The 72,089-nt window shown below is 38.9% G+C and overlaps 2 protein-coding genes across 2 annotated transcripts; one reads left to right on the forward strand and one right to left on the reverse strand.

Annotated features, from left to right (window-relative positions):
* Window positions 1–16,421: 16,421 nt before the first annotated feature.
* On the forward strand, window positions 16,422–33,728 carry LOC308692070 (uncharacterized protein). The gene is made up of 4 exons (XM_081367773.1): window positions 16,422–16,704; window positions 19,482–19,699; window positions 25,167–26,586; window positions 33,074–33,728. Exons 2-4 carry the CDS (start codon window positions 19,666–19,668, stop codon window positions 33,195–33,197), a joined length of 1,578 nt encoding a protein of 525 aa, XP_081223899.1. The 5' UTR covers window positions 16,422–16,704; window positions 19,482–19,665; the 3' UTR covers window positions 33,198–33,728.
* A 6,588-nt stretch (window positions 33,729–40,316) lies between these two features.
* Window positions 40,317–53,800, reverse strand: LOC308692079 (uncharacterized protein). The gene is made up of 3 exons (XM_081367787.1): window positions 53,728–53,800; window positions 50,666–50,929; window positions 40,317–42,667 (listed from the first exon to the last, which is right to left on the reverse strand). The coding sequence occupies exons 2-3, from the start codon at window positions 50,721–50,723 to the stop codon at window positions 41,136–41,138; spliced, it is 1,590 nt and encodes a 529-aa protein (XP_081223913.1). The 5' UTR covers window positions 50,724–50,929; window positions 53,728–53,800; the 3' UTR covers window positions 40,317–41,135.
* Window positions 53,801–72,089: the final 18,289 nt, after the last annotated feature.

Consider the following 72,089-nt stretch of genomic DNA (forward strand, 5'->3'; position numbering starts at 1 on the left):
AGACATGAGAGGATCCACACTGGAGAAAAACCTTACAAGTGTTCACACTGTGACAAGAGATTCAGTCGGTCATCAACTTGGAAATCACATGAGAGGATCCATACTGGAGAAAAACCTTACAAGTGTTCACACTGTGACAAGAGATTCAGTCGGTCATCAACTTGGAAAACACATGAGAGGATCCACAGCAGAGAGAAGCCGTTCACATGTGATCAGTGTGGAAAGAGTTTCACACACAAAGGTAATCTTAATTCTCACAAGAAAATCCACACCGGAGAGAAGCCGTTCTCATGTGATCAGTGTGGAAACAGCTTCACAGCCAAACAAGGTCTTGAGATTCACATGAGGATCCACACCGGAGAGAAGCCGTTCTCATGTGATCAATGTGGGAAGAGTTTCAGGCAATCAGCAGGCCTTAATGCTCACATGAGGATCCACACCGGAGAGAAGCCGTTCACATGTGATCAGTGCGGCAAAAGATTTACCTGTGAATCAGACCAGAAGGCACACCTGGCGGTTCATACGAAGGAGAAGCCGCATTCATGTTCTGTGTGTGGAAAGAGTTTTTCACGGCTGCAATATTTACATAAACATGAGAAAATACACACTGGTGTGAGAGAGTACATGTGCTTTGAGTGTGAGAAGACTTTCACTAAAGCGGACAGTTTAAAACAGCACCAGAGAATTCACACTGGAGAGAAACCTTACATGTGTTTACACTGTGACAAGAGATTCAGTCACTCATCAAATCTGAAAACACATGAGATGAACCACACTGGAGAAAAACCTCACAAGTGTTCACACTGTGACAAGAGATTCAGCGTGTCATCATCTCTGAAAACACATGAGATGAACCATACTGGAGAAAAGCCTTACAAGTGTTCACACTGCGACAAGAGATTCAGTCTGTCATCATCTCTAAAAACACATGAGAGGATCCACACTGGAGAAAAACCTTACAAGTGTTCACACTGTGAAAAGAGATTCAGTCGGTCATCAACTTGGAAAACACATGAGAGGATCCACAGCAGAGAGAAGCCGCACACGTGTGATCAGTGTGGAAAGAGTTTCTCTTTTAAAAGTGACCTGAAGCGACACATGAAGATCCATGCAGTGGAGAAACCACATCAACACAGTCTGAGATCACGGTAAGTAGTTCATCTTTATGTGCTGAGAAACAAAAGCTGCTTTTCCACCTTCAGAAAAGGTTTCTACTTTAGCCTGGTACGGCACGGCACAATTACATACCGTTCTCGGCCCTGAACTCTCAACACAGTTGGCTAACCGTGCCGAACTGTGATGGGTGAATGTGTGAAGTGACATTGCCACTCAGGATTGGTCACTTGTCACTGGACTCTTGTCTGTCTAAGTGACATATAAGCAATTTGAGAAATGTGTTACGACCTCTTCTGAATCGCAACAAAATAAGGGAGTCAGCCCACACCACAGCCAATTAATAAGTGAATTTATTTATCAGTATAAGACCGAACAACATTAAAAATGAGTATAAATGGTAATCAGTATGTCAGCAGATGTGTGCAAAGGTGTAGCATTTATGAAAGACAACAGTCCAACTATTCTCAGTCCATGAAACCTCCAAGAACAACCAGCAGCCATATCACCCTGTAGCCCAAGACTGGTTGCCCACTGAAGCTAAGCAGGGCTGAGCCTGGTTAGTACCTGGATGGGAGACTCCTGGGAAAACCAGGTTGCTGCTAAAAGAGGTGTTAGTGAGGCCAGCAGGGGGTGCTCACCCTGTGGTCTGTGTGGGTCCTAACGCCCCAGTATAGTAATGGGGAAACTATACTGCCAAAAGAGCACCCTCCTTCGGATGAGGCGTTAAACTGAGGTCCTGACTCTCTGTGGTCATTAAAATCCCAGAATGTACTTTAAAAAAGAGTAGGGGTGTAACCCCGGCATCCTGGCCAAATTTGCCCCTTGGCCTCTGTCCATCATGGCCTCCTAATCATCCCCATATACTGACTGGCTTCATCACTGTCTCCTCTCCACCAGTAAACTGGTGTTTGGTGGGTGTTCTGGCGCAATATGGCTGCCGTCGCATCATCCAGGTGGATGCTGCACATTGGTGGTGGTTGAGGAGATTCCCCCTTCTATGTAAAGTGCTTTGAGGTCTCAGAAAAAGCGCTATATAAATGTAACAAATTATTAAAATTATTAACCATCATCCCAAAGGAGATGAGACAAAAGGCGGCGGTGATCTCCCATATCCCTCACATCTCATGAGTTTTCCGATAGCCTCCGATAGCCTCCGATGAGTTCTCCTGATAGACCAAAGGTACAGAGCAAACAAAAACATCCCCAATCTCTGCACTCTCTCAACCCCACGCTCCCATCTCTTTGAGATGTTATTTTTAACCTTTAATAATAATACCAGCTGACAGGGCTTTAAATTAACATGTATCTACTGTACCTAATATTTATCCAAAGGAATCAATATTGAATCAAGATCAGAATCAAATCACAAGAATTGAATTGAAATTGTGAAAGCAATAATAAAAACAGTAGCATACCAATCATTGCACCATGTAAACATTGTGTTGTCACTAAACTTAATAAAATTCTGTTTAGTTACCAAATGTTTTGACAATCACAATACATGTGACATGGTGGCGACCGGAGAGCTTTGGTGTGCTGAAACGCAAACATCGCGCTTGTAGCATTCGAGGCGGGGGGCGCGCTGATCACAGCGGGCAACCTGCCCGCGCTCGACTCTCTTACAGCGGGTTGCCGAGAGAGAGCGAGCGGAGGGAGCCCCGTAAGGCTTGTCATGTCCGTGAGTGAATGTGGGTGTGGGACAGCGGGCACATTTACAGCACTGAAAATACCGTCGGCGTGAGCTGATTGTATGTGCGTTGGTTTCGTTTTTACAGAAACCAAGAGACACGCAGTGTGTAGTGTTTGTGGGTATTGGGTCATGGGCACGTTCACTACATTTAATGCACAATCGACATGAGTCGATTTTGTGTGCGAGCCCTTGAATATGGCGGGCTGTGCTTGTGTGTAGGAATGAACACTGGGCCGTGGGCATTTTTGCTACACTCATAACGCCATTGCAAAATACACTGGAACAGTCACATTTACTGGAACTGAACGAGCGAGGAAGTTTTGTTGGAAGTCTGGTCGCGGTGAGACTTGAACACCGTTGTCACGTTTTGCGTCGGCGTTTGTTTGTAGGCGTGCATGTATTATAACAGGCTCGTTTACTGCAATATTTATATTTCCAGTCGCCTGAACTTAGAGGGGACTGAGAAATGTGTGAGAGTGGATGTTGGTCCGGCCTCGGTGGGACTAAAAACACTCTTCTCTCCTATAGCCGGAGAGCAATGCGCGCGAATGGGGCGTGGGGTAGCTTTCCTGTAATGTAAGAAAAACTAGCCCGCGACCGTCCACTTCTGATTTCCCTTGTGAACGGCGAAGTTTGCGCGGCACAAGCAAAGGGAGAGAGAGAGCGGGAAGAGGGGCAAGTAGCCATAGAGCGTCATGTTTTGCGTTGCCGTTTGTTTGCAGGTGTGCATATAATCTAACAGGCTCGTTTTACTGCAATATTATATTTCCAGTCACCTGAACTTAGAGGGGACTGAGAAATGTGTGAGAAATGGAAGTTTGGTCCGGCCTCAGCGGAACTAAAACTCCCTTTCTCCTTTTGCCGGAAAGTGACGCGCGAGAGGGCGGGGTAGCTTTCATGTAACGTAAGGAAAACTAGCTGCGTGACCGTCCGCTTCTGACAAATCCCTTGTGAATGGCGCAGTTTGCGTGGCTCGAACAGGATTTGAAACAACCATTCCTTGTCATCCATGAGTCATTGGGAAACCTGGGCGAAGCGGGCGGCGAAGCTGGCGGGCGAACTGGCGAGCTTTAGCAGGTGGAGGAGGTTCCAGGACCCGCTGAGCACTGCGCATTTACTGCGCGGCACCACAGCGGGCGGAGGTGCAGTCCCGGTGAAAGATGCCAGGCGAGGCCCTTAGAGTCACCACGGGCATCAGCTCGCAGTGAGGGCAGCCGCCGTCAGCGAGTGCGAGAGCTGCATGATCCTCACCCAGGCAGGAAACGTAGTGGGCGCGAAGCGCCCCCATTGGGTCTGACGCCACGGGGGCTTCTCTCGATAGGCTGCTGCAGTTGCCGCAGGGCAGCCAATAGGCACGCAAGCCGTCTTGATTTCCCCCATAGCGTAATTGAATTGATGATGAAATCCCAAGTTCTCTTACGAGAGAACCTCTCGTAAGAGAACTTGGGTTTTCATCATCAATTCAATTCAAATTTATTTGTATAGCGCTTTTCACAATACATATTGTTTCAAAGCAGCTTTACAGAAAGTGCATTTCAGAAATGTACATAGAAAAATACAGTTAGTTAATCATGTATTAATTTAGGGCATAAACATATCGCCAGCGTCGAGTCATCTCTTCACAGGCTTCGAGTCGTCTCTGCACGGGTGTTGGGGCATCGTTTCCATGGGAGGCTGGATACAAACTGGAGATAAAAAATCTGTATTTAGCAACAGAAAAGCAGATGGGAAATAATTAGCGTAGCTACTGTTCATAATATTAATGCATTCAATCTGATTGGACTGTAGTATAAAAGGTAAGTATTATGCGAATGCTTGGCTAAAGAGATGCGTCTTTAATCTAGTTTTAAACTGGGACAGCGAGTCTGAGCCTCGAACAATATCAGGAAGGCCATTCCAGAGTTTAGGAGCTAAATGTGAAAACGCCCTCCCTCCTTTAGTGGACTTTAGATATCCTAGGAATGACCAGAAGCCTTGAGTGATCTTAAAGGGGGGGTGAAAAGCTATTTCATGCATACTGAGTTTTTTACACTGTTAAAGAGTTGGATTCCCATGCTAAACATGGACAAAGTTTCAAAAATTAAATTGTGCGTTTGAAGGAGTATTTCTGTGCCAAAAATTGTCCTTCCGGTTTGTCACAAGTTTCGGAAAGTTTTTTTCGAGTATGGGTATGTGTGACGTCAGATGTAACGGAATTTCCTTATATGGGTCCTAAGGGCACTTCTCCGGTAAGATCGCGGGCGCGCGCGCACTCGTAGACCAGAGAGAGAGAGCGAAAGCAGTTCGCCATAAAAGCGCCCTGCCCGGCTTTTGGGAAGCCAATGTCACCAAAGAAGTGTGTTTTTGGTTGCCAGGGCAAGACAACCCTGCACAGATTCCCAAAGAACCTGGCGTTAAGGCACCAGTGGATGGAGTTTGTTTTTCCTGAGCATAAACGGAGTTGTGTAGACTGTTTGTTCCCTGCATTTCGACAATGATTGTTTTATAAACAAAGCCCAGATCGACGGATTTGCAGATCGTCTAATGCTTAAGGATCGAGCAGTCACAATGATAAAGGTTCGGTGAGTAAAACTGCTTCTATTGTCTCTGTGTGTTGTTACTAGCTCGGCGCGTTAGCACAGCTTTAGCTTCGCCCACAGGGCCCGCCTCCAGACGCTCGTTTTTTTCCGGAAAGACTCGGTACAGTCTATCTTTCTTTTATAAATATAATAAAACTAAAGACTTTTTGGAGATATGAAGGATGCAATACTACTCTATAGGTACTCAAGATTAACAGGAGATTGAGTGAAAATGAGCATTTCACCCCCCCTTTAAAGAGCGCGATGGATTGTAGGGCGATAGAAGTTCCGTTAAATACCCAGGAGCTAAACCATTTAGGGCTTTATAGGTCATTAGTAATACTTTGTAATTGATACGGAACTTTATAGGTAACCAATGTAGTGATGATAAAATTGGTGTTATATGATCATATTTTCTTGACCTAGTAAGAACTCTAGCGGCTGCATTTTGGACTAACTGTAGCTTGTTTATTGAGGATGTAGGACAACCAGCGAGGTCATGAATGCATGGACTAACTTTTCTGCATCAGAAACAGATAGCATGTTATGTAGCTTAGCAATGTTTCTAAGGTGGAAAAAGGCTGTTCTTGTAACATATGAAATATGATTTTCAAAAGACAAGTTGCGGTCTAATATAACACCCAGGTCTTTTACTGTAGAGGATAAAGTAACAGGACATCCTTCCAAATTAAAGTTTTATTGTAAGAGGTTTTGTGGGCAGTTTTTTTTTTTATCAATAAGTAGTACCTCCGTTTTATCTGAATTTAATAGCAGAAAATTACATGTCATCCAGTATTTTATATCTTTAACACACTCTGTCAATTTAGATAATTTATTGTTTTCATCGGGTCGTGATGAAATATATAATTGAGTGTCAGCAGCATAACAGTGGAAATTAATTCCATGGTTTCCTATAATATTACTAAGTGGCAGCATATATATTGAGAATAGCAGAGGGCCTAACACAGATCCCTGCGGCACTCCATAGTTTACTGACGTTATCTTTGATTTTTCCCCATTTAAATAGACAAAATGGTAGCGGTCTGATAAATACGATCTAAACCAGCTTAATGCTTGTCCTTGAACACCAGTGTAATTTTGTAGTCGATCTAAGAGTATTGTGAGATCTACAGTGTCGAACGCAGCGCTAAGATCGAGTAAAACTAGTATTGAGACACAGCCTTGGTCAGAAGCTAAAAGTAAATCATTTGTAATTTTAACGAGCGCAGTTTCAGTGCTATGATGCCGCCTGAACCCAGACTGAAACTTTTCATAGATGTCATTTTCTTGTAAGAAAGAGCCCAGTTGGGCGGACACAACTTTTTCTAGTATTTTAGACATAAAAGGTAGATTTGAAATGGGTCTATAATTTGCTAGATTATGTGTGTCTAATTGTGGTTTCTTAATGAGAGGTTTTATAACTGCCAGTTTAAATGTTCTTGGAACAAAGATGAGTTAATAATGTTGAGAAGAGGCTCTTCCACTACAGGTAACACTTCTTTCAGTAGTTTAGTGGGTATAGGATCTAATAAACATGTTGTTGGTTTAGATGCAATGATAAGTTTATTTAGCTCTTCCTGTCCTATAGTTGTAAAGCACTGTAATTGTTCTTGCGGGGGGATAATTGAGGCTGAATCATAAGACACCATTAAAGATTGTACATTTACAATTGTGTTTCTGATGCTTTCTATTTTCTCAGTGAAGAAGTTCATGAAATCATTACTACTAAACTGTAACGGAATATTTTGCTCAGGTGACGTCTGTTTATTTGTTAGTCTAGCCACAGTGTTAAATAAAAACCTTGGATTATTTTGGTTATTTTCTATTAGTTTGCGGAGATGCTCAGCCCTGGCCGCTTTTAGGGCCTTTTTATAACGTGACATACTGTCTTTCCACGCGATTCTAAAGACCTCTAAATTAGTTTGTTTCCATTTACGCTCTAAATCAGGGGTGGGCAAACTACGGCCCGCGGGCCACATACGGCCCGTTAGGCTGTTTAATCCGGCCCGCTGAGTATTTAAAAAATTGTCTTAAGATCGCATTAATTTTGCCTTTTTTCTTGCAATACTTTGCCTTATATATTGCGTTGCTTATTTGACAATCGGAATATCAGATATTGCATGCATGCCATAGCTAACAAATGTAAAAAAGGAAAAATGACATAAAAGCTGATCATCATTCATTCAGCGCTGTTGTGGCTGCGGTGCGTCACGTAACAAGCAATGACGCATCACCATGGAAACCAAACAGACAGCAACTTAAGCGCATAGACTGGTTGCACGTTAATGTTTTTTCCTTTTTTGGAAGCTCACAGAGAAAAAAATGTTTGGTAACCACTTGCACGCCTTAGTTTTTCCTTTGATTTGTCTGCTATTTAGTTTTAGTTATTTTAAATATTAGTTATTTAGCTCCTCTGGATTTGTGGATGTATCCTGACTGATTCCGTTTATCGACCTTTATCGCCCGGCTTTAGACTACGCTCGTGTCTGCCATGTAGTGCTACAGAACCCATTTTTTTTTTATTAAATGTTCTGATCTGCCTTTGCTTTTTATGTTTTAATTTATTATTCTTAAAATAAATTTGTATTCGTTTATTTCGTTTTTTTCCACAAATGTATGACTTTTGGAAGTGCAAATTGCCATGCAGTTTTGATAAAGGTGAATTAACGTAACCTTCTGTCATTTTTACTCTTCTAAGTGTACACTTGCAGGTATTTTGTTTCTAATTTACTGTTAGGCCCATTAAATAATAATAAGAATAAACAATATTTAAAAAGTATAGGCTATCTAACATCTGACTAATTAAAAATTAACCTCAAAACATAACATGCTAAATGGGGGATATCTAACATAAAAAAATGTATTGTCAGAATATCGTCTCTCAGTTGTTGAATTTCGCGCAGACATTGCCACAACGTAAATGTCTGTTTGCTCAGCCCGATCTCCTGCTCTAAATTATGGGTTTCTCTCTTTAGAACATGCGTAGCACTGTTGTACCATGGTGCTTTAATTTTCTCTCTAACCTTTTTTAATCTAATTGGTGCAAAAGTGTTTAATGTACTAGAGAAAATGGTGCTCATAGTGCTAGTCATTTCCTCTAGTTCATCTGTTTGTTTGGGTTCACTGAGCAGCTGAGATAGATCAGGTAAGCTATTTGAGAATCTATCTATAGTGGTTGGAAGGATTGTTCTGCCTGGTCGATAACGTGGCGCAACGTGACAAATTTCAGCGGTACGTAGTATGCAAGTCACCATGTAATGGTCAGTGACATCATCACTTTGCGGTGTAATATCTATATCGATTGGATTGGTTCCATGTGATGTAATTAAATCGAGTGTATGATTAAGACGATGAGTGGGACCAGTGATGTTTTGCTTGACCCCAAAGGAGTTTAATAAATCTGTAAATGCAGCCCCTAACGCATCATTTGTGTTATCCACATGTATGTTAAAATCTCCAACAATTAATGCTTTATCGACGTTGACCAATAGATCTGAGAGAAAATCTGCAAACTCTTTTAGGAAATCAGCGTAAGGCCCTGGAGGTCTATATACAGTAGCCAAGGCTAGAGATAATAGGGATTTCTTTCTTACATCTGAGAGCGTAATATTTAGTACAAGTACTTCAAACGAATTAAACTTGTGACCTGTTTTCTGAGTAACAGTAAGAATATCTCTATAGATTGTTGCAACACCGCCGCCACGCCCAATCAGACGGGGCTCGTGCTTATAGGAGTATCCTGATGGAGTAGACTCATTAAGACCGAAATAATCATTTGGTTTAAGCCAGGTTTCAGTAAGGCAAAGTACATCGAAACTATTATCTGTGACCATTTACAATAACCGTCTTTGGTGTGAGCGATCTAATGTTTAGAAGACCTAGCTTTATAAACTGTTTTTGTTCACTAATATTGAGATTTTCTGGTTTAATCACAATTAGATTGTTCCTAGATCCTACAGTAGATTTAATGTTTGACCACACTAAACGAGGAATAGACACAGTTTCAATATAATGTTCTACATTGGTACTTTTATCAATTAAGTTGGGACAGCAAAGAGTGTGATTTGGACTTTGACTTACTAGTCATATGGTGTGTAACGTCTTGGAGATGTTGTCCGACAGAAGAGCCGCTCCGATTCTGCTGGGGTGAAGGCCATCAGCACGGAAGAGCCTAGGTCGCTCCCAGAACAGATTCCAATTATTTACAAAGAGCAGTCTCTGTTCATTACACCATGACATTAACCGTTCATTTAGAGCAAATAATCTACTGAACCTTTCATGTCCTAGTCGGTACGTGGGAAGCGGTCCTGACACGATGATCGTTGTTTCAGGCGTTGTTTCATCGCACTCTTAAATCTCATTCTTTCCTCACTTTCTTTCTTACTGCAGCTCATATGAATGTGTGTGTGTGTGTGTGTGTGTGTTTGTTTGTTAGATATTACAGACCTGCCAACCTGTACGCATTTTGCGTAGCGGATACGCATTTTGACTTCAAAGTACGCTGGTACGATTTGTCACTCTAAACTACACAAAGACCTGCTGACGCCTCTGTGCACGCGCAGTCGTTAAATCAAGCAACAGCAAAAGAAGAAAAGTTCGACCAATCATAGCGCTGGGTTCATTCCCCAAATAGCAAGCAGGGACGATTGACAGATGCATAAGGCCTATCATTAAAAAGAGACTGAAAATGGACACCAATAAAGATTCCCGCTCGATCCCCCTTCCACTCCCGCGGCGCGGCCGCCGTCTGACTGATTTCATAAGCGAGGACAGTACAGTACGGTACTTCTGACTCCTGAAGGTAAACGGCCTGGGCTCGATGTGGAAAGTTGATTGTTGAGTTAACTTAATCTTATGAATTCGATGATCACACAGATCGCATGGATTATCTTAAAATACTCCGTTAAGTTATTCATGGTCACTTAGAAAATAGGAAGACATCATTCAGTCATGCAAATAATAAAATGCTCAAGTAATGCTGAAGAATAAATCTTGAAATCGCTATGGTTTAGTGATTATGAAAGTGCCGTGAATTGTGTATTAGCCTACTGATAAGCGTGAGTCTGGAGAAACAGGCGTTTATTTATTCATTCATTCTCAGTGTTGAGAAACGTAGCCTTCATGTGTTACGTTATTGTGTTAATTATAACTAAAGTACCTAATTATGTTACATATTTATTTTGTATGAAAACTAGCGCGTTAGTTACTTATGGATTAAAAAGTACCGTTGTATCAGTGCTGCGCGAGCTCTCTCACAAACACGGACGCGCGCACACACAGAGAGAGAAGATCATTGTAAAATAAAAATTGACGGGCTATAGTTTAAATTTTGTTCTTGCTTGTTTTTATTCTGTCAAAAAGCATTTTGTATTATCCATCCCTGCTTTTAAAATTAGTTAAATGACGGACGTTTTACTGTTAACACAGCCCTCATTAGCCTATATGTCGGATTCGGAACTTATACTTTATATTTTTTTTAGAATAAGTGATTCGTTATGCTATTATTGGACTGCTGTCTATTCTTGTCAACTGTTTTCTATAAATATGTTTGGTTAACATTTATTCAGCTAATGCGTGTCCTGTTTAAAAATGTGCAATGTTCAAATGCAAAGACAGCACGTTATAAATAGAAGCCCTTTTCCCTGTGGTATGTAGTATCATATTAGGATATTGGAAAATAAATTATTTAGCTAATCTTAATTGTACACAATGTTCCCATGTTTTTATCTTTTTTTTTTTTTTTTTTTACTGTGTTCTAGGGGTTTCTTAATTTTAGACTAGTTGACCAGCACACATTGTATACAAGGAAATTATATAATGCATGTGTGTCGTCGTCCAAACCGCCCATACACCCCCCCCCCCCCATCCCCATGGTCCATCCTCAAGTAATAACGAGAGTAAATGAAGACTGCCATGTTCATTCTTACATCCAACAACAAAACACCTCAGTCGCTTAGGAGACATTCGTGTGTACTGCTGCTCCGGCGTCGAAACACTGGCGGACTGTGTTTAGCTCACTCAGGGCGGGTCTACGCTAAAACTGCAGTGTCCGTCAAACACCATGTAAAAGTGAATTTTGCATAACAGGTGCCCTTTAAGTCACATGATCAATGTCACAATTTTTTTTATAACGTGATTAGCCTAGTTCAGAGTCTGAAATATTAATTATTCCTCTCGCATCATGTCTGTTAGAAATTTGTTTGTTTTTAGCAGAACTCCCAGAAAGCATCTGGAAGGAGAGGACAGAGAGAACGCCAGTGATCCAGAATCTGCAGAATGAAACACAAACTGAAGAACAAAGAGGTTGGTGTTTATTCTTGATTCCTCATTCATTCATTATGATGAAGAACATGCTAATGCTTACCAGATTTACATTGTTTCATGACCAAACTACTGATTTATAACACACATCATCTTCTTGACTTTAAAATAGAGCATAATCATGCTCAGCAGTTGTTGAACAGATTTGATGGGATTAAAGTGTCTATTGAAGACTGAATATTGACTTTGAGCCTCACTTTTGGCGCTTTTCCAGTACCAGCTCGACTCGACTCGCCTCGTCTCGTCTCTGCTCGCTTTTCGCTCCGTTTTCCATTGCAGATAGTACCTCCACAATAGTACCTGGTCGTCATAGCGACGCCGCAGGAAACTGCCGTGACTTAATCTTCTACGCGAGACCTTTATTTTACTGTCTATGCGCAAGACACACCCGTGCTACCCACACACACAGGACAATGGAGGAAATCGAGTGTATGCTGTTTTTGTTCTTGCTGTTTTTTATTCAGGATACTCCGTCTGGCGCGTGCAATGATGACGCAGTGAATAGTGACGATTCTCTCTGACCAATCAGCAGTCTGCCGTGTTTTCACGTCACATTTTAGTATCGCCTCAGCCCGCTTAGAACCTCGCCGGAGGTGGTACGAAAAAAAGTACAGGTACAGGTACAACTTTTACATAGTGGAAAACCAAACAAAGCTGAGCCGAGTCGAGCTGGTACTGTGTAGTGGAAAAGCGCCATTTATGTCACATTCTCACTTGATTTAATGTTTATTTTAGATCTGATGGACGTGAACAAGAAAGGAATAACGGAAGCCAAAAAATCTGTCTCCTGTCCTCAGTGTGAAAAAACGCTTCACATGGAAAAGTCTGAAGGTTCGCATGAGAGTTCACACTGGAAAGAAACTGTGAAATGTGATCAATGTGGGAAGAGTTTCACTGGAGCCTCCGTTCAGAAATCAGTTCTGCCTTCTCATTCTGAAGAAGAGCACTGGAAAAACACACCGGAAAAAGCTTCCATGTTCAGGGAGCTGAAGAAGAGGCCGTAACACTTTCAACAGAGACATGAATCTGAAGTTAATTTTAACTTGTTCATTGTTTGAGATCTGTCTCTGTTTGTTTTCACTTTTAATTAAATAAAATTTCATTTTATCAACAGCTTATTGTTATTGTCCAATTTTATTTGCATGAGGAATAATTTCATTATTTCATTATTCATTATTTTATTTTTCACAAAATGACGTTTGCTTCTGGGGCTCCCCAGCAAACACAGAACATTCCCCTTACATTTGGTTCCTGTTTGGTTATTGTTTTGGGAACTAAATAATAATGTTCTAGTTTTTTTTTCTTGCAACAATAAAATAACTTGGGATGGGCACGAGTACTCGAGTACTCGTTCGTGACAGCGATGATGGATCATGAAAACGATGTTAGCCCTGACTTTAATAGTGTATTTTTCTTGATATTTGTCTATTTTTCTGATTGGTTATTGCAGCATTTGGGGCGGTGTCTGAGATCTGATTGTTATTGCAGCATTTGGGGGTGGTACCTGAGATCTGATTGGTTATTGCAGCATTTGGGGGTGGTACCTGAGATCTGATTGGTTAGCGTTAGACTGCACCCCTTTTCAGACCGGCGAAAATAAAGGGAAACTGGATTTGAAAGGCAGTGATGCCTATAATCACTTTGATCATGAAATACAGTTAAGTGCAAAATGTGCAGTGCCAGTCTGTCAAATACTTAGCATTATAATGAGAACACTATTGTAATCGATTAGAATGTTGTAAATGATCTGTGCTTTAGTTGCCCGTGTATCAGCGCGCTGTTAGGGAATCCACAACGACAGTTATACATCAGATTAGAGCGGGCAAGTTCATGTGTGCATTCGTGCCCTTTTGTGCAGATGTTAGTTGTAAGATTTACTTTTATTTTGTCGATCTGATTAATCTCATATAGGAAGTGTTTGGTTAAGTATTCAAACTAGTAGACTTTACTAGAAAATTGCGTGGAAACCGGTTCCACTAATCCATTTTAGTTTTTACACGGGGTCAAACTAAACTGGTTAAGTTGTATTAAAAGTGATCGCAATGACACGTCTTTTGGATTTCCAAATTTGGGGAACAGACACAGTCTCTATATGATGATAGCTAGGTGAAAGAGGCTCTATGTGATGGGATTTATCTGACCTTGGTGATGCGAGGCCGCTAGCAGACGGTCGGTTAAGCCAGTCTGTCTGCTTCCTGACCTGAGCCCCAGATTGTCATGTTTGAGCTCTAAGACTATGAGCCATATTACAAGAGAGAAGAGCAGCACCATCCCAGGAGGGATGAATACCATCTCTTTTCAACAGGTCAGGTCTGCCCCAAAAACATTTCCAATTGTCTATGAATTCTATATTATTTTGCGGACACCACCGCGACAGCCAGCCATTGAGTGAGGACAGTCTACTAACTCTCATCACTCATCACTCCTGCGAACAGGAAGGGGGCCAGAGCAAATTACAGTCCTTAACATCGTACTTGCGAGTTCACACACCTCTTTAATATTAATTTTGGTGATCTCCGACTGGCGGAGTCGAACATCATTAGTGCCGACGTGAATAATAATTTTAGAGAATTTACGATTAGCATTAGCCAGCACTTTTAAATTTGCTTTGATGTCAGGCGCTTTGGCTCCCGGCAAACATCTAAGGTTAAAAATTTAACAAAAAAAGTTTTATCTGCTGAAGCTCGTAAGGCCAGACGTGAGACGGATCAACTTTCGGACGTAAACACGGATCAACATCGGCAGGGCATTTGAATCATGGAGAAACCTCTGCTTTGTTTTGGATATAAAAACAGACCCGGAGTTGGCTTTCATTCTATTGGATGTTTACCTGAGTTTCTAGCATGTTGTGTGATGCTTTCTCCGGTGTGTTGCGTCTCAGTCTGGCCGGTACCCAAGAGAGCACAAGCACTCGCTTGCTAACTTATTGGTTGCAATCTGAAACATCACCGCTAGAGGCTGCTGAAAACTACATATAGCTCCTTTAATAAAAGATTAATTTTATTAATAAAAATGTACTGAAAGAATGAATGAGGTGTTTAAACACCACTTCCTCTATAAAAAAGGTTTAAAGGTTTTAAAAAAGCTTGTGCAGCTGCTCTTGTGCAGCCGCTCTTGAGAAGCTGCGCTGGCTGAGTTCTCCGGCTACTCTCCAATCGCTCTGGCAGTAGGGGAGAGTTACCATGGTAACTGTTTATTCTTGTATTAAATACTTCCACACATGCTAGGATGACGAAACTTAGTGTATTTACTAGTTGCCATATCAACACTATATAGAGAAAAAATTGCGCTAAAATTATGGGGTTTTTTTTGGAAGATATCCATAGACATTTATTATACCATAGCAAGAGTACATTTCTTAAGTTAATTTTTCATCTCTATTTTTTGTGTTTATTTAAAATTAGACAAATCTGATATTATTTTAATCTCCAAGATGTTATTTAACAGTTGAGATAGCTCTTTAATGCTTCGCTATCTAGCAGAAGACAGTAGCAGGGTTTAAATCCCAGTTGTGCAGGCGGGGGCATGTTGTAACACTGCATTACAATGTGCCCCTATTAGAAATATGCTATTATATTCTATACTTTTATTAATTTTATTGAGAAAACGTGAGAAAAAGGTGAATAAAGACTGAGAGTCAGTGTCAATGTTCAGAAATGACTAATTATTTATTTGTTTTGAACTATGTTGTATTGCTGTGTTTTCGTGTGTTCGTAGTCAAAACTCAAAAATGAGAATATTTAATTATTAAAAATTGCCATTATTTTATATGAAAGAGTTTTTTTATTGTATTTTATTTAGAATTTTTTTTAGTTTGTCTTGTATATTTTTTTCCATTAGATCAGATAACATTTTAAGCTGTCCAATGTCATGTTACAATGTACCCCACCTATGGGGCGCATGTTGTCACATTTCACTTCCATTCTTTCAGGGTATATCCAGAAAAAAGTATATACTGTATTAATAAAACAAAACCACATAATTGTACTAGACATGTGGGAAATTAATGTGGGAAAAAATAAATACTCTGAACCATAAGTAGATTTACACAAACTGAGAAAGTCAAAAAGCGTTACTTTGTGCCCCGCTCTCCCCTACTTTGATGGCATACGTCTCAGTCACGTGGCGTCAGCTCTGTATCAAGTCGGACAAAATTTCTAACCGGTGTGGTGAACAAATGAGTCCGACTGAAGAGATGAGTCCGAGCTGCGTCAATTGGAGAAAGACTGCGAAATTTAAAAATATGTTATTGTGTCACAAAATGTAGTTTTAAGAGTTTCACAGTCGAGAATGTAGTTGTTTGAAGCTAAAATATGTTTATTTATAAAAAAAAAAAAAAACACTAACAATGAGAAATGTTTAATTTCACAATCTATACTAGCTTCGGTTAAATACTAGTATATGAAACATATAAGTTAAAATACATAATGACTCGTTATAACGTAGTACAAACTTCTTCTATAATAAAGTGATTTTGTATGATTTGTAACAAGGCACTAAAAGCAATTACACATAACGTGCTTTGAGACAATTGGATTGCTTGGGTCCTAAGCTCGGACTCATCTCTTCAGTCGGACTTATTTGTTCACCACACCGGTATGCACTGCTTCAAGCCAGCCGCTGATCGGTCTGCGCAGAGCTGCATGAAGTCCAACAAGCCTTTTGGCTTGCCATAGAAGCTGACGCGGAGCTCAAGCCTGCGGTGTGAAACTGCCGTTAGGAAGTGGTTTCTCTTCCCTTTTAAGCATTCGCGCTTGTGAAAGCAGAAACATCTTTCACTCTCTCATGCATACGTCCTATTTACGGTCTCTTTATCACTGTGTATATCGTTTTAAAACGCTGATAAATACTTAATGACGTGTATCCGTGTAATTAGCGATCTCTCTCGTTGAAACTGGCGCTTTTAATCGTGATCTGTCTATCTCTTCATTCGCGCGTGTGTTTGTCCATGCAGGAGTGAGAGAGCAGGACTTCCAGTGTGTTTTTGCTCATTTTGCCTCGTACTACTCTTCTTTAAAGGTATGTTTGTACTCTTAATGGTTATATAAGTTGTTTTAAGCTTCAATGTGATTGAATAAGATATACTATTTGTTTGACTAGCATCGTCAGTTAGGCTTAGGGTTGCCAACTTATGGAAAGGAAAATAAGGGACACTCTAAATATCTGTAGCCTACTGTACCACACAGTGCATGTCATTTTAGAATTTGCAGGTTAATATGTGTACAAAAGATGTATAAAAGGTTCTCAGACAAACACATTTGTGTCATTGCGTGGAAAAATCAACCAAATTTCAAACAAACTTTCCCGTCTCAAATTTTTGATTTTGTTAAAAAAAATATTCTGAAGAAAGACTAACGTAAATGAAGAAAGCCAAAATGTTAAGCTATATGTGATGGATGTATATTTAGTGAGGAATTACACTTTTGTAAAATGGGTCAAAATGACAATTTTTACCTGAGATTTGGAGTCGGATTACAGGGGGTTTAAAATGACTTATTACTTTTACACAGAGATTGTTAGGTCTATTTAGCTTAATCGGTTGACTTTAGCCATCTTTGTTTTATTATAGCTACTGTATGCCAACGGTGACATTTTAAAAACGGGGAAAAGCACTACTTGTGTTTTTTTGCCCAAAGTTCGCATGCCTGCAACTCATATTACAAACATTTTAATATCCTTTTAGATTTTAATTCTTAACAAACTTTTCTTTTGGTTTCTTAATTTTTATTAGCCTGGTTCTACCAGACTCTCATACATTTCATTTGTACTGAGAGTCTGGCCTCTCTCCATTGACAAGCGTTAACTTCCTTGTAGTGTACTCTGTTGAAGTTTAAAACTATTGGATCTGCCCAGAGTCACTCAGGATCTGCCATAACCAATCGCTAACGTTTGGTTGTGACGTAAGTTAACCCTACAACTCAAACTAGCGCATGACCTCAACGTCATCGTTCTCAGCCACTCCTTCTGTTCACTGATTGGACCGGTAAAAAACTTATCGGAAAAAAACAAAGAATACACCACCATCCCAGACGTAGTACTGAAGGCAAATAAAATTGAGCAGAAGTACGCAGCAGGGCAGAGCCAGGCTAAATTTTTATGGCCGAATATGGTTCATTTTAAGTCCCAATATAGGGATGCTAATGTGGCTCCATGAGTAAATTAGTGCACGTTTTCAATGGTCGCACATTTTCTGAAGAACAAATAATGTTGAAACTAGAAATGTATCTTGGTGAACTTTTCCCATTTTCAATATATAGCTAGCTACACCAATGGATATTACTGTATCATCAACCACAATTTAAAACATAAAAGGTTTTTTTTTGTCTTGTTTTTTTTTTGTCAGGAAGGCATAGATGGCATAAAATGTAAAAGCGCAATATTATTATTATATAATATATAATAATAGTTATTTTGTGTTTCAATAACGTCCAGTCGGTAGAGGATTCTGCTGGGTCTTAAAGCCTTCCGCGAATGACTATGTTTGTAAATCAAACAAAGATTTGTCACAAAAAAAAATTGTCAATTTAGAGCGTATGCCTGAAAATACGGGACAAACTGCATTCCGTATGGCTTTCATACAGGACGCTTCGCAGATGCCTTAAATACGGGACGATTCCGTATTATACGGAACGGTTGGCAACCCTAGTTAGGCTACAATATGGTTCAATCTTATTCAATGTCATGGCATGATTGTACCAAAAAGACTTTACATTATAAAATATTTACACATTTTCTTGATGTCATACCGCCCAGCCCTACTTATATGGTAAATAAAGTTATGCTAGCTTATTTAGCATCTAACTTATCAGCTTGCTATCTACTAGATGAATACATTTGTATGTGATATTTGCAATTTAAACATTTAATAAATATATTTCCCCATAATATCATCAAAACTTACTTCACTTTGTTTAGTCCACAGGCTCAAATGTGTGCCTTCAATAGTCTTGTGCTTTGGGATTCTGTACATGTGATGGAGGCGTGCACAGTGCCAGTAGGGGGTGTGGTCTCAACAGCCATGCAGTAAGCAGTGTGCTGTGTGCATGTGATTGAGGAATGGCATGGATATTCAAGTGCATTTGAATGGCATCTTTTTGTTTTAGTCAAGATTATGCTAAAATATACTTTCCTCAACTATATTTAAGTTCCCTATGAAGAGTCAACCTTCAAATTGAAAATTCCCAGTTTATTCCCATAAATTCCTGTTAATTCCCTTAAATTCCCATTAATTCCCATGGAAAGTTTCCATCTTTGAAATACTTGATAATGAAATGATAATTTTGCAACCCTAACGGTACATTCATGCCTTTTAGCATTCACGCTTTCTGTGTTTTTGCTAATTTTGCCTCATACTACTCCTCTTTAAAAGAGAATAAATTCCATCACTCATCCCATACGTGCGTGATCATGCTTCTTTCCTGAGGATCTGCTTGATATCTGATACAGTAGCATGAACACGACGGCTTACAAAACTATCAGATTAAATACAAAATATGACATTTATTCATTAAGTCAAATCAAGTCACCTTCATGTATAGCGCTTTTAACAATATAGATTGTTTCAAAACAGCTTTTCTGTGATAATAGGAGGATAAGTTTTCTCCCTCAGCGCTGGGTTTGGCATTGTTCATTCAATCTATCAGTAAATCTAACAGTAGCCTATCTGTTTATTTCTGTTTATGCTTTTTGCAAGAACTGTTGTTCTTACCATTATGTATATTTGGAAGAATTTACATTATTATATTCTGATGTCCATGAGCATAAAAACAAACTCAGTAACTTGTATATTTTGGCAGATCAACTCCTACCACAGCAATCACATCATCAGTGAAGCTCCTCCCACTGCAATCACATCAGCAGTGAAGCTCCTCCCACTGTAATCCATCATCAGTGAAGCTCCTCCCACTCCAATTCATCATCAGTGAAGCTCCTCCCACTGCAATCACATCATCAGTGAGGCTCCTCCCACTGCAATTCAGAATGAAACACACTGAAGATCCTGAAGAACAAAGAGGTTGGTGTTTATTCTTCATTCATTCATGATGCTGAAGAACATTCATGTTAGAGACATTCAAGCACTTCATCTCATTTAGATAAACAGTTCAACTATGAAAATGGTACAGAATGTTCTGGGTTTTTTTTTAACAAATGGTCAGTAAAGGGAGGTTCTCTTTCATAGGTTCACTCAACGCTGCGTAGCTTAAGACGCAGTGGGAACGCCCTCTGGGTGTGCCGATTGTCTGAAGCCCTTATAGAATCATACCAATTTATTGGCTGATGGCGCGGGCGCCGCCCGAACACTTTTACGTCGTCACATTATATATGCGCGTGCCATCTGCTCCTCAGATTTCTCTGCCTTCACAAAGCGGTCATTTTAAGTCCTTCGATCTCGTTTTTTCTGGCCCAAATATTGGATTTAACATCAACATTCTTCATCTGCACGGATCTGGCCTTAAGAGCCACCAAGCACACCGCACGCGCTATAGTCTATGGCGGGTGCGGTTGCTGCCACCTATGGCTCAATCTCACAGAGATCCGCAACAAGGAAGAAGGTTTTCCTCCTGGACGCCCCAGTTTCTCAATCTGGACTGTTTGGGGAGGTGGTCAGCACTGTGGTTGACAAGTTTCGGGCCGCAAAATCCCAGTCGGCTGCCTTCAGGCAGTTTATGCCCAGGAGGGTTAGGCAATCATCGAACCCCTCCCCGTCTCAACCCGGACCTCAAATGTTTTTCTCATAGGACGGAGTTCACGGCTAGGAGGAGTGACTCGGCTAATCCCCCACCAGCTACGGTTTGGGGAGCCCGTGGTCGGCCTTTTCCCCGCCAGCAACCTCATAGGCATTTTGAGCTGAAGCGGTCTAACAAACCTTCCACTCCAGCTTCCTCCTTTCGCCACCCAGTGTGTTTCGAAGTGCAGTTCCTAATCAAACTTGTTCAAACCATCAGGCGCAGGCAGGAAGGAGACGCATTAAGTTTTCTCCCTGCGCTTCCCGACGCGTTTGATACCTGCCGCTCGCATCCTCGGAGGCACGTTCTGTTTTCCTCAGGAGCAGGCAGACGCTGTAATACCAATCCAGGCAGTGGTACCTCCCACTACATGTCAGGACGCCAAGTGCTCTCCTTCATGTTCGACCATGCAGCAGGAGATTTCGTCCCTTCTCCACAAGGAAGCGATAGAAGAGGTTCCTCCGAAGGAAGTCGAGCAAGGCTTCTTCAGCCGTTACTTCCTGGTCCTGAAGAAGGGTGGCGTTCTGCGACCTATACTAGACCCCCGTCGTATGAATTTCTCCCTTTACAAAGGGAAATTCAAGATGTTGACGCTGAAAGCTATCATATCTTAAATTTGGGCGGGGGACTGGTTCGTGACAGTAGACATAAATTATGCATATTTCCATATTCAGGTCATACGGCGACACAGGAGGTTCCTCAGATTCGCCTTTGGAGGAAAAGGCGTACCAGTACAGGGTCCTTCCTTTTGGTCTTTCTCTAGCGCCGAGAACGTTCACAAAGTGTATGGATGCTGCTCTGGCCCCGTTGCGTCTCCAGGGCATCCGTATACTCAACATCCTGTTTGGCCCGCTTCACGGCCATCGTGTTTCTGTGGGCACTTGCCGCAGGCTTCTGGGGCTCATGGCCGCAGCCTCCCCTGGGTTGCTCCACATGAGACCTTTTCTGTGGTGGATGAAGTTCTCAAGGGCCCGGTGCACAGGACCAGCTCTTCGCCTATTGAAGGTGTCATGCAGTTGCAAATCTGGCGCGACCCCCTCTTCCTTTGGAAAGGGGACGGCATGGGCACAGTTTTCCAACGCCAAATGATTACGATGGATGCCTCTCTGACCGGCTGGAGCGCGGTTTTCGAGGGCAGGCCAGCATGTGGGGTCTGGAATGGGGAGACTCTCTCTTGGCACAGAAACAGCTTGGAGCTGAGAGCTGTTTCCCTGGTCCTTCACATTCTCCCTTTTCTCGAAGGGCACCATGTCATTGTCAGAACAGACAATATGGCTGTAGTGTCCCATGTTAACCGGCAGGGGGTTCATGGTCACGCACCCGGGACAGGCATGCGCGCCACCTCCTCCCGTGGTCCCAGGACATATTCCTTTCACTGAGGGCAGTCCATGTCCCTGGGGTCCTGAACCTTGCAGCGGATTTTCTGTGGAGGCAGAAACTCAGGTCGGGGGAATGGATGTTGAAACGCTGAACAGTAGTCCTGATTTGGGATGTGTTCAGAAAAGCAGAAGTGAACCTTTTTGCATCAGTCCCAATGAACGCTTTAGTTCTCCCTGAGCCCCCCAGCATCGTTGGGGATAGATGCATTCGCCCACCCATGGCCGATGCGGAAACTTTATGCATTCCCGCCTGTCAGGTTGATCCAGGTGGTTCTGTCCAGAGTGAGGGAGAGCAGAGCCCGTCTCCCCATTCTGGCGGTCCCAGCCATGGTTCTCTGAGCAGGTTTCTCTTCTGGAATCCCCCCCCTGGGAGATTCCAGTCAGGGAGGATCTACTATCCCAGCTTCATGGCAGGATATGGCATCCTGCCCCGACATTTGGAAGCTATGCGCATGGCCCATTGGAGGCCACTAGCTTTGAGCTTTGGTCTTCCCGCTGACGTCTGTAAGTGGGAGAGCCCTGTCCACAAGAACGTTGTATTCCTCCAAGTGGAGGGTTTTTGAGTCATGGTGTTCGGCACATGCTAGGGACCCAGTCAGCTGCCCAGTGGGTTCAGTGCTGGAATTTCTACAGGAGAACTTTGCTTCTGGAGCGGCCGCTACCACTCTGAGAGTATACGTTGCTGCTATTGCAGCTCATAGAGAGCTCACGGATGAGATCCCCCTGGGTAAACTGAGGTTAGTCTCAGCATTTAAGCATGGGGTTAGGTGCCTGAAACCAGCATGCTCCCCTGGAATTCCCTCTTAGGACCTTTCAGTTGTCCTGGAGGGCTTAACTGAGGCTCCCTTTGAGCCCTTGGAGTCAGCTACGATGCGGATTCGGACTCTCAAGGTTACTCTTTTGTTAGCTTTGACTTCGTTTTAGCGGGTGGGGGATTTGCAAGCTCTTTCTGTTAGCGAGACATGTATAGACTTCGCCCATGGTCTGGTCAGGGTGACTTTAAGACCAAGACCAAGCATTTCGCTCTCAGGTTATTAACCTTCACTCTTTCCATCCTCCCCCTCTTGTTTCAGAGGAAGACAGGAAACTTAATTGCATCTTAAGCTACGCAGCATTGAGTGAACCTGTGAAAGAGAACGTCTCTGGTTACTGATGTAACCTGTGTTCTCTGAATAGGGAACTAGGCGCTGTGTTTGCTGCCAAGCTCCTCGCGCTGCCAACAAGCTTATTTTTCGGCAGAGAAATCTTAGGAGTAGATGGCGCGCGTGCATATATAATGTGAGGACGTAAGAGCGTCGGGGCGGCGCCCGTGCCATCAGCCAATAAATTGGCGTGATTCTATAAAGGCTTCAGACAATCGGCAGACCCAGAGGGCGTTCCAACTGCGTTTTAAGCAATTTGTAACAATGTTACCAGAATTTGTGCGTATTTTTACAAACATGTATAACAAATAATAATCATTCCAAAATGTAAAATTGTACAATCTACTCTGCTTTACTGCAAACATTTGTGTTCTTTCTCGCAGTGAAATTCACTTGATCTTGTGTTTCTTGTGTCCCACTTTCACATGCATGTAAAGTAAACGGAAGAAGTTCAGTCTGAACGGCCCTTAATTAAAGTTTTTAACATAATTAAATATCAAAAAGTTGGTGTCAAAATATGCCAATATTGTGTAGTTCTTACTACAGAAACATAGGATTTTACTTCATAAAATTAGATAACGTATGTTATCAGCTATTGCGGACATTGACCGTGAGTTGGCTGGGACGGACGCGCAGAAAAATTTCCTCTTCCACTAATACGCTTAATAAAGCCTGAACCTCGTCATTGGCCCAGCGGCCGTTTTTTTTTTTTTTAAATTAAATTCCATATTTGCAGACAGACAAGTCTTACTGCATGAAGCTACAAACCGCAATATATTTTTAAAAATGGCGGTTAAAACAGTTCTGTCAGGACCACTACCATCACTACCTTAGCATACAGTTTGGATTGGCGGTATGGTTCCGTTCTGGGTGAGAACTCCCTAGCATTGATAAGAGCAGGGAGAGCAGCAATAACCCCCCTTGGGATAAACAGAACAGAACCAACATGAAAGTTTGCAAATATATTTCATTTAAGATTTAAAAAGTTTATTCTGATTTAAGGGGAATCAGAATGCCAAATCCTGGCTGGGCAAGAGAAGGAGCTGGGGATGAAGGAGGGTAATTCGCTTCTGAGAAACGCGATAGCTGCTGATAATACCGAAGGAGCTTATATATGTATACGGTGATCTGCGTCGTATTCCTATAGGTAGATGTGGAACAGCTGAGGGTCAGCTGATGCCAGCTTGACTAACGTCACCTGCCAGAACTAACGCTATGCTTGATAATGCTGTGTGGAGTCATCCAATCAAAATGCAGTGTTAACACAACCAATCAGCATGTTCAGTGCACAAGTCCCACCCCGACGTTTCTGAACTTTGAAAAAGTACTACCTCGCCAGCAGGGACTTTCTGAGGGAGAAATATTTACCCAGAACTTCATTTAGACCCTGGTTCCTGCGGTGTAAACACACCGAGTACCACCACAAAGTGCCTAGTTCTTGGGGAATGTTCCTGCGGTGGAAACGCGGCTTAAAGGAGAAGTTCACTTTTAAAATGAAAATTCTGTCATCATGTACTCACCCTCATGTTGTTTCAAAGCTGTATGAATTTCTTTTTTCTGCTGAACAGAAAGGAAGATATTTAGAAGAATGTCAGTAACCAGACAGTTTTTGGGTCCCATTGACTTCCATAGTAGGAAAAAAATATACTATGGAAGTCAATGGGACCCAAAAACTGTCTGGTTACTGATATTCTTCTAAATATCTTCCTTTCTGTTCAGCAGAAGAAAGAAATTCATTCAGGTTTGAAACAACATGAGGGTGAGTATATGATGACAGAATTTTCATTTTAAAGTGAAGTATCCCTTTAAAAGTGAACTTCTCCTTTAAGTGACATAAGCAATTTGAGCGATCTAAACCCAAATTTATAAAAGAAAATCAAAAGAAATAACATGGTATTCAAATAATATAAATATTTAAACAGTTACATTTCAAAAAGTAGGTGTCACAGTATGCCAATATTGTGCATTTTAATGTTCATATCATGTTATATAAGTGTGTCATTGATCAAACATAATAGTTCTCAGTACAGAAACGAGATTTGTGCCTATGTTTTTTTTTTAAATAACTGGAAGATCAGTTTACCTCATTCATGGAAAGTTTCAGGAACGTATAATTAATTTATAAAAAGACAAATTGTCATATTTTGTAGCAGTTGTATGTTACATCTGGGATAATCAATTGGGTTTAGAAAGTTATTTATTAATTTGAAAATGATTTTTTTCTGTCATATCAGACCTGATGGAAGAGAGCGAGGAGAGTGAAGAACTGAGTGAAGTGGAGGAGGAACATCATGTCAAACCTGGAGGAAAACCTTTGAGTCGCTCAAAGACTAAAAAGACACTTTTAAAGAAAAGAAAAGCCAAGAAATCTTTCAGCTGCACTCAGTGTGGAAACAGTTTCAAAACCAAACAAAGTCTTGAGCGTCACATGAGGATCCACACTGGAGAGAAGCCGTTCACATGTGATCAGTGTGGAAAGAGTTTCACATACAAAGGTAATCTTAATTCTCACAAGAAAATCCACACTGGAGAGAAGCCGTTCTCATGTGATCAGTGTGGAAACAGCTTCACAGCCAAACGAAGTCTTGAGATTCACATGAGAATCCATACCGGTGAGAAGCCGTTCTCATGTGATCAGTGTGGGAAGAGTTTCAGGCAATCAGTAGGCCTTAATGATCACATGAGGATCCACACTGGAGAGAAGCCGTTCTCATGTGATCAGTGCGGCAAAAGATTTACCTGTGAATCACACCAGAAGGCACACCTGGCGGTTCATATGAAGGAGAAGCCGCATTCATGTTCTGTGTGTGGAAAGAGTTTTTCACTGCTGCAATATTTACATAAACATGAGAAAATACACACTGGTGTGAGAGAGTACATGTGCTTTGAGTGTGAGAAGACTTTCACTAAACCAAGCAAGTTAAAAGAGCACCAGAGGATTCACACTGGAGAAAAACCTTACATGTGTTCACACTGTGACAAGAGATTCAGTCGCTCATCAAATCTGAAAACACATGAGAGGATCCACACTGGGGAAAAACCTCACAAGTGTTCACACTGTGACAAGAGATTCAGTGTGCCATCATCTCTGAAAACACATGAGATGATCCACACTGGAGAGAAACCTTACAAGTGTTCACACTGTGACAAGAGATTCAGTCGGTCAGAACATCTGAAAAGACATGAGATGAACCACACTGGAGAAAAACCTTACAAGTGTTCACACTGTGACAAAATATTCGGTCTGTCAGAACAACTGAGATCACATGAGAGGATCCACACTGGAGAAACACCTTACAAGTGTTCACACTGTGACAAGAGATTCAGTCGATCATCAGCTCGGAAAAGACATGAGAGGATCCACACTGGAGAGAAACCTTACAAGTGTTCACACTGTGACAAGAGATTCAGTGAGTCATCATCTCTGAAATCACATGAGAGGATCCACACTGGAGAAACACCTTACATGTGTTCACATTGTGACAAGAGATTCAGTCACTCATCACATCTGAGATACCATGAGAGGATCCACAGCAGAGAGAAGCCGCACACGTGTGATCAGTGCGGAAAGAGTTTCTCTTTTAAAAGTGACCTGAAGCGACACATGAAGATCCATGCAGTGGAGAAACCACATCAACACAGTCTGAGATCACGGTAAGTAGATCATCTTTATGTGCTGAGAAACAAAAGCTGCTTTTCCACCTTCAGAAAAGGTTCCAGTTGTGTTTCCACTTGAGCCTGGTATGGCACGGCACAATTACAAACCGATCTCGGAAATATAAAGTTGCGTTTTGTCCATAGTTACGTTTTTCAGTGTTGTAAATTGACATGATTGAGCACACAATTAATCTATAATTATCTTGGTTGTTGATTATTTTCATGATCGATTTCATCAATTCCTTCTTGCAGCCCTAGTTAGTTAAAGGTTGTATTGATCATCATAAACAATTTAAGAAAATTAAACATGATACTGAAGAACACAGAGCTTGGTGTTTATTCTTATCTGTTTATTCGAGATATACATTGTTTCAGGTAAAGAATATAAAAAGACATTAAACTAATTAAAATTGAACATTGAACTTACTTGATTGTGTCATTTTAGACATAATATTTCTACTATTTGCTTTGCCCTTTAAAGACAAGTGCTGACCAGATATAAACTTTGAGCTGCTGCAGATTCACATTTAAGAGCATTTGGTGGCACTAGTGTAACCAGCATTGAATATTGGAATTACTTTAAATAAAACATTACCATTTCATTGACACTCTGAACTACACTCTAAAAAAACACTGGATTAAAAACAACCCATTTTGGGTATTTTATTGACCAAAATATGCTGCAACTGACTCCATAACCTGTCCATAAACAATCAGTGTACAGTTCTGAGAACATATTTTAACTTTCTAAGCATTTATATTCTGTATCTTTTTTTGAAAAAAAAAATCATAGAATTTTATGCAATTACATCATGTGAAAAGACCGACGTGAGACTCGTTTAGGTGACTCACATCACGGCTCTGTATGTTCTTTTCTTTGAATTTAAATAAACAATATTCAGAACAATAATTAATTTATAGATACAAAAAATGTAAGAAAAAACAAAAACACAAAAAAAAACAGAGCTGCACTGCTCTGTACTGCTGCGTTTTGGACCAGCTGTAGTTTGTTTATTAAGCGTGCAGGGCAACCACCCAGTAGAGCATTACAATAATCTAGCCTTGAGGTCATGAACGCATGAACAACTTGTTCCACATTTGTCAATGAGAGCATATGGCGTAATTTAGGTATATTTCTTTAGATGAAAAATGCGGTTTTACAGATACTAGACACGTGACTTTCAAATGAAAGATTGGTATCAAAGAGCACACCCAGGTTCCTAACCGACGACGAAGACTTAACAGAGCAGCCATCAAGTGTTAGACAGTATTCTAGGTTAAGGCGAGACACTACAGGTGAACAGGGTAGAATTTTAAAATAATAGATATCACCATGAAACTTCCTCAGTTGATTACTTGCATCAGTACATAAAAAAAAAATTACAAGTTTTTGAAATTTGTATGTTTGTGCAAATTAGGCATTATCTCATTAAATATGACACACATCTAAATGTCAGAGGATGTCACGTGATGCATCTGAATGAATCACGTTGTCAGAAATTGACATCAGCCGCTGAGATTTTGCTTTTAGAGTTAAATGCCCATTGTACTTTCACGATTGGTTGCTGATAAAAAGGAAATTACCATATTTGTATCTGACAACAATGTACACGAGAGAGAGCTTTCCAATGGTATCTGTGATGACAGGGTACAGACAGAGATCGCGAAGCAGCATGTTGATTTAGAACGCCAACTTTGAATTTAGAACTCTACAGACGCAAATAGACAAAGTGTAGTAAAATATAGACCTAAATGTGTATTTTGGACTTTTTTTTTTACCACAAGTCTGAAAGGAGACCTAAAGCCCAAAATCTCAAAATTGACCAGTGAAAAATAAATAAATAAAAAATAAGATTTTGCCTGCCGTGTCTCACCTTAAAGGAGAACTTGGTAACTTTTTTAACTAAATAAAACTGTCTAGAAATCATTTGGATGGTTAAACAACCTGTTCTGGTGATATTGGTGTCTTTCCCTGCTCCCCCCAGCGTTCCCAGGCGGAAAACCAACCTTGCAACTTGGGGACTACCGTCCCGGCAAGATAGAAATTGGAAGTCTCGTGAGAAGCGAGAGCGAGAACGAGCGCGAAACACGAATTGCTTTACGGCAATTCGACATAAACACACACGCATGTATGATGTATTACCAGATTACCCACCTCGGTAGAGTTAGCTCCACACTATACAGTTGGCTTGCTCCGATCAAAACAAACACACATGAGAAGCAGTAGAGAGGGGGAGGAGACCGCCGCAAGTGAGTTTTTTACGACTGTGTTGTGAAATATACTCCCCCCCCCCCCAACACACAGCTGTAGGGGGAACTCGTAGGGAAAACATGCGACAACAAAAGGGAAAATCAGCGAAGAAGTGACTAGAGTTCGCTAGATTTGCCGAGTTCTCCTTTAATACATGAGGACGTTTTTTGTCCAATAATTAGAATCTGTTTTTTCCGTTAATTTTGTGAATTGGTAAGTTTCGTCAGGGCAAGAAGAAATATAGAGCTGAGTATCATCGGCATAACAGTGAAAACTAATGCCATGTTTCCTAATGATATCTCCTAAGGGTAGCATGTACAGAGTGAACAGCAGCGGTCCTAGTACTGAGCCTTGTGGTACGCCATACTGAACTTGTGATTGATAAGACATCTCTTCATTTACTGCTACAAACTGATAACGGTCAGATAAGTATGATTTAAACCATGCTAATGCAATTCCACTAATGCTAACAAAGTTTTATAGTCTATTTAAAAGAATGTTGTGGTCAATGGGGTCAAATGCAGCACTAAGATCGAGTAACACTAATAGAGAGATACAACCATGATCGGATGATAAGAGCAAATCATTTGTAACTCGAACGAGAGCTGTCTCAGTACTATGGTACGGTCTAAATCCTGACTGAAAATCCTCGCAGATATAATTTCTTTCTAAAAAAGGAACATTGTGTTTTAACACTCATTTCGGTCACATAATAAATGAAGGGGATCCATTCAACCAAGAGTAAAGTATATTTAAGTTTTGTGAGATAACCCAAATGTCACATGTATGTACACAACAGCAATATTGTCAACAGATCATTACATATAAAGAAAAGGAAAATCATAATATCATTATGTTAGAACACTTCAGTTCAACACATGTTTGAGTCCAGGCAGAAATAAAGTCTATTTCTCACCACACCACAAGTAGAGGCGAGTATTTCCAATACTCCAAAAGTTCAATAGAAATCCAGAAATATAAGTCCAACATAAAGTGTTTCAAACCCTATCCAAGCACCAGTCCAGGTAATCAACAAAGGTGTAAAAACATAGTCCAGATGAAATGTCCACATTAAATGAAGCCAAAAGAAAACCCTCTTTACAAATAGGGAAAAACAAATCACAATCAACACATATAATAAACAGAATCACAAAATATATACAACTTACATTGAGCTGTAGAACCAAAAACGTTCCTCATAATAGGATTTCTTGCATCCGGCTCAGTTGAGCAAACACTCAAAGCCGTGCCAGTACCTCTCTAAACACTCTTACGTGTCTCTCTTAAAAAGGATAGCCCTTCCTGTAGAAACCTCCCTAGATCCCCCTTGATGTGGGGAGTAGCATTACAGTACAAGAAATGAAACAGCCTTTCAGAACTGTTACAGTGTAGATACTGCCTTTTCTAGTATCTTTGACAGATAAGGTAGATTTGAGTTCAGCTTGTAATTGACTAATTCTGTAGGATCAAGTTGTGTTTTTTTTAACAAGCGGTTTAATCATAGCCACACTGTTGCTGTGAAATTTCAAAACGGTGAAATTTACGGTAAAAAAACGGCAGCTTTGGTTGCCAGTATTTTACTGTAAAAAAATATGGTGTCAACCTTTTATGTTTGTGCGGATGGGTGGCCGGAGCACATTAAGGGTTTTTCTGTTGGAACGGTGTCTCTAAGTTAACTAATGATCTTCGCAACTTCACTGTTATGGTAATTTCTTTTATCACTGTAAAGCTGCTTTGAAAAATAATATAAAATATGGTAGCAACCTTACTTTGGACTTAAATTTACGGCAAAAAATAAATAAACACACATCAGCAGGACTTAAGTGTGTTGTAAAAAAAAAATCTTCAGCTCTGTTTCCCAGTAATTTACCATAAGAATACAGTAGTAGTAACCTTTTAGTTTTATGGGACAATCTTTATATTTCATTACCCGATAAACGTTATAATTAAATTTCTTTATACCTTTGTAATATACTGATAACCACCATAATAATGCAAACAAGAATATCACATGATGATTCAAAGTTCACCACCATTAGTTTTCCACAAGCTGAGGCACATATTATTATAAAAGAAGGTGCACAGTGTCATACACACAAATACAAAACACCATCACGGTGACACACACGACTCCAAATAATGCCATAAACATTCATTAAACAATACATGATGTTATATAAACCCCAATTGTACATAACTGATAACAAAAACTAAGAAGAAACATAATTGTTTAAATGAAATAACAAAATGTGAAGCGTCACGCAGGGAATTCTGGCAATGCCAATTTAGAGAAACAACAAGAACAGAAAAAAGAGAAGAGACGAGCAGTAACACAAGAACTACAACTGACTTCAGCCACAGTCTAAGATTAAATCAACTGAAGATAAAATAAGACATTACATCTCTCAAGATCTCATCAGAGGATTAATCAACTCCACAAACAGCATTACCAGCTTCACTTAATACTAACCAGACTGACTTTATTTCTGTTATACATCTTCAGTTCTGTTTGAGAATTAACAGAGGTTTAGATGTTAATGATTTTAATTGTTTTATTTTAAGTTACCATGATGGTGATCAGTGTTTGCTTTAGTTGGGCTCTCAACCCTTGACTTTCTAACATTAGCTTATCTATGGCTGCTGTAACTGAGGTTAACAGACTCGTTGGTTATGGCAAGAAAATCAGAGAGAAAATGCATCAGGTGTTGTTGGTTATGTATTGATGGCATAATCATCATGTAGTGGCCTGATTCATTGAGCTCATATAGAGTCTTATCTTTGAATATATGGGTCATTAACTTTACATTATTGATTGTAGTAGGCCTATGATTCGACACCATGTGATCCATCAGTGCTGTGATAAACTGAAGACTTTTAAAAACATTGTGCACAATAAAGGTTTGAACTACTGTATCTTTTAGACACACACAGACATCAAGATTCAGCATATGAATCTCAACAACGGTGATGATAAAAGTGCAGTGCATGATGGGAGCCATTAATCAAAACTCATCCCTGAATTGTCGTGCTTAATTTATTTGTGGATGTTAACTGAATCTGTAAGTCAGCTTCACCATAACTTCTGAATATTATATTTTATTCTGGTGCGCTTAATGTTATCGCTACTGTGTAATAGTAGCCTATGCCATTCACCAACTAAACATATCCTATTCAATTCGTTCAGTTTCTTTCACGGCCTATTCACAAACCGTTTGTTCAAGCGTAGCGTTTTCTCAGAGCTCACTTTGTATCCGCTTCCTCAATCGTGTAGTTCAATTTTCCATATTTATTGTGTCATTATGCCAGTATCAGTATTTGCTTTTCTACCATGGACAAATAAAAATGTCACTGAACTTTTGCTGTGTAATTGAAACAACTAGCATTCAAACACACCAACCAACAATTACTAAAAACACACACAAAAACTGACACTTTGCACTAGTGTTTTAGTGGAGTAGGAGTAGGGTCCCCTTGGACCCCCCCGACACCCAAAAGGGACTTTTGGACGAAACAGCCTGTATCTCGGGAAGGGCAGGTCCCAGCAGTTCGTCCTTTTGGGTGTCAGGGGGGTCCCTCTGGGACCTCTCAGACCACGCCTCCCAGAGCCCCTGGGACCTTTCCTTCTGAGGTGCTGCCGGGCCCCGTTTCTCTGGCACCTGAGGGCCCTGGAGCTCGGGGGTGGGCTCTTTGGAAGGGGCCAATCGAGACCCTGATTCGACCCAAGATTGGTGTCTCTAGGCGGCCGGGTCCCCGAGTTATAGCCAAAAATTAGTATAGTAAAAAAGTATTCACTGTTTTGAAACATTGAAAAAACGCCACACGCTGGTCAGAATAGTGTAAATGCAACAAAAACACATTTTACAAACCATTGCATTCAATTAAATCAATGAAATGCAATCAAGAAATCATTTAATATCATAAATATTAAGGATCTGTATAACGTGGGTTTTTAATACTCAGCTAAACAGGCCAATAAGAGACTATTAACTACTATTATTCCTTTTAATTATACAAATGACTCATTAAAACATCTGCAAAATGTTGACTTTCGCAGTTTGATTCACGCTCTGAACCACGGATTTGAAACAATAGATTCATAAAGGTGTCTGAGCTTCGTGAACCAGTGTTTCGAAATCACCCATCACTACTTTAACTACATGAGTAAGACATGATTAGCAAGCTGTTTGCATAAAATAGTCCATTGAAACTCACTTGATGTAATGTTTCATTTAGACCTGATGGACGTGAAGAAGAATTTTCTCAGGATTTCTCTCTGAAATCACATCATCTCATTCTGAAGAAAGAGCATTTAACTGTGATCAGTGCAGTAAACTGTTTCATTGAGCTTCAGTCCTGAAGAAACACCTGAAGATTCACACAAAGGAGAAGATTCATCCTTAATATTACAGCAGAAAATTCACACTGAAGAAAAAGGCCATAACACTTTAAAGAGAGATGCGAATCTGATATTAATTTTTAACTTGTTCTTCATTGTTTTTCATTAGAACATCTAGTTTCTCCTCCACTTCTACTCTTCCATGCAAATGCAAGATATACTTTTATGTATCTTTGAAACTGGACACTTTTCTTCTCTTCTTCTCTTGAGATGCTTTAGCTCTTATAAGTCAGTAAAGAGAGAGAGAGAGATCTGTCTCATTCACTTTTACTTAATGTTTGTATTTGCTATGTAATGATTGATTAAACTCTTTACTCATTTTATCAACATCTCATTGTTAGTCTATTTTCTTATTTTCTTCTAATTCTGCTTGAATTAGTTATTTTAGTTCTTAAAGTCATGAAGTAGACTGATATGATTGCTTTTTGAGCTTTCCATGTTTTCATTTTCTCAAAAGAGCTTTTAAATGCCTAATAAATTATATTTCACTGCACACATGCCTGACATTGAATGAGATTGCTGTCTGTCTTCATTATTAACAGTTTCACCCTTGATATCCAGTATCATATTTGAGATTATATCAGAAGACGAGAAATCCGCATTAGTCCATTAACAGTAGAAGATCTTAGTGAAGCTATAGGCAGGGGATATCAATAGCGGTAAAGGGCAGGGCTAGATGGGATTCCAGTTGAATTCTACAAAATATTTAAAAGACAGCTTATAAGACCATTATACGGAAGCGTATTGCATTCACTTGAGGAAAAAAATCTACTCTGTTTTTCTGAATTAATGAGTAAATTATCTCAGAATTACGAGATAATTTTTCATGAAAAAAAGTTTTTGCTGTTTTTATGAATTAATGACTTATCTCAGAATTATGAGATCATTTTTATAAAAAAAAATGTTCTGTTTTTCTGATTTAACGACTTAATAATCTCAGAATTCTGAGATTATTAAGTCATTAATTCAGAAAAACAGAGCAATTTTTTTAAATGAAAAATTATCTCATAATTCTGAGATAATTATGTTGTTAATTCAGAAAAACAGAACAAAAACTTTTTTTCATGTCAAGACAATAAGACTATAAAACTGGAAATAAAGCATCTCTTATTTATGTGCAGACGCACGAGCGCAAGGGTGTGCACGGCAAAAATGTCATCATTGCGGTGTGGGCGGTCGTGTGCGCTGGGTGCGCAAGGCCAAATTTTGCGTGGCGGTGTGCAGTGCGCAGCTTTTTAGTGCGCACGGCTCCGCATCCGAAGATGCACGACTTCGAGCCGAATCTGGCCGAGCATGTACATCTCACAGCACCGGCACCCAGTTCTTGCGTCTAAATTAGTTGCTTACATTAACAAAATGAGCCTACAATAGCAGACATAAGCCCTTTAAATAAAAATAAATGGCCATGTTTTATAAAAAGGTTCACAAAACTAAATAAAAATGTTTAGAAATTATATAAGATAACGTTAATTTAGTTGTAGGTTACGTTCTCATATCCATTTTATTTTTTAATGTCACAAGGAATAATCTGGTTTACTGCTTTTACACGATTCTTTTATAGTGTGGTTTTGGTGTACTAAAATAAACACTCACGAGTGTACCTTACTTCTCACCGCTGTGTAACTAAAGGCACCAGGGTGGCGGTGCCACCGGCTTGGGCCCGCAATCTTTATTCTTTGGCCTTTCTTGTTCCCTAACCTGGCACTCCTGTTTGTTTTTTGTATTTCTGTGTTATGTGCCCTGGTATTGAAGGTTTTCTTTTTATTTATGTTTTCTATAATTAGGATTATTGATTCTATGCCTTTTATTTTTTACTTGTCCATCCATCCATCCATCTTCGTCCGCTTATCCGGGGCCGGGTCGCGGGGGTAGCAGTCTAAGCAGGGATGCCCAGACCTCCCTCTCCCTCGACACTTCCTCCAGCTCTTCCGGGGAGACACCGAGGCGTTCCCAGGCCAGCCGGGAGACATAGTCCCTCCAGCGTGTCCTTGGTCTTCCTCGGGGCCTCCTCCCGTCGGGACATGCCCGGAACACCTTCCCGGGAAGGCGACCAGGAGGCATCAGGAACAGATGCCCGAGCCACCTCAGCTGACCCCTCTCGATGTGGAGGAGCAGCGGCTCTACTCTGAGCTCCTCCCGAGTGACCGAGCTTCTCACCCTATCTCTAATGGATCGCCCAGCCACCCTGCGGAGAAAGCTCATTTCGGCCGCCTGTATCCGGGATCTTGTCCTTTCGGTCATGACCCAAAGCTCATGACCATAGGTGAGAGTAGGAACATAGATTGACCGGTAAATCGAGAGCTTCGTCGCTTTCTTCACCACAACAGACCGGTACATCGACTGCATTACTGCAGAAGCTGCACCGATCCGTCTGTCAATCTCCCGTTCCAGCCTTCCCTCACTCGTGAATACCTTTTTCTGGCTGAGAACCATGGCCTCGGATTTGGAGGGGCTGATTATCATCCCAGCCGCTTCACACTCGGCTGCAAACCATCCCAGTGCATGCTGAAGGTTCTGGTCTGATGAGGCCAGCATGACAACATCATTCGCAAAGAGCAGAGATGAGATCATGTGGTCCCCAAACCTGACACCCTCCGGCCCCTGGCTGCGCCTAAAAATTCTGTCAATAAACATTATGAACAGAACCAGCGGCAAAGGGCAGCCCTGCCGGAGTCCAAAACGAACCGGGAACAAGTCTGACTTACTGCCGGCAATGCGAACCAAGCTCCTGCTCTGGTCGTACAGGGACCGGATAGCCCTTAGCAAAGGGCCCCCGCCAGGGGTTCTGCCAGTCCAAAGGCACTGTCCCCGACCGCCACGCGATGTTGCAAAGGCGTGTCAGCCAAGACAGCCCCACAACATCCAGAGACTTGAGGTACTCAGGGCAGATCTCATCCACCATGGCCATGGAGCAGAGAAGAAATCATGGCCTTGCCACCGAGTAGTTTCTTGACTACCTCAGTGACTTCAGCTTAAGTGATGGACGAGTCCACCCCTGAGCCCTCAGCCTCTGCTTCCTCAATGGAAGACGTGACGGTGGGATTGAGGAGATCCTCGAAGTATTCCTTCCACCGTCCGATGACATCCCCAGTCGAGGTCAACAGCTGCCCACCTCCACTGAAAACAGCATTGGTAGGGCACTGCTTCCCCCTCCTGAGGCGCTGGACGGTTTGCCATAATCTCTTCGAGGCCGACCGGTTTCCTTCTCCATGGCCTCACCGAACTCCTCCCAGGCCGATTTTTTGCCTCCACAACCAACCGGGCTGCAGTCCGCTTGGCCTCTCGGTACCTGTCAGCTGCCTCAGGAGTCCCACAAGCCAGCCTGGCCCGATAGGACTCCTTCAGCTTTACGGCATCCCTTACTTCCGGTGTCCCCCACCGGGTTCGGGGATTGCTGCCTCGACAGGCACCAGCTCCGAGTGGCCGCGTTGACAATGGAGGTGGAGAACATGGTCCACTCGGACTCAATATCTCCAGACTCCCTTGGGATCTGGTCGAAGCTCTGCCGGAGGTGGAAGTTGAAGATCTCTCTGACAGGGGATTCGGCCAAACGTTCCCAACATACCCTCACAGTACGTTTTGGTCTGCCGAGTCTGTCCAGCTTCCTCCCCCGCCATCGGATCCAACTCACCACCAGGTGGTGATCAGTTGACAGCTCCGCCCCTCTCTTCACCTGAGTGTCCAAGACATACGGCTGGAGGTCAGATGAAACAACCACAAAGTCGACCTCCGGCCTAGGGTGTCCTGGTGCCATGTGCACTGATGGACACACTTATGCTTGAACATGGTGTTTGTTATGGGCAAGCTGTAACTAGCACAGAAGTCCAATAACAGAACACCAATCGGGTTCAGATCAGGGGGGCCGTTCCTCCCAATCACGCCCATCCAAGGTGTCACTGTCGCTGCCCACGTGGGCTTTGAAGTCCCTCAGTAGAACGACGGAGTCCCCAGTTGGAGCACTTTCCAGCACCCCTCCCAAGTCTCCAAGAAGTCTGGGTACTCTACACTGCCGTTTGGCCCATAGGCGCACACGACAGTGAGAGACCTATCCCCGACCCGAAGGTGCAGGGAAGCGACCCTCTCGTTCACCGGGGTAAACTTCAACACATGGCGGCTGAGCTGGGGGGCTATAAGCAAACCCATACCAGCCCGCCGCCTCTCACCATGGGCAACTCCAGAGTGGTGAAGAGTCCATCCTCTCTCGAGAAATGTGGTTCCAGAGCCCAAGCCGTGCGTGGAGGTGATCCCAAATATCTCTAGTCGGAATCTCTGAATCTCACACACAATCTCAGGCTCCTTCCCGGCCAGAGAGGTGACATTCCATGTCCCTAGAGCTAGATTCCGCGTCCAGGGATCGGGTTGTCGAGGCCCTCGCCTTCGACTGCCGCCCGATCCACTATGCACCGGCTCCTTATGGTCCCTCCTGCAGGTGGTGGGTCCACGGGAGGGCGGCCCCACGTTGCTCCTTCGGGCTGAGCCCAGCCGGACCCCATGGGGGAGGCCTGACCACCAGGCGCTCGCATACGAGCCCCAACCCCGTGCCTGGCTTCAGGGTGGGGCCCCAGCTGTGCCATGCCGGGCGACGTCACGGTCCTCAAGTGTATAGTCCTCATAAAGGGTTTTGAACCGCTCTAAGTCTGACCCGTCGCCTAGGACCTGTTTGCCTTAGGAGACCCTACCAGGGGCATATAGCCCCAGACAACATAGCTCCTAGGGTTGTTCGGGTACTCAAACCCCTCCACCACGATAAGGTGGCAGTTCAAGGAGGTTTTTTTTTTTTTTTACTTGTCTTTTTAGTTATTCATTTTACAGCACTTTCATTTTACAGCACTTTGGTCAGTTTTGCGCTGTGTGTAAATGTGCTTTATAAATTAAAATTACTTACTAAATAACTAATATAATAAACATAGTATTACAAAATATATACAACTTACATTGAGCTGTAGAACCAAAAAGTTTCCTCATAATAGGGTTTCTTGCATCCGGCTCAGTTGAGCAAACACTCAAAGCCATGCCAGTACCTCTCCAAACACTCTTACTTGTCTCTCTTAACCTGCCTTTTAAAAATGTGAATGCTAGTAAACTCACTTCACCTCACTTGGTAAGAATTACAATTTTTTTGGAGCATTGTGGTTAAAAAAATGACACCTAGGCTCTTTACTTCTTTCTTAGATTGTAGGGCTAAGGGACCCAATCCAGCTTCTAATGGCTCGTTTCCACTGAGCGGTACGCATTTATTTGCGTTTCCACTATCAAAAGTTGTGAATGGTACCAAAATGCCGAACCGTACCGTACCACTTTTTAGGTACCCTTCCATTGGGGTACCTAGCACAGTGGAACAGTACTAAAAGGTGGAGCTAGACTCACTGCAGGACGTTGATTGGCTGACAGAGAATCGTCACTTGCGCATGCTACAAGGAGAATGACAACACAAGAAGCGCCGTTTTTTAATATACAGTTTAATATAATACTACTGTTACTGTATCACGAAATGTAATTTTAATAGTTTTTCAGGCGAGAATGTAGTTGTTTAAAGGGTACATAGCATGCACAGTTTCACCTAATCTCATGTTAATCTTGAGTACCTATAGAGTAGTAGTGCATCCTTAATATCTCAAAAAAGTGTTTAGTTTTATTATATTTATAAATGAAAAATTCAGCTTTCCGATTCTCTCCGGAAAAAGCCGAAGTCCTGGATGCGGTGCTATAGAGTCAAGCGGTAGTGCTTGATTTCCAGCAAAAGACAGAAATCTGATCCAGTTGTACTTACATGAATGGGGTCTTTTATCACTGGGACCACTCCACGTTTTAATAGCAAACGATTTGCAAATCCAGCGTCGACCTGAGCCTTGTTAATAAAACATTCATCACTGAAATGGCCAGAACACAACCGCACTTCCTACACTCCGTTGCTGCCCCGGAAAAACAAACGGCATCCACTGTTCCTGTTACCCTGGGTTCTTTGGAAAGCTGGTGGACACGGTAAGCTTTCCCTCACATCCAAAAACACACTTTTTTGGAGACATTCTTGAACAAATCCTATGCAGCCCTGGCTGCCGATGATTTCCTGTTGAAGCGTGTTGATGTGCGCGGTCTCGCACTCCTCTGGTCGAAGTGCGCGCGGACGAGCTTTTCCAAGAGAAATGCTTATATAAGGAGTTCCACTCTGATCTACGTCATTAGATCCACGTTCGAAAAGAACCCAGCCGAAACTTGTACCAACCCGGAAGTAAGATTTTAGGCACAGAAATTCTCCGTCATTCGTCCAAAATATTTTTTTTAAACTTTGCCCATGTTTAACATGAGAATCCATCTCTTTAACAGTGTAAACAACTCTGAATACATGAAACACCATGGTACCCCCCCTTTAAAGCCCAAATCTGTGATTTATTTATAAAGATGATTTTTTTTGCCCCCGGTTTTTTAGATCCATGCGATCAGCGGGCGCTCATGTTTCCCGGCTGGATGAGCCTTTCCTCGGCTAGTTCTTCTGACGTTCGTCGCTGACTCCGACGGTAGTGGCTAAACATGAGATATAATTCGTCTTGTGTAGACCTAACGGGCGATCTTTGGTCTTGTGAATATATAATGAGTTCCCTGGCAATCGTTTTGGCTGAGGGCTAAGTTTAGTTTTTATATTAACGTTATAGGCTATTTGTATTTAACTTTACTTGTAATGTTAGACTAGAGCGCTGCATTTGGATATTTGACTTGTTTGCTTTATTTCTTATTGTATAGCTTCTTGTACCTTTTACTTAAACTTTTATATAGGCTATTATTTATAAAACTGAAATTTTACAAAAAGAAATATGGTTTCTTGTCATTTTTTTATTACAAGATTATCACTGTTTATTGCAACATTTGTACAAATGCATATATTGCCTGGAATATGTAAAAAAAAAAAAAAAAAAATTATTTAAACGAAAAGAGGTAACGTTAGGGTTGTGTTTTAAATTTTGTTTTGTTATAAATAGAATAACGTATAACGTGCAATGAATAATCAATATGCGTTGCGCATGAACCACATTTGTGTCCCTATAATGTTTAATTTATTTAAATGAAAACGAAAAGAGGCAGAGTGGTGTTTTATAACATATTTCGTTTTATTGTTGCTTAAAATGTACATACAGAGTAAGTTAACAGAGATATCCGGAGTAGCAGAGCGAGCTGAGTGACGTTTTTAAGAACGCGCTGTACCATGTAGGAGTCGCACATGGCAAGTACAAACTTTGCGTACTTGATACTGAGAAAAGCCTAATGTCGGCACTTGTCTTCTTGTGACAAACATGTCGAGGAGCAAGAACAAGATCTGCTGTATGTCATCCATTGTAGTTTACTATGTTCTTCTTCACGCGAAAATGACGTTGATCGAAACACCACGCCTATCAAGTAAGGGTACTGTTGGCAGTGGAAACGCTAGCCAGATCATGGTTAACAGACCCGTACCGTACCGTACTGTCCCGTACCGTACTTCTCAGTGGAAACGAGGCATAAGGGACCCAATATAAGAATACAGCTGTTCTGAGGCAGAGCAGAGCATAACACATGTGATGGTGCAGTTAACCCACACGAACAGAAACATTTCATGCTGAGAATGTTTACACACACACACACACACATTTAATTTTAATTTTGTGGAACAGAACTGTGTTGTCTAATCCATGCAAAATACAAAAATTTAATACCATCTATATTAGAACACGTGGCATTGCACAAGATTTTGGAAATCGTGCTTAATATTTTCTAAACCAGTATTTATTTTCAGTTGAATTTTCAGATTTTTTAGGTATTTCTTCAAGTAAACTGTCAAATCATATGTAAATATTAAGTAGGGGAGAGCGGGGTATTCTCGTCGCTTGATAAACTTAAGGTTGAGCCACTGTAGTCTGTTGGACTATTTTAACGATGTATGCGGTGATGTGGTTTCTCCACTGCATGGATATTCATGTGTCGCTTCAGGTTAGTTTTAATAGAGAAACTCTTTCCACACTGATCACACGTGTGCGGCTTCTCTCCAGTGTGGATCCTCTCATGTTTTTTTAGAGATGATGACACTCTGAATCTTTTGTCACAGTGTGAACACTTGAAAGGTTTTTCTCCAGTGTGGATCCTCTCATGTGATCTCAGATGTGATGACAGACTGAATCTCTTGTCACAGTGTGAACACTTGTAAGGTTTTTCTCCAGTGTGAATCATCTCATGTGTTTTCAGAGATGATGACACACTGAATCTCTTGTCACAGTGTGAACACTTGTAAGGTTTCTCTCCAGTGTGGATCCTCTCGTGTGTTTTCAGACGTTCTGACTGATTGAATCTCTTGTCACAGTGTGAACACTTGTAAGGTTTTTCTCCAGTGTGGATCCTCTTATGTGTTATCAAACTTGTTAAGTGTTTGAATCTCTTGTCACAGTGTGAACACTTGTAAGGTTTTTCTCCAGTGTGGATCCTCTCATGTGTTTTCAGAGATGATGACAGACTAAATCTCTTGTCACAGTGTGAACACTTGTAAGGTTTTTCTCCAGTGTGGATCCTCTCATGTGTTTTCAGATGTTCTGACTGATTGAATCTCTTGTCACAGTGTGAACACTTGTAAGGTTTCTCTCCAGAGTGAATTCTCTGGTGCTGTTTTAAAATGTCCGCTGTAATAAAAGTCTTCTCACACTCAAAGCACACATACTCTCTCACTCCAGTGTGAATTTTCTTATGTGTGTGTAAATATTGCAGCCGTGAAAAACTCTTTCCACACACACAACATGAATGCGGCTTCTCCTTCGTATGAACTCTCAGGTGTTTCTTCAGGTTTGATGCACAGAGAAATGTTTTGCTGCACTGATCACATGAGAACGGCTTCTCTCCGGTGTGAATCCTCATGTGAAGATTAAAGTGTGATGAATGACTGAAACTCTTCCCACACTGATCACATGTGAACGGCTTCTCTCCAGTGTGGATCCTCATGTGAACATTAAGGGATGATAATTGACTGAAACTCTTCCCACATTGATCACATGTGAACGGCTTCTCTCCAGTATGAACTCTGATGTGAATCTCAAGACATTGTTTGGTTGTGAGACTCTTCCCACACTGAGTGCAGGTGAAAGATTTCTTGGCTCTTCTTTTCTTTAAAAATGTCTTTTTAGTCTTTGAGCGACTCAAAGGTTTTTCTCCAGGTTTGACATGATGTTCCTCCTTCACTTCACTCAGTTCTTCACTCTCCTTCTCCACTTTACTCAGTTCTTCACTCTCCTCCTTCACTTCACTCAGTTCTTCACTCTCCTCCTTCACTTCACTCAGTTCTTCACTCTCCTCCTTCACTTCACTCAGTTCTTCACTCTCCTCCTCCACTTTACTCAGTTCTTCACTCTCCTCCTTCACTTCACTCAGTTCTTCACTCTCCTTCTCCACTTTACTCAGTTCTTCACTCTCCTCCTCCACTTAAAAAAACAAAAAAAAAACAAAAAAAATGTAAAACATTTAATTTTCAGTACATCAAAATAAGAATAATAATTAATGAGAGAAATATAAAGTGAAAGACATGAAAGTGAGCCCTGATGTAATAGTAGAAAGTAGACAACTGCTATAAAATATTATGATAATTTGATGCCTTTTTATAAATTGATTATATGTCCTTGAAACTTTCCATGAATGAGGTAAATTTATCATCCAATTTTTATTTTCATTTTTTTTTCTTCATTTTTTAATTTATTTCGGTTTGGTCATTAACAGATCATTCAAACAAATCATTCGAAACATAAAACACAATAGATGACCAGGTGCAGGCAGAAGCTAAAGCTTATTGTGCCTGCCCTTAACTTTAGAATCATAAATGCAGCACATTAATGACAACATCTGTTCATAAAATTAACACATTAGTGGCAAGGCAAGGCAAGTTTATTTATATAGCACATTTCATACACAATGGCAATTCAAAGTGCTTTACATAAAAGAAATTAAAATAATAAAAAGAAATAAGAATAATTAAAACAGTTAAGAAAAAATAAAAAAAATAAAATACAGTACAGTACAAACAGTAGGACGAACAGTGGCACAGTGCTCATTCAGTAAATGCACAGCTAAACAGAAGTGTTTTGAGTCTAGATTTGAATGTGACTACAGTAGGAGCACATCTGATCTCCTCTGGAAGCTGGTTCCAGCTGCGGCTGGCATAATAGCTAAGAGGGGACTCGCCATGCTTAGAGTGAACCCTTGGTATCTCTAGCTGATATGATCCTAATGATCTGAGTGATCTGTTGGGTTTATATTCAGTGAGCATATCTGCAATGTATTGAGGTCCTAGGCCATTGAATGATTTATATACCAGTAATAATACTTTAAAATCAATCCTAAATTTAACTGGGAGCCAGTGTAAAGACCTGAGGACTGGTGTGATATGATCATATTTTCTGGTTCTGCTCAGAATCCTGGCGGCAGCGTTCTGTATGAGCTGCAACTGTCTTATGGTCTTTTTGGGAAGGCCAGTGAGGAGTCCATTACAATAATCCACCCTGCTGGTGATGAAAGCATGCACAAGTTTCTTAAGCACAAGTAAGTTTAAGTCTTGTCTGGAAACAAAGCATCTAATTCTTGCAATATTTTTCAGATGATAGTATGCTGATTTAGTTATTGCTTTGACATGACTACTGAAACTAAGGTCTGACTCTAGTGTCACACCAAGATTCCTGACTTGATGTTTAGTTGTTTGACCCCTAGAGTGAAGGTGTGCATCACCTTGAGAACTTCATCTTTGTTTCCAAACACAATGACTTCAGTTTTGTCTTTGTTTAACTGAAGAAAGTTTTGACACATCCAACTGTTGACTTCATCAATGCATTGGCACAGGGAGTCAATGGGGCTGTAATCGTTAGGCGATAGGGCTAAGTAGAGCTGTGTGTCGTCTGCATAGCTGTGGTAAGCAATTTGGTTCCTTCTCATTATTTGGCTCATTGGGAGCATATACAGGTTGAACAGGAGTGGCGCAAGAATTGAGCCTTGAGGGACTCCGCATGTCATGGATGTCCACTCAGACTTATGATCTCCTATACTCACATAATAACCTCTCCCATCTAAGTATGACCTGAACCATTTTAGGACTATCCCAGAAAGCCCCACCCAGTTTTCCAGCCTGTCAAGAAGTATGTTGTGATCGACATTGTCAAATGCAGCACTGAGGTCGAGTAGCACCAGCACTGATAGTTTGCCTGAATCAGTATTTAAGCGAATATCGTTTATTATCTTTATGAGCCCTGTCTCTGTGCTGTGGTGCGGTCGGAAACCAGATTGAAAATTGTCAAAGTATCCATTCGAGCATAAGAATTTGTTCAGCTGATTGAAGACAACTTTTTCAATGATCTTGCCTATGAAAGGAAGATTTGAGATCGGCCTATAGTTGCTTAATATGGTCTTATCCAGATTGCTCTTTTTCAGGAGGGGCTGAGGCATTTACCACTTCTAGAAGATCTGCTTCTAAACTGTTTAACACACTTTTGAAAAATGATGTGGGAAGTGTGTCAAGAGAGCAGGTTGATGTTTTAAGGTGCTGTACAGTTTCTTCCAAAATTTTGCCATCAATTTCTTTGAAATCAGACATAGTAACTACTTTCTCAGTTACTATGTCTGATTTCAAAGAAATTGATGGCAAAATTTTGGAAGAAACAATAGTGGACCATTGTCCACACCAGAAGCAAGCCTATTTAATTAATTTTCATTCTATTAAATATTTTTCCATTGTTATTCTCTTGAAAATATTTTTAAACTGAAAAAGAGACGTGGCTTGTTTTAACTCATTACTGCAACTATTCCATAATTTAACTCCTTTATTTGATAAACAGTGTTCTTTTAATGTAGAATATATTTGTGGTTGATTAAATATACATAATCCTCTGAGATTATAATTACTTTCTCGCTGTGTAAACAATATTTGCAAGCATTTAGGAATTTTATTATGTTTAACTTGGTAAATAAACTTTGCCGTGTACAAATCGACTAAGTCATAAAACTTCAAAAATTTTGATTGAAGAAACAGTGAATTACTTGGTGAATTGTAAGGTGCATAATTAATTAATCTGATAACCTTCTTTTGTAATAGAAAAATTGGATTAGTTCTAGTTTTATATGTATTTCCCCATATTTCGATACCATACATTAGGTATGGTGTGACAAGTAAACTATAAAGTAAATGTAATGCATTTTTGTTCAAAATATATTGCAACTTATACAAAATTGCAATCGTTTTTGATACTTTCTTATGAACGTTTAAAATATGCGGTTTCCATGTCATTTTACAATCAATAATTACTCCAAGAAATTTTATATGATTTACTCTTTCTATTTCGTTTTCATTAATAGTGATCCTGATCTCATTATTTATCTCTTTATTACTAAATACCATAAATTTCGTTTTATTTAAATTTAGTGACAATTTATTCAAATCAAACCAATTCTTTAGTTTATATAATTCTCTCTCTACCACCATCACAAGCTCTATAGGATTTGGGCCAGAACAATAAATTGTTGTATCATCCGCGAAGAGAATGAAATTAAAAACATCCGATAATTTACAGATATCATTTATATATAACAAAAATAACTTGGGGCCCAAAACGGAGCCTTGCGGAACCCCACAATTAATTCTCTGTAAGCAGGACGCAACTCCATTTAAATTAACATATTGAAAACGGTCTGTTAAATAATTTTCTAACCAAGAATGTACATTTCCCCTAAATCCATATTTTTCCAATTTATGTAATAATATTCTGCGATCGATGGTATCAAAAGCTTTCTGTAAATCTAAAAAAACTCAGATTGTATGTAATTTATCTACTGATTGTGATATATTTTCTACCATTTTAATTAGAATTATGATCTTTAAAACATGTAACACAAATCCCATGTTTCTTTAGCAAGAACTATTGAATATATTTGATCAATGACACAATTATCTAACATGATATTAACATTAAAATATACAATACTGCCATATTTTGACACCACCTTTGAGATTGATAATATTTGACTAAAACGTTTTAATTATTAATGGCCGTTCACACTAGACTTTTCCTTGCACTGACTTCCATTCATGCGCATGTGAAAGTGGGACACCAGAAACACAAGCTCAAGTGAATTACCCTGTGAGAAATAACACAAGCGTTTAGCATTCAGTGGAGTGGATTGTTTACTTTTAAATTTTGAATTATTATTATTTGTTATATGTTGAACTTGTAAAACTTGAACTTGTGTTTGTAAAAAAGCTGCCGCAGAATGTGACGTCTGTAGAAACTTCACAAGCTCAAAGTGTAGAGTGGCCATAACTTTAACTGGCTTTAAATGAACTATTTTATTAGCATTATCTGTGTCCTACATGTTTCACTTAACCCTGTTACTCCTGACATGATTTCCTCCTTTTAAAAACAGAGCATTTCTTAATACTGTGACACACAGGAAGTGACATCATCTGGGCTCTTTCTACTGCATGATGGGAAGACAAGAAAAAACTAGGCTTGATGAGTAAAATCTGTGCAGAACCGATCGCCAGTGATCAGTGCGAGGTGCATGCTGGTTATAAATGTGTCCGCGTGTGGTCCGCCTTGCTCTGATGTCATGCTGACGTTTGTCTGAAACTCTCACGAGCGCAAGGCGGCCGTGTCGGATTCTGCAGTTGCTCTCCACCGACTGAAGATCAAGAGCATGATGGGAAACGACTTGCTGATGACACAGCTTAATGCTCATTGGTTTAACCCTCTGGGGACCAAGGTGTTTTTGGGGCCCTTGAGATGTTCTGACATGCCTTGACATTTGTGCTTTTTTCAGTTATTTCTAAACATGTTAATGACAAAGGTGTAAATTCACTCTATATAGCACAAACAGGGCTACCATAATATGCGAGCAACTTGTATGTAGATGTTTGTATTTTTAAGAGAATAATGTTTATGCGTGGTTATTGGAAAAAATAAAAATGAAAGTTGCTGAATTAAGACCACAAAACACATATTAAATATGTGTCCACAAGACTTTTGACTAATGGATGTTGTCCCTTTGAGTTCTAGCTTCAAAATTATATGAAAATAGTCTTGCTTTATCGTTCACAAAAAAAAAATACATTGATTTAAATGGTGTAAAACAGGTTTTGCTTGGAAAGCCAATATGCGAGGGGGAGGAGCAGTTTACACCTTGTCCCACCCACTCTGCATAATGACTCTGCCTAATGAGCCATTCTTTCAGGTGTGACACTGGCTGAGCCACAATGCAAGGACAAAATATGTATTTAGAAGTAGACTTATATTGACCATTTAAGATTTTGCTTACATCTCTCTTGTAAATATGTTTTGCTATTTTATTAAAAATGTTACAATTACAACAATAATTACAATTTCAACAATATTTCAAGTGTACTCTTTCTTTGTAAAAAAGAAAAAGAAAAAAGATTATAGGCCTACATTTTATCATATGTATTCATTAGTTTGAATATAGCCAACATTGGAACATCTAACATCTTAGTCTATGACTTTATTTTTGACAAATGACAGTGACTGACTGTAACGTTGTTTTTATGAAATATAAGGGCATATAAATGCTAATTTGCAGTTTAATACGTTGCTTATACAAATACATTTTATTTCAACATATTCCAGTCGATTTTTACTCATCTCAGTAGGCTAGCAAAGCAGTTTATTCTTTCACACACAGACGCACGATTCATATTTAGGCTAAACAGTCTTTACAAATATGTACCCTTCATTCATCTCACAGAAAGGCGAGTCATATTATAGAAATGCGATTCATCTTTTTGCGGTTTGCATATGCCTACACTAACGTTATTCCATAACGTTATTCCACACTTGAGAAAAGAAAACAGCCTACCTCACTCCTCAGCGGGATCTGCTCCTCATATCAGGATATATTGCTCCTCATATCAGCACTGTTCTGAGGAATCTTTTCTCCATAAGGTAGGCTATATTATGCCTCACTCGATCGCGACGCGCTTTGTTTACAGCTGATGTGGGCGTTTCACAGATCTTCAATAGTTCTCAGAATTTGCGTTTGAATAGCACGCGCTCTCCGTGGGCGTGTCACATTACTGTGAATTAGCTCGTAATGAGGTCGACTGGAGTCGCTCTCTTTTTATACAGATTACAGAAGATGAGAATATTTGTTTTTTATATAAGTTAATTCATTTAACAGATGCGATCTCAAGCTTTATGCCCGTGGGTCTGTTTGCCTGTTTGACTGAATTTTCGCGGAGTTATAGATCATTTTCGAACGCATTTCAAATGGGAGTTTACTGACAGTGAGAAGGCAGAAATCGCATCATGTTAATTTTTCTTTATTTGTCAAAAAGCAAAACACTTTATTTTTATTGTGAGTATACAGAAAAAAAATAGAAACTGAACAGGATCGATTGATGTATTACACGAAAATGAAAGATCAAAATTAACAGAGCATTTAGTGTTTATTTTCATTGCTAAAAAAAAAAAACGAGCAAAACGCGCGGGCGCGTTTTTGGTCCCCAGAGGGTTAAACAACCGTGATGTATTGTTCTCTTTTAAACTGTTTGATTTTAAAACTCTGATCTCAAGTTTTTGTGTGTATAAATTAGTGCTGTCAAACGATTAAAATATTTAATCTCGATTAATCGCGCATTTTTATCTATTCTAAATGTCTCTTGATTTCTTTTTGTCCCATTATTTTTTCTTATTTTAATGCTCTTATCAACATGGAAAAGTGGATCGGCTTGCTTTGTGTAAATGTTTTTTTGACAGCATTGGCCTATAAACAACAAAACAACATTGGCATATATTTCACACTAACAGGCTTGGGAAGGTTACTTTAAAAATGTATTCCGTTACAGTTTCAAATTACTTCATAAAAAAAAGTATTCAGTAATGTAATCTAAGTACCACAATATGAAAGTAATGTAATCTGATTACTTTTGGATTACTTCAAGGTCAAATATAATATTTTTTTTTTTAAAAACTTCTATTATTAAGAATTTCACAGCCCTGAATATATATTTATGTAAAGGACTATACAGACATCTAGTGGCTACAGTATGGTATTACAGATCATTTTGTTTTATTTTTAACTAACATGTACAAGAGAAAAAAAAAACATTTAAAAATTCTACACACAATCTACATATTAGTTTATTTTAAAATAGGCCTACATGTTGACTAAAGCCGTGATCTTTCTTAATTTGCCTGACTGAACTTGGACCGTTGGCAGTGGGAGTTCCCCTATGTTACCTAGACAGCGAACATCCCGTTAAGAGAGAAGAGATAAAGAAAGGACATTTTGGGTACTAAAAAAGCTACTGTCCTAATTTCTACAGATTTGAGCATCCATTAATTGAAAGTGTTTTTACCCGCGGGCAGCATCGTTTCTACTGTCTGAGGAGATTGTTGACAGCTGTTATTTGCGCATGCACCAGCGGGTGGCACACGTGAGTCATTACTGGCAATAGAACCAGGAACTACTGTATAATCAAGCAGCGCTTAATACAGTGATGTAAAAAAAAAATGATTTATTTAGCTTTAAATTAAACCATTGTAATCCTGAAAGTATTCCCCCTTTTTTCAAAATCTAACTATAATCTAATTACTACGTTTTTTGACGTAAACGTAACGAATTACAGTTACTGGATTTTTGTATCCTGATTACATAACGCCGTTACAGGTATTCCGTTACTCCCCAACCCTGCACACTAACATTCTCACTTGGAGCAAATAATCTCTCACAAATTACATTTAGAAATATATTCAAATAAGATTTTAAATTGTAATACTATTTCACCACGTTACAAGTTTTACTGTATTTTTGATCAAACAAATTCAGCTTTGGTGAGCATGAGCTCTTTATGAAAAAAAAAAAGTGTCCTTTTGTGCACTAGCTAAGTAGCATGAGTCAAACTGAATAAATAAAACCAAAGTTTTTCTGAGGTAATGTGTTAATCTTATTAAAATGGATTTCATAAAATTGGTATCGAAAAAAGTATCGTTTGGAACCGGTATCGAAATCAAGGTATCGGTATCGGAATTTTTTAAACGATACCCAGCCCTAATGGACCCTGTCCTGAGGCCTTCCCATATTATAGGGCACTGGAACATTTTTTCAAAAAGGCTTGTTAAATAAAATGTTCAAAGGGTGCAAAATTTGCTACAAGAAGTCTGTGGAGCAGTCATAGAAAGTGTAGCAATGGCATAGCAATGTAGCAATAGCAATGTCTTTAAGTTATCTGACACTAAGTGTTGACAATGGAAATGTGTATACGTGTCAATAAAAATATATGATATATTTAACCCTTTTGTTGTGCCTTAATCACCCCCCACCCCACCACCGCACCACACCCCAACGCATATATAATCTAATTCTGTGGGAAACACTGGTTTCTAACATGAATGTTCTTCAGCATCATGAATGAATGAAGAATAAACACCAACCTCTTTGTTCTTCAGGATCTTCAGTGTGTTTCATTCTGCAGGGTTCTGGATCACTCATGTTCTCTCTGTCCTCTTTAATAAACTCAGTCTTTGCAGATTTCAGCTCTTCCTGATGCTCTGATGCTCGTCTTCACTTGTAGCTGATGGGAATTTACAGCATTTATTGGAGAATTGGGAGTGGGAGGAGCTTCACTGATGATGTCTTCCAGTGTGGGAGGAGCTTCACTGATTATGCATTCCAGTATTACTGTGGGAGGAGCTGATCTGCCAAAATCAAAAATATAAATTGAGTTTGTTTTTATAATAAATGACACTTCTAAGCATTTATGCCTGTCTATCTATCTATTTATCGTACAGTAACTGATGCCAATTCATTATTTTTATTTATTTTTATTACTAATCCTAACATTATTCTGCTTCTTCATTAAAATACAGGTATCTAGAACTAAAGAAAATAATATAAATAATTTAAATTCTTCCAAATATAAATAATGGTAAGGAAAACAGTTAAAAGCATAAAGACAGAAATAAACGTATAGTAGCCAACAAATCCCCTCAGTCTGCTGACACCAATGAAATGAGCTTTAAGTGTCAATTTACAGGAGATCTGAAGACATCAGCATAATAAATGAGGTGAAAACAGGAACTATTGTCATGAAATAAAGAGTGTTTTCAGCAGATCTGTTAATATTGATGCGCCTCAGCAGGGGCGTCACTAGGCCCTTTTTAGGGGGGCTTCAGCCCCCCTAAATTTCTGGCCAGCCCCCCTAAAATTTTTTTGATTAATACATTTTTGATCGCTTCAGTCCCCTTTTAAAAAACTAATTTGAAACGGCGGCAAGCTGCGTCAAGTTTTGGCTCCTCCCCTTATCTGAGTCTGCTTGGATTTAGCGCATTTTTCAATCTGCAGGGGTGCCGAGCAGAGCGAACATCAGAGAGTACAAGGTGCATTTATTGATAGATTGCTATGATATTACATCTGCATTGGTGCAGTTCTTTGTCATAAATGCATTGCAGTTGTAATGTTACTAGAGCATTGGGAGCAACACAGGACGGTTCGGTTTCTCATCCGAGCGCGAATTTTAGCAGCACGACTGACGCTTCAGTTTACGGTCAAGTGCGAGTTAAGAATAAGTAGTTGTAGCTAAACTAAACATTTTATATTTGACAGTTTTTTAGGTCATAAATTGTTAAACGAATGACAAAAATAATTAGAAAACTAATAAACTTTTGTCTAATTTCGCCATTTTGAGCTGAAAATAGGCCTATATAACGTGTAATTATGTCATTGTGAGGGGACAAGAAACATGAACAAAGTCGTTTTCATAGACACAAGATTAATAATGCATGTGTACATGTTGAGAATTAATATAATACAATTTGTAGCCTTCGGTAAATTAAAAAAGTTCAGCTTTAGGAGGGGAAGAGACAAGGCAAGATCAGGAGACTGAGAGAAAAAGACAGAGTGATGGAGATGAGGAGAGAGCAGTTTTTAAATCTATTTCTTATCCTTTTTTGGCCTCCAAACGTTTTGAAATGCACATATCAGAGAAATAAAAATGTTTAACCCCATAACAACTTCAAATGTATGACCTCTTTGATTATAAAGCCCTGTCTACGGCCATATATTAGGCCTAGATCAATAATGAATGTGTACATATTGTGAATGAATTTAACAAACTTAGTTACTTAGCTTTCCTGGTAGCTTTGTCTGAGAAAATTATTCATAAATCAACCTATTAGTTGACCCTATGTTTACTTTCTTCACTGACAGACAAAAATGAAAAGCCTATATTAGTCAAAGCTCAGCTTTAGGAGGGGAAAAGACAGAGCAAGATAAAAACAAAGAAAAAGAGTGTGATGCTGATCTGATGAGGAGAGAAAAATAATCAGCTGCCCGCACATGGTTTAAAAGCTATTGTTATCCAATTTTGTTGGCCTTCAAAACAGCTTAAAATGCACATATGTAGATCAGAGATATCAAAATTTTCTTGGGGGAGCATGCCCCCGAACCCCCCTAAATACCTCACATTCGGGACCTCAGTGATTATAAAACTCTGCCATATGCATGTTACTGGATGAATGAATGAAACTAGTAAATAATGAGCATTAGACCATAAACTAATTTTTTTTTTTTTTAAATCATACCCTCATTGGGGGCTAAGCCCCCCTAAAATGAAAATCCTAGAATCGCCCCTGCGCCTCAGACTATCAACACTCATTCAACAAGCCATTCAGGATCATCAGCAGATCATCTCACTTTATTCTGAGTGTTTGCTTAGAAACACATTATTTGAGTCAGGATACATGACAAAAGCCTGTAAAACTGCTCTACTGAAAGACAATACTGTTATTTCTCACAATATAACCACCAAAATAAGTTATAAATCACCAATAATAAAACAGAATAATTAAATAAATACTTCAGGCAAAAACTATGTGAATCTAAATATAGTTTGACTTTATAATAACTATTAGGCTAATTGCAATAAAGTAATTCCATCATTAACATGTTACATATTCGTACAGAAACTGACAATGATCATAAAACTCTTAAAAAATGAAGAAATGTAATGTTTCCAGTGTCAAACTTCAGTATATTCCCATGCATGTATAGATTTGATATTTCCCACATTCATTACTCATACAGGGGCAATATAAAGAGTGTCTACATCAATTTTAATATGTAAATGTAATCTGCCAAAGATAAATGTCGACAAAGAAATAAAGGTAAACATGAAAACGGCAACAGCAACACTTGAGATCGATTCCCCTCACAGATCTCAAACTTTAACTTGACTTTAACTTTTTTAACTTTAACAGTTCTCACTCCAAACATCGAGACAATCACACAAACGAACACAACATCGCTCAGGTCTGAATGAACTCCACATATTCTCCTCATGCTCGCTGCTGCTGCACTAAATGTTTATTTCAGAAGGAAGACGCCAGAAAAGACGCACAAGTATCGCTGTGATCGATGAAAACAATACAGAAATGAGCCTGTCGCTTAATCAAACTGTATAAAGTGTGTGTGATGGTTGTGTAAATAGGAGAAATACCGTGAACTGCTCTCCTCACCGCTGAAACTGAGGGAAGAGACGGCGCGAGCGTGCGGTGACGTCATCGGCCTCCAAAGCACGCGGTCACGCGCGTACGGGACACCCCCGCAGGCCGCAGCCAATCAGGGCCACGCAGATTCAGCTTTACTAGTAGCCTTCCATTATTATTATTTTAGAACTAAAGTGACTCCAGTTACTAAAGGTGAAAGGAACTTTTTCAAGTGAAGCACAAAATAGTCAGAATAAGCAGAGGAGGATCACCTCCATCCAGTCTGAAAAGTGTTTTGGCCTGTAAAGTCCGGCTCAGTTTATTCTGTAGCGTCCTAAGACAAATAGTAAAGGCATGTTGGCAAGGGCGTAGATTTGGTTGGGGGGGGGGGGGGGGTTGGGGGTTGTAATGCATAGATATAAATATTGTATAAATATTATAAATAACCCCCCCCCCCCCCCACAAATTACGCCCCTGCATGTTGGTAGATTAGCAGATTAGCACCTGTAGAATTTCCTTTTGTTGAAACCCCAGATAAAAGTAGAAAGCTTCTATTATGTTTAGATCCATGAGGCAGTTCGACTAGCGCATTTCCTTACTAAAGAAAAAATACTTCTACAGAAAACTGTATTGCCTTTGGCTTGCTCATTTGGGGATACTTAATTTAATTAATCAATCAACAATACTATTGATCAACATTACCAAACGTGGACGTTTTACACTAGAAACAAACACTGATGTACTATTTTATTTAATACTGTGAAGCTTAAGTATTGTGAAAAGCGCTATATAAATAAAGTTGACGACTTGACGATTCTCGTAACTTCTGCTTTATTCTACTAAAAGCTACTAATTACATCTTCAACAGTGTAATTAGATTACTAAACACATTTTTTTAAGAATAATTCCTTATTTACTTTTAGAATAAAAAGTAATTAAATTACAGTAATTAATTAATTAGTTAGTACTGCATTACACCCAACACTGATTACGCAATTATGCTGATAGAGCACATTTTAGCTGCATCACCTCCATAAATCCACTAGGGGTCAGGCACACCATATTGGTGATTCCTAAAGGTCACTTAGTTACTTGATCTGGCATATGATAACACATTGATATGTTTTTTTTTTTTTTTGTTGTTGTTGTTGTTGTTGTTGTTGTTTTTTTACTATTTGTTTGATTGCTTTTATACAAATAAATGTTACATTTCTATAAAAATTTCATTTGGAACAAACAAATAAGACAATGAATCAAAAAAGAAAACTATGAAAACTAAACCACAAACATTTTACAAAACTTTTTACAATTTTCACCTATTTACTCTTTTCCCTCTTGTTAACAACTATTTACACCTTTATCAGAGCTAAACTACAAGTTATGGACATCATGCCAGTAATTGAAGCAGTCTTGTGCTAAATCTATTTTGTTTTGCAATAATAGGGGATATTCTCTACATGTATAATATTATTTTCTGAATATTTTTGGCTAGATACTAGAATCAATGTTTCTTTTTTGAACTCTGAGCATGAAAATCAAAGTTTGAATGATTAAAAGTGTGGTTGTTGACGTTTTGTTACAAAGGTGAAAATGTTGGATTAAGTTAGGGTTTTCGCTCACTCAAACTGGCCCAGAATTACGTTAAAAGAGAGCCTTTGTTAAACGTTCAGCCCCCAAAAAGACACCACTGATGTCACACATCAACACATTAACGTTAACTAACACTGTCTTAACCACGACCTGAACATTTAACAGTTAACGTTTGCAGCTTACGATACCAAGAAAACACTAGCGTTAACTTCTATGACATTTCAAAATTACCTGTACTACTGTCACAAAGAATGGAGAAGCAGGACATGATCTGTAAGGGGTGATAATTTGCTCTGACCTAATATTACAAAAAACAACTCACACAAACCTGGTCAGTTTTAAATCTTCTGAGAAATAACAGCTCTTTAATCTCCCTAACAAAGGCATAGTTCGATGACGCAACGCTTGCTAAGAATTATGGATCTTGGCGTCAACGTCAAGCCGACCGATCTAATAATGTTTAAGGATGAGTAAATACATCAATGTTTTTATCATGACTGTGATATGAAGCAGTTCGGGATTGCTAAGAGACAGCTATCAGCTCCACACGCGACGCGAGTCCCGCGGATATAAAAGGAATATGGACATTTCATTCTACCGAACTACACGCGAGTGCAGAATTTTAAAGGGTTAGTTCACCCAAAAAAGGAAAAATATCCCATTATTCACTCACCCTCAAGTCATCCTAAGTGTGTATGACCTTATGACCAGAGATATCACGCAACACCTAAAATCCCCTCACAGAGGAGAGACTAGTTGACACTTCAGCACTGCGTTGTCGTCGCGTCCAGGCTGAGGTCCTTCATCAGATCTGGATACAGCCTGGATCCGGCGGACTGCGGTAAACCTCGGTATAAGCAGAGAGACTAATATTAGCGTAGATGCCATTCTTCTTATGATGTAACGAGTACATCAGGATTTATGGGAAGTGTTCCCGGTTCCGGCTGACCTAATCTATGCAGCCTAACATTGAATTATAGAAGTCTATAATGTGTTATGTGAATGCTAGGTCAAAGATATGTGTTTTTAGTCTAGCTTTGAACTGACAGAGTGTGTCTGCTTCTCGGACAATGTTAGGAAGACTGTTCCAGAGTTTTGGTGCTAAATACGAGAAGGATCTACCGCCAGCAGTCGATTTTGATATTCTAGGTATTATCAACTGGCCGGAATATCAGATTTTTCAGCTCGGGCATCAGATGCGTGAATGCACAAGAAGCAACAGATAAAATCACTTGCACCAGACGCTCAATTTGCCTCTTTCGTGCGAACTGGACGCGTAAATGATGCGAGAAAAAAAAAAACTACTCAAGTAGCTAGTTAGGCTACTTCGGATCATATATAGGTCTATGTATGTATGTAAAGTGGGGAGAACCAGTATTTGATACACTGCCGATTTTGCAGGTTTTCCTACTTTCAAAGCATATAGAGGTCTGTGATTTTTTATGTAGCCTAACATTGAATTATAGACCATTTCACGGATGTAAACAATAACAAACGCGTTGGAATGCTACTGCGCATGTCTGGCCCTGAAGCACTTCCGGTGGCGCCATTTTTAAACCACAGCTGTCAAAACAAAATGACTAGCACATACTTTTTAAGTCTAGCTAAAACAGAACAGTTAAGATATTTAAAAAAAATTCAAATCGGCGATAGCGTGGAATTACCGGACCCTTTAAATCAGACGCTGAGGCGACAACTATTCACTCAGAACGTAAAACATTTACCTGAAGTGTCGTATCCGGACGTGTACCATTATCTGGTTGAGACCGAGTGTGTCTACACAAGAGAAGCGGTCAAGGCATATCGTAGCCTAGATGCTTACAACTACTTCCTTAGTGGAAAAGTTGGAAACATTTGTTCCTACAATGTGGACGATGTTTGTCTTGTATTTGGTGAAGTTGGAGCAAGTCAGACATTGTCAAAAACGTACTCTGCGTGGTTCGTTGCTAAGGTGATCGGGGAGGTTATTAGTGGGCATTGCACTTGCATGGCTGGGTAAATATGTCTTCTCAAATAATAAATTACATTGCTAATCCTCTAGTAAACGAATTGTTGTGTTCTATTATCGCCTATTGCATGATTCATTATTTCATACGTTTGGAAATATTTGTGGTTAGGTTAGGTGAAGTGTGTAGCCATGTTGCTGCGATCCTGGTTGCTGTGGAACAGTGTGTTAGAGAAGGTTTGAATGCTCCATCTGTAACATCTGAGACCTGCATGTGGTCACGAATAAACAAGAAGGTGCATGCAATTCAATTCTGGCTAACGTCTTTTTGTTGTTGTTCTAATTCTAATTCTAATCACATCCCTTATGAAAATTAAATATGGTTTTACTGCAAATAGAAAACATGGTTATTTTAGTTAAACCATGGTAACCACAAAATTAACCATAGTTTTGCAACGCTAACCATAGTTTAACCATGGCATTTATAATAAAACTGTGGTTATACAAATGAGTATCAAAAAACGAAACAAAAACATGGTTACAAGACTTGGTTAATAACCATAGTTAATTTTCATAAGGGGTGTGTTGCTGCTTTTATGTAAAAGTAGATACTCGCAGTAAATGTATAATCCCACTTTGTTTTAGATTGATCCAAAACCAGTAGCAGACATAGACTTTTCCAAGCCTGTCAGACAAAGAGCAGTTCAGAGTAGGGAGCCCATCTTACCCACTGTAGTCACACCGGTCTCACCAAGCATGCTTTTTAAGTCACTGAAGGTAAGGAATTTGCAGAAACCTGATGACAATATATGCAAAACACATGTTCCTACATGGTTTGCATGGATATATACACATGTATCAAATATATCTGTGAAATAAATAAAAAACATTTCATGTTTTTCCATACACGTACAGTATATGTGTGTGTGCATTTGTATGGATTTAATCATCAAGTAGGAACTTTTTAAGGACAAAACAGGTCATAGAAAACTTGCCAAAGCCCCTTACACAGCTTTTTGATGAGAAGCACAGTTTATTGTCACAAGATGAACTGCAAAATGAGCTAGATAAAATCATCCCTACTTACTTTAATGAACTGAATTGTAAGCACCTCCAAGAAAGCACACTGGGTCAGTCCTCTTGCGAACAGTGGTTTGAGCAGAGACAGGGCAGAATCACCGCTAGCCACTTTAATGAAGTAATAAGAAGCAAGACAAGTCAAGCTAGCGTGACATCTAAAATCATGGGCTACACATCCAGCAGAAATGTACCAGCCTTAGCTTGGGGAAAGAATAATGAAAACCTAGCTAGAGAAGCATTTACTTCAAACCAGATGACTTGTCATGACAGCTTGATAATCCAAAGTTTCCTCATTTAGGAGCCAGCCCAGATGGAATAGTCCATTGCAAGTGCTGCCCACGTGCAACACTTGAAATAAAATGCCCCTTAAAGTATGCAAATATGTCCATAACTGATGCTATCAAGCAGTGCTTTAAGTGGCTCAAAAGAGGTGCCGGTACTCTTTTTTTTTGCTGACTCCCCTCCTCCCCTGAGGTAACTATGGAAGCTTGTTTCCGCCACTGAATAATAAATAAATAATAATAATTGCGACTTGTTATCTCACAATTCTGACTTTTTTTCTCACAATTGCGATATATCAAGTCAGAATTGTGACTTTTTTTCTCATAATTGCGAGATAAGAAGTCAGAATTGTGAGAAATAAAGTCGCAATTCTGAGATATAAAGTCGCAATTGCGAGATATAAAGTCGCAATTCTGAGAAATAAAGGCGCAATTGGGATATATAAAGTCAGAATTGCATGATATAAAGTCGCAAAATGCGTGTTATAAAGTCAGAATTGTGAGATATAAACTATTCTGAGAAAAAAAAAAAGTCAGTCTTTTTTTCCCTTAGAATTTGACTAGCTTTATAGATAGTTTATATCTCACATTTCTGAGAAAAGATGTCAGAATTCTGACTTTATAAGACGCAGTGTTGTATAAATTACTAGACAGCAATACTTGAGTAAAAGTACAAGTATCATACTAGAAAAAGACTTTGGTAGAAGTGAAAGTTACCTTTTAGAATATTACTTAAGTAAAAGTCTTAAAGTACCTGATATTTAATGTACTTAAGTAATTGAAGTAAAAGTATTTTTTATTTATTTTATTTTTTAAAAGCAAGCAGTTAGAACTTTGATTGTGAACTTTATTGTGGCTTTATTGTGGGGTGGGTGGGTGGGTGGGGGGGGGGGGTTGTTGGGATGTAAAAAATAATCTTTTTCTTAATCTAATTTGGATAAATATTAGGTACACAAGATAGGCATTCATTTTTCTCAAGAAAAAAAATCTCACCTAATGATGTAAACGTACAGAGAGCCCTATCAGCGGGTAGTATTATTTAAGGTTAAAAATAATTCAAATTAAATATAATGCATTTTTTTATCCTAATAACAACTTTATTTAATGATATAAGTAAAAAAATATAATAAATATGTAATATAGTACACATATTTAGCAAAAATACTCTCTATAGCTGTTTTTTTTCTAGCCAACTCACGTGCTATAGCCTATATTATGGTCATCAAATGGCTTTCCTGAGGTAAATATTATGTGACAATTGTTCTCCAGCTGTTTTACTGACCCTTTCCGCGGTTGAAAAACACTGATTGATCGATATTATGTAGGCTGAATATACATTTCGGTAAGTTGTACTGTTTCTTTTAACATTGTGTTCATTCGTGTTAATAGAGATGATCGGTTCACGTGCGCTAGGGATCTGTCATGTCACATTTACAAGCGCCAAAACGGTATTTATTGTTTGAATTTCGTTATAAAAATGACAGAATCTGAGAGCTGGGAACTTTTTAACTTTTAGTTTTCAAGAGCAAATATTTCTGTCTGGGGAAAAACTTGGAGCTCAAACAGAACCATGCATACTATGCACAAGTGCAGGGGCAAATGGCAGTGTGTGAACTCGAAACATCTTTCTTTGTCATTTGGACAACAGAAGACTGCCACATTCAGAAAGTAGAGTTCTCTGAAGAGTACTGGGCTCAGCTCAGATCAGAACAAAACTAGACCTCTTCTACAGACAGCACATTCTCACAGAAATTTGCGCACACAAACTGAGGACACAATTTCTGATTTTCTGAAACAATTTCGCAGAGACTTCCTGTTTGTGTAAAAGCAGGTCTAAAACATCAGTCACACAGTGCTCTGTCTGTCACAAGGTGTTTCACCTGAGATTATGGAATGATTTTCCGGACATTTTTCAAAAGGAATTGCAAATTGTATTTGCAATTGCGTTTTCAAATTGTGCACGCATAAAATGTGACATAATCCAAACGCAAATGCAAATCGCGCATTACCGTTTGCATTTTCGTTTAAGCGAACGCACAGTGACTGCCAAATTTAAAATGGAAATGCAAAGTCCGTTTGCAACTGTGTTTCCCATATCTTACGAGTCTTGACCCTGTCATATTTAAATAGCAATTTCAATTACCACGTCTGCTTTTTCACTTTCTCAGCGTCGCGTATGTAGCCAGCCAAAACTCAAATGAAATCGCAATTCCCTTAGTATTTCCATTTCCGATGCCTTACACAGAAACCTGTCAATCAGCGTCAAGGGTGGGATTATGCTGTGGGGCGTGTTCGTGTTGGGACGTGACGTCACTCACAGTCGACGGTTAAGAGGTGATGCCCTGAACAGACAGACGCCGATTTATTTTAAACAATGGAGGTAGTTGGTGAAATTGTGGAGGACCTTATGATGCTCGCGCAGCAAGTTGATGACAGTACATCCTCTACAGATGTCCTCTTACTCAGAAGCCATTTCATTTTGGATAAGTTAAATGTTTTCGTGGCCTTGACCAACAGCAACATCAGTAATGTTGTCTTCGCCAACCTCAGTGAAGTAGCTAATAATAGGCTTTTTGTGAAGGACAGGACAACTAAAGAACCTGGACGTCCTTTACTGGACATACCACAAGAGATGAGTGTCGGTGCTAGGTCTCACCCCTTCAAATAAGTGTTCTCAATTTGCGAAATTCAATAAAAATGCTGTCTGTTGCAGTTAAACCTGTGTGTGTGTGTGTGTGTGTGTGTGTGTGTGTGTGTGTGTGTCACTAGCGGCGCAGGATTTTGATTGTAGGTGGGCCTCCAGAAAACTGGATGGGCCAGTTAAAATAAGCCAAAAACAAAAACGGGTTCCTCTTCATCTCCGTTTCAGTGCTTTTCTGCGGCACCGAGGACAGCGACTACCTGAATTTAATGCGTAGTTAGCATAGGTTTAAAAAAAAACTGTTTTTTTTTTTTGCTGCTTTTTTAAGACAATTACAGTTTAATATAATTTATTGTTTAATAAAATTATAGGCCTATTATTTTTTTAGTTTATTAACAGCAACAACAGCTGTAAAGATGAAGTTGACGATCGTCATCTCCATATAGTGAACGCGCCTAGAGAGAAATGCACATCATGGATTACATAATCAGAGAGTAGCCTTTTTCTTTTCGTTTTAAATTGTTAAAAATACATTTTGGGCTTTCTTAAGATATATTTCATGTCTGTGAGGCATACGTTGAGTTTCGTTAAGTTAGGATGAGATGCGCTCCTGTTCACGAGCAATGCAATGACCGCGCGGGCGCCTCAATGATTTTATTGTCTGCTATATTTCCTTTTTAATTTATTAAATCCAGGCAATAAAAAAATTATTGGTTGATAAAAAAAATATTAAAATTATGATACAATTTATACAAAACGAAATTCACTTAAAAAGGCTTTCTACAAAACAAAAAGTGGTCAAAATCATGTCTGACCCACATCTCTCGATATATTGCGCATCCTATCTTACTCGTGCGGTTCACTTTTCATAATCAACATAGATGAAAAAATAACATTATAATATTTTAACAAATATGAAACTAAATGAGCTTATTTAATGGCTACAACATGTATAGTATACAGACTCTCTTTTTGTACAAATTGCTGCACATTCATTTTATTCTGAATTTTGCACGCATAAGTTGAAAGGCATTTGTTTGCATGCATAGTAAAACATATCTGCAACATTTATCAAGTTCACTGATAATTATGTCACTAATTATTATTATCACTAATTATTATTATCACTTAATGAATAATGTAACAAGGACAAAGCATGTAAACTCCGTTGTTTAGAATTGAATGGATCGCAAATAGATCCGAATGAAGAAACGTACAAAACCATAGTAGAAATGGATGGGCCCGGACCTAAAATGTAGCGCCGCGGCTGGTGTATGTGTGTGTGTGTGTGAGAGAGAGAGAGAATGTTTGTTCCACTTTACATTTATGGTGTAGTCTATTTGTTTAGATTTATGTGGGATTTAATCATTTTAAATTAATCTCAACTGTGAAATGGACAAAAACAAAATTATACATAGGCTACTTTCAGACCAATTAAATCAAACCCAGGTTTTTTTGTGTGTTTAGACAAATAATGTAACAAAAGTCACAAAATTCCATGACACTGAGATAAGGGAGATATGTTTTTTTGAATGGGGGGAAAATATCAAATGAGATCCAAACAGAACCCAAAGACAACATGAGGGTTTAAGAAATATTCATTTTAAACTAAACCAAAACCAAATCTTTATCTCAGTGTCATGGAATTTTGTGACTTTTGTTACATTACCTACATCTGTAGAGGATGTACTGTCATCAACTTGCTGCGCGAGCATCATAAGGTCCTCCACAATTTCACCAACTACCTCCATTGTTTAAAATAAATCGGCGTCTGTCTGTTCAGGGCATCACCTCTTAACCGTCGACTGTGAGTGACGTCACGTCCCAACACGAACACGCCCCATAGCATAATCCCACCCTTGACGCTGATTGACAGGTTTCTGTGTAAGGCATCGGAAATGGAAATACTAAGGGAATTGCGATTTCATTTGAGTTTTGGCCGGCTACATACGCGACGCTGAGAAAGTGAAAAAGCAGACTTGGTAATTGAAATTGCTATTTAAATATGACAGGGTCAAGACTTGTTAGATATGGGGAACACAGTTGCAAATGGACTTTGTATTTCCATTTTAAATTTGGCAGTCACTGCGTTCGCTTAAACGAAAATGCATTTGCGTTTGGATTATGTCACATTTTATGCGTCCACAATTTGAAAACGCAATTGCAAATACAATTTGCAATTCCTTTTGAATAATGTCCGGAATATAATTCCATATGAGATGTCTAGGCTTAAAAAGGCACCCTGGTGAGCAATGGTTTTGTTCAGTATGTTCACCATAATCCAGATAAATGTGAAATCATACCCAGCCTTCCAAGTAATTTGTTAAAATTGTTATTTTAGTCATTTAATACATTCAATCAATTGCAGGACAACAAATATTCTCATTAAACAAATGTTTAATAATTGTAGATAGTTAGAAAAAAATAATAATTAAATACCAAACATAAATCCAATAGAACTCTATATACAACATATATACATAATTATGTACACAATCATTCAATAACAAAATAAAAGGTTGTCACTTGTCAGTGTCTCATGTTTTTTTTTACCGAATTAATGACTTGTCCAAATTAGATAGTGCAGAACAAACCAAAATAATTTTATCTACAGTTGCCACTGTGTCTTTTGATCTTCGCTTCACCAAGTTTATTGGGAGTGTATGTCTTAAAATGCTGTACTTTTTAATTCGACCAATAGCTCTTTCCACATGAATCCTCAACCTTGACATTTGACGTGACACAGACACTTCTTGTCCTGAAAGCTGTGTCTTTCCACGGGTTGAAGCAGGTATGAGTAGCTGGACTCCTTTCGCAGCAAAATACTCAGGGAAACTGAACCCTCTCTCAGCCATGACAATGTCTCCCTCTTCCAAAAGATCAATTAAACCAGATGATTTTGTGATTGTTTTGTCACTGGTTCTACCACCCCAAGACTTGGAAAGGAATGTGATTGACCCTGTTGGACTAATGCCAACCAGGAATTTGATGGTGTTGTGGGACTTATAGTTGGAGTATGTCATTGTTCTAGCACTGAGTGATGTTGGTCGGTCAATGAAAATCTCGCTGCAGTCTATGATACACCTCACTGAATTGAATGGGGGGCTTTTGAACAGGGCAGGAAGATGCTTTTTAATCTCTTCTCTAGAAGGCCAATGAATTAGAGCGCTGAAACGCTGTGTCATCACGTTCAACCAGTCATGAAATATTGCAGAGATTGTTGCACAACTGCAATGAAACCTGAAGGCAAGATCTTTATGAGTGAGGCCAAGTCTCAGTTTCAATAAGACTAAGTAAAACTGGAGAAGTGTTGAAGGACTCTGTGTTCTCGGACTCCAAGCAGTGGTGAGATATGTCAAAAGGGCAAAAAACAGTTTGGATGAGCGAAGGCCAGTGTAGAAGTGAATGACTTGATCATCGTTTAAATCCACATCAGATCTCAATTGATTCCTCTCACGGGTTAGAGTTTGTACCTTTGAATCTAGGCTTCTCACTTGCTCTTTGTAGGATGTGTTCTGTTTCTGCATATCTTCAATATCACTCATAGTGAGATCTGTTCCAACACACATATCATTGAAGGACTTATCTTTTGTTACATTTATGTCCATGTCCTGCACTTCCTCAGTAGGCTGAACTCCAAAGCTCATCTCAGAGACCTCTGATGCTCATCTCAGAGACCTCTGATATCGGTCCATTTTTCCAGAGGTGTCAGGTCTGTGAGGAAGCTTTGATGGTATGTAATCTGGATTTAGAGGATCATCTGATGGCTTTCCTAAAGACACAAGTAGAAAAACATTATTGGGATAGGTTATATATTTTACACATCACTGGTTGAAGATAGATGACAAAGACCAAGAGCATTTTTAATGTAATCATCAATAAACTAGCTAGATATCAGTATGACCACTGCATACTGCGCTAACACTTAAAAAAAGGGTCTTGTTTTAGTAATATTTTAGGTAGCATGAACAAACAATTAACATTTTAATACATTTACAATTGTTCACAAGTTCATAATGTACAGCTTGATAGTGGCCTATGGCAAAATCGGGTTAAAACTTAAAAATCACAGTAATTAAAAACAGATTTGTAATAAAAGTATGTAAGGCGGTATATATATCTGTGTTGTCCACAAGGTGTCCCCATAACACTATTGAATTAAAACAGATTCAAGTGCCTTTAGCGTTGTTTGGGCCTCGTCATGTACTGTAGCGTTGATACGGGAGTATTGCGTCATCTTTTCCTCAGTTCATGTTGTCAACGCTATAGGTTAGCCATGTTAATGGTAGTGGGGAAAATCAATGTAAAATATAGTTGTTGTTTTCGCACTAAAGATCAGTTAATTAAGATATTTTGTGTTTTAAACTGTATAAGACCTAAATGCAGATTAATAGAGAGTTGAAATGGTTTGTTTTTCCTTTAAAAAGTGATTAATGCATGGTGGCTAATGTATGATAAAACAAGCAGCACAAGCTTACTATTTAATTGCATATGCATTGAAATACTTTGTTGGTTTAAAACTTAAGCTCAGTTCATGTTGTCAACGCTATAGATGCCGTACTGTGGAATAAACGGTCAAGCCACAATCCCGAACCACTCTGTGTCTGAGTCCCCACTTTCTACCACCACCCATGAACATATAACACAACGCAGAGCAGCGGAGGTGCTAGAGTCCAGTGAGCGTGCGGAGAGAGAGAGAAAGAGGGTTACATCTTTGGTGCCGTGACCCGGATTGTGGCACTTCTAGACCGAAGAAGAAGAGAATTCCACAGCCAGTGGTTTGAATACTGAACTATATTAACAAACTGAAATTCATAACAGGACTGGTGATTTGGGGGTTACATATCTGCCCTCACAGCTATATCCTTTACAGCCTGCTGGGTAACTTAACTGTTATTTAACTGTTTTAAATATCAGCAATTTGCTGTGATGTAATTCTATGTAAAAAAAAATATTAAAACCACTGAAATTCAAAACCTAGGCTCTAGGAGGCAGTATTTGTGAGTCACAACAACAACACTTAAATCAGATTTAAACAACTGCACAGTTTTATTGCACAAAATCTTATAGAGTACGAAAGTGCAATTTTTTTAAGTAAAAGGAAATTACAATTCAACAAAAGTAAATAACCAAAATAAACCTTGGGCCCATAAAAGAAAACTAGGAAATGAAAATTGTCTTTCCTTTAATAACTACCCGGGTAGTATAAATGATCAAAAATTAGACAAAGTTGCGAATGGAGCTCCACCGAGAACGGTTAACCACTTATCAGAATGCTGGTCTGTAAGTGCAAACAGGTGGTGGATTAAAGCGTTTGTCTTGGCGTAGTACACACTGCTGTTCAGCACTTGACCTTTATTTAGCATGTTTGACAGAACCCAGCTTTGATTTGGCAATATTCTGTCAAATGAAATTTTTAAACCACTGACACTTTTTTTTTGAGTGCTCAATTTCCTCGTATTTTTCAGAAATGTTTTTGTTTGTCTAACATTGGATTACACAACCATTCAAAAGTTTGGTGTTAGTAAGATTAATATTACATTTTTTACAGAAATTAATACTTTTATTCAATAAGGATCCATTAAAGGGGACCTATTATGCCCCTTTTCACAAGATGTAAAATAATTCTCTGATGTCCCCAGAGTGTGTATGTGAAGTTTTAGCTCAAAATACCCAAAAGAATTTTATTTACAGCACGTTTAAATCATAATTTTTTGGGTCTGTGAAAAACGCACTGTTTTAGTGCTTCTCCTTTAAATGCTAATGTGCTGCTGGTTCACGTCACAGGGGGCGGAGCCTAAGCAGCCGCGAATCCCGCGGTCAGAGCTAGAACAGGGAATAGAAGATGATAATAATAAAACAGACAGTCACAGTAATGGTATGGAGTTGGAAAAGGTATAGTTTAGTTTAATTACGAGTATAACCTATTTGGCATTGCTTGTATACACTATTAATGCAAGCCTGCTGCACTGTAAGAACTGGTTGATTGAACTTAAAAAAAATTATGGAAACTCGTTGCCCTAAAAAAGTTGATTTTGTATTGTTGAATCAATTCAAATGCATTTAATTGAAAACTTTTAGTTTATTGAACTAACAGTTTTTAATGCAGTGCAATCGAAATTTTAGGTACATTAAACTTAAAATGTGCTGTTGATTCAACAATACAAAATCAACTTTTTTAGAGCAACGAGTTTCCATAAATGTTTTAAGTTCAATCAACCTGTAAAGGCTTACAATTATGCAGAGAAAACATACCGGTATGTGAAACCTACAATCTGGATGAATGTGAGTAGACAGAACCCAAAACTTTAATTTAAATATAGCTATTTACTGTAAATGATTTAATAAAAATACACCTGCATTACAAATAAGGACAAAGGATAACAATCATTTATTTGAACTTACAATTTATTTGAATTAACTTAGCAAAATCAGTTTTCAAAGATGAAATATGCATTTACTGTACCTGTTACATGGTAAGCTGATTTGTAACAGCCAGAATCTTGCCCTTCAACTCCTTCTTGCCTTAACCTAGCAAAACTTTTTGAATGAAAAGAAAGGTGTTGCCCATGCACTTTGGGTAGTCTAGGTGCAGTGCGTGAGTTAAAGGGGTCATGAACTGGATTGTTTTATTATTTTATAATGTTAGTATGATTTGTACATCAAAAATTGTCATAATTTATAAATAAAAGCCATTTTTCCAAGCCTGATTTCAGCTTCAGATTTGAACGCTCTGTTTTAAGGGGCGTGTCTGCTGTGAGACTGCAGTGCAAACGCCCACTGCTGTGATTGGCTGACATGCTTGCATATGAAATCGTGAAAAGTATCGTTTAAAGCATTATATTTAAATCTATTCCATCACATGAAAGGTTGCAGCATGATGAGCACTGACTGAGCAGATGACAGACAGTCTGTTGATCGCGTGAATGAAGATCTTATCATTGCAACGCAATTTTTGCACTCTCACAAATGCTTACAAATCACAATGCAAACACGTTGTGAATACACAGTAAGTATGAAGGACTAAAAATGACAGAACGAAAAATAAACAAATAAATAAATAAAAGTAGAAATTAATTAATTAATGCAGAAATAATAGTGAAAATAAATACATTTTGGTAATATAAATCGCTATTTCTGCATTTTTACATGTATTTATGCATTTCTATATCTATTTATTTATGTATTTATACATTTTTTTATATATTTATGTATTTATATATATATATATATTTATTTATATATTTATATATGTATTTATTTCTACATTTATTTATTTCTGTATTTCCACATTTCTACATTTATTTTTCCCTGCGCATGTATGCTAATTGATTCACTGCTTAAAAAAAAACACATCACACATCAAAAGCACAAAAACAAAGAATTATATAGTTAAACACTGTAAGAAAGAAGAAACAATGTAAAATATCAGTCATTCTAATTAAAACACTGTACGATTTAAGATAATCACTGCCATTGGAAGAAAAGATCTTTTATAGACATTTTTCCTAGCCAAGGGAATTTTTAGTCTGCGTCCAGATGGGAGTAATTCAAAAGCAGAGTGAAGAGGGTGCGAGTTATCTTTAAAAATCACAATTGCCATTTTTCCCATAAAATGATCGAACAAGCTCTGAAGTGACTGTTGTTTTTGTCCAGTAATCTTATTTGCTTGATTAATTATTTGTGAGACTTTGTTCTTTTGTTTTAATGTTAGGTTGCCGTACCATGAAACAATATTTTATGTGATAATACTCTCAATCATTGATCGATATAACATAGTTAGGGTCTGCTGACTAATATTGAAGCTTCTCAGTTTCCTGAGGAGATCCAGGCGTTGTCGTGCTTTTTTATAAATGTACTCTACATTACTTTCAAAATTGAGTTTCTCATCTATAATTGTACCCAAATATTTAAAATTCGAGACCTGCTCTACAGTTTTTTTTCCTTTATGACAACTGGTTTCTATTCAGATGCGGTATCTACTCTTCTCGATTGATTTCTCAAACATAACTTTTTTGTCTTTTCAGTATTAAGATGTAAAAAACAATTCTCAAACCAACAGATTATACTGTCAATGTACTCAAAATATGAGGTGCAGTTCATTTCTTTCTGGCATGAGACCAATGCCATATCATCGTAGGGGTTTCACAACTACTGATTTTTGCTAGTCGACTAGTTTTGCATAACAGTCGACGACTAGTCGACAAAATATTTATTCATTAAATTGACGCATTAACGCATCAGCATTGTTAAGGAAGACAGAGGAAGGAGTTCTGGTGAATTATTGGAAATGTATGTTTAAAATTCAGAAATAACATAATAAATAAATTAATCGGTTATTCTCGTGTTAATACAAAAACAGCAGCATTCGTTTAAAACATTCTTGTAATTAAATCTTGTTATGAACCGCGCCACACCACGCACATCAGCGAACGTTGCAGATAAACATTGCCACATGGCTAGCCTCAGACAATAACATTGTCAACATCACGACATCTTTTTTGCATATAGTTTTAACTGTGCATTTTTCATTGCATTTCATTGCTAGAAATAGAACCGACGCCCAAGTGCAGAACAGCGGAGTTTGTATGGACCGAAGTGCATAACTGAACTTGTGTTTTCGGTTAAGCTGCACTCAAAAAAATAATCTGTTGAACGAACTTAATTAAATTAAGGAAAGGTTTTCCACGAAATTGAATTACATTTTTCCAACAAAATCTAAATAGTTTGATATAATTTGTTGTAATCTTGTTGTATGAATTTAAATTAATTTAGTCATTCCTGCTAGATAAAGTTATGTCAGGTTAACTACATTTAGTTTTTGTCCTGCCTTAAATAACCAACATTATAATTTTAATTAATTAGACTCTATGGTCACTTCTAATGATAGACACTACTGAATTATTAAATTGAATTATTACTTGTGCAGATCTGTGAGTGAGGTTTACACAGTGTATACTGAGTGCCCACAGCCTGAACATGAGGTTTAATGCACATATAGCATAATACTGAGCCCACAGCCTAAACACAGTCGCCACTCTTCTGCATAATGGTAACCACAAAATTCAAAAACATTACAGAAAGTCCTCTAAGTTTATAACATAACTGAACATTAAACACTAACATTAACTAACAACATCTTTCCATTTACTGAAAAACACATAAAATAACACTTTTTCCCTAAATTGACCCTCTTAATGCAGTCCCTTGCAAAGCATGCTGGGAACTACAGATCCACTGCCCAGTTAGATGTCAACAACAATGATTCATGTAGTTTTCACTCAAATGAATTAGGTTGATTGAACACAATTAAATTAAGTTGTGACAATATTAAACAATCGTGTTACTTTTGCTTATTGTAATTAATTATTTTAACAAGAGGCCAAAATTCTTTTTTTGAGTGACATCCGGTTAAGACGAACGAAAAATATTCATGTTGACTCAATTAAAAAAAATTTGGTAAACCAAATTTTTTAAAAATTACATTGATTACATTTAATGAAATTAAGCTGGAATCATTTCTATGAAGGGTTGTGTTGTATATGCTCATTTTAATTAATGAAATTGAACAAAGAGCTAAAATCATTTTTTTGAGTGTGCGTTGCTTTGACATTGTGGAAAATAGAATAATAGAAACAAAATATATTAGTCTTTTATCCGTTATTATCAATCTAAATTAATCTCGTTTTTAATTTAACTTAATTTCGTTTTTCTTTATTTAAATTTCATTTTTCTTTTTTTAAATTTCTTTTTTCTTTATTTAAATTTCGTTTTTTCTTTATTTAAATTTCATTTTTCTTTTTTTAAATTTCTTTTTTTCTTTATTTAAATTTCGTTTTTTCTTTATTTAAATTTCATTTGTTTTATTTAGCCTAAATTTCGTTTTTTCTTTATTTAAATTTTGTTTTTTCTTTATTTAAATTTAGTTTTTCTTTATTTAAATTTCGTTTTTCTTTATTTAAATTTCGCTTTTTCTTTATTTAAATTTCATTTTTCTTTTTTTAAATTTCTTTTTTTCTTTATTTAAATTTCATTTGTTTTATTTAGCCTAAATTTCGTTTTTCTTTTTTTTAATTCCTTTTTTTCTTTATTTAAATTTCGTTTTTTCTTTATTTAAATTTCATTTTTCTTTTTTTAAATTTCATTTTTTTCTTTATTTAAATTTAGTTTTTTCTTTATTTAAATTTAGTTTTTCTTTATTTAAATTTTATTTTTATTTTTTTAAATCTACCCTTTACTGTGTCAGTAATTTGTTAGTCAGAAACATATTAGACAACCTTAAAAGTATCGCTTAAGTTAACAGACCTGTGTGTGTGCGTTTTATATCACCAGTGCAGTGTCCGTTCTCGTAGCCCTGCCCGTGTGAGGTGCGCCATTTCCCACTCGCGCTGTTCTGTAGTTTACTAAATCTTTATTAATTCTGAATGTGTCCCATTTTGCATGTACATCTATATTGCACCAAATGCGACACTGCACACCACGACCTTTACCGTTTTGGACGCATAGGTACCTCAGCGCATTTTGTTTCCGACTAGTCGATTAGGGCCGACAGCGCCGACTAGTGGTTGTGACAGTCGGCTAGTTGATGAAACCCCTATATCATCGGCATATTTTATAAGGGTAATAAGGTTGTCATCATTGCACTTCAGTTCATTCATGTATACGGAAAAAAGTATTGGAGACAGTACACATCCCTGCGGTACCCCAGTATCTAAAACCAAGCAATCCGACATTAACATTATTAACACAAACTGGCTGAGGGCGACCTTTTAAAAACTCCTTAATCCATGAAATCATCCAACTACTAGCACCTAACTCATAGAGGCGCTTTAAAAG

Source organism: Scardinius erythrophthalmus (genome assembly GCF_964197995.2).
Source record: "Scardinius erythrophthalmus genome assembly, chromosome: 1".
Lineage (NCBI taxonomy): Eukaryota > Metazoa > Chordata > Actinopteri > Cypriniformes > Leuciscidae > Scardinius > Scardinius erythrophthalmus.

Excerpts from the sequence above, each read along its gene's own strand:
- LOC308692070 (XM_081367773.1), top strand. The coding sequence starts at position 19,666 with ATGAAACACACTGAAGATCCTGAAGAACAAAGAG. Across the intron at positions 19,700-25,166 it reads AGATCCTGAAGAACAAAGAG|ACCTGATGGAAGAGAGCGAG; the intron begins GTTGGTGTTTAT and ends CTGTCATATCAG. Across the intron at positions 26,587-33,073 it reads CAACACAGTCTGAGATCACG|ACCTGATGGACGTGAAGAAG; the intron begins GTAAGTAGATCA and ends TGTTTCATTTAG.
- LOC308692079 (XM_081367787.1), bottom strand. The coding sequence starts at position 50,723 with ATGAGTGATCCAGAACCCTGCAGAATGAAACACACTGAAGATCCTGAA. Across the intron at positions 42,668-50,665 it reads AGATCCTGAAGAACAAAGAG|TGGAGGAGGAGAGTGAAGAA; the intron begins GTTGGTGTTTAT and ends TGTTTTTTTAAG.